The following is a 70,009-nucleotide window of genomic DNA, read 5'->3' as shown; positions in this document are numbered from 1 at the left end:
GAACCTGGGAGGCAAGAGGCTGCAGTGAGCCGAGGTCATGCCATTGTACTCCAGCCAGGGCGACAGAGCGAGACTCTGTCTCAAAGGAAAATGAAAGAGCTGGGCGTGGTGGTTCACGCCTGTAATTCCAGCACTTTGGGAGGCTGAGGTGGGTGGGTCACCTGAGGTCAGGAGTTCGAGACCAGCCTGACCAACATAGTGAAACCCCGTCTTTACTAAAAATACAAAAAATTAGCTGGGCGTGGTGGTAGACACCTGTAATCCCAGTTACTAGGGAGGCTGAGGCAGGAGAATCGCTTGAACCCGGGAGGCGGAGGTTGCAGTGAGCCAAGATTGTACCATCGCACTCCAGCCTGGGCAACAAGAGCAAAACTCTGTCTCAAAAAACAAACAAACAAACAAAAAAACAATGAGAAGGTGTTTCTGGTTGCAGTGGGGAGAACAGAACCTGCAGGGAGACCAGGGAGGGGACAACTGCACTGATCCCCAGAAGTCAGGAAGGGGCTGGACCTAGCTGGCAAGTGCAGGTGGTCAGTGATAATTGGCTTCTGGGTCTGTTTTGAAGGAAAAGGGGATGGGGGCTGTAGGATTGGCAGACACGTTGGATGCAGGTGGAAGGAGGCGTGGATGCCTCAGAACTGTCAGAGCAGAGCCTGGGAAGATGGTGCTAACTGAGAGGGGGAGGACGCTCGGACAAGGCTTGGGTGGGAAACCCCTAGGAGTCCAGATTGGGACCTGCAACACTGGAGCGGCCTGCGAGGACCCCTTGTGGCAGAGGCTGAGAAGGCACTGGACCCTGGGGTTTGGGCTAGAATGATGAATTTGGGAATTGGCCCAGTTGGGCGTCTGTGGGCTGGAGAGGAGTGAATGCAGCCAAACCTTAGATGTTTTGGAGCTGAGGAAGAATCAGAAAACAGATGAAAAGTTGGGTGCGGTGGCTCACGCCTGTAATCCCAACACTTTGGGAGGCTGAAGCGGGCAGATCCCTTGAGGTCAGGAGTTCAAGACCACCCTGGCCAACATGGTGAAACCCGGTCTCTTGTAAAAATGAAAAATTTAGCCGGGTGTGGTGGCGGGTGCCTGTAATCCCAGCTACACGGGTGGCTGAGGCAGGAGAATCGCTTGAACCTGGGAGGTGAAGGTTGCAGTGAGCAGAGATCGTGCCACTGCACTCCAACCTGGGCAACAGAGCAATACTCTGTACAAAAAAAAAAAAAAACCAAAATGAAAAAGAGATGGAAGCGGGGCATGGTGGCTCACATGTTTAATCCTAGCTAGTTGGGAGGCTGAGATGGGAGGATTGCTTGAGTCCCGGAGGTCAAGGCTGGAGTGAGCTATTATTGCACCACTGTGCTCCAGCCAGGGCAACAGAGTGAGACCCTGCTGTATCTTAAAAAGGAAAAAGGGCTGGGCGTGATGGTTCACGCCTGTAATCCCAGCACTTTGAGACGCCAAGGTGGGTGGATGACTTCAGCCCAAAAATTTGAGACCAGCCTGGGAACATAGTGAGACCCCATCTCTACAAGAAATACAAAAATTATTTGGGTGTGGCGGTGCCTGCCTGTAGTCCCAGCTACTCAGGAGGCTGAACTAGGAGGAATGGTTGAGGCTGCAGTGAGCCCTGATCTTGCCACTGCACTCCAACCTGGGCAACAGAGCAAGATACTAACTCGAGAAAAAAAATAAACTCGTAGATTAAAGTTCATAGCAGCAGATCCGGCAACAAAAATTCACCTCTGTTCTCTTAGGATCCCTCTAGGCCTGAGAATTATTAAGTTGACATAAAATGGGTTAACAGGCAGGGCGTGGTGGCTCACGCCTGTAATTCCAGCACTTTTGGAGGCCAAGGCAGCTGGATCACCTGAGGTCGGGAGTTCGAGACTAGCCTGACCAACATGGTGAAACCCTGTCGCTACTAAAAATACAAAAATTAGCCAGGTGTCGTGGTGGGCACCTGTAATCTCAGCTACTTGGGAGGCTGAGGCAGGAAATTGCTTGAACCCAGGAAGCGGAGGTTGTGGTGAGCCAAGATTGTACCACTGTACTCCAGCCTGGGCAACAAGAGGAAACTCCATCTCCCCCTACCAAAAAAAAAAAAAAAAAAAAAAAAAATAGGGCCAGGCATGGCACAGTGGCTCACGCCTGTAATCCCAGCACTTTGGGAGGCCGAGGCAGGCAAATCACGAGGTCGACAAATCACGAGGTCAGGAGTTTGAGACCAGCCTGGCCAACGTGGTGAAACCCCATCTCTACTAAAAATACAAAAAATTAGCTGGGCGTGCTGGCTGGTGCCTGTTATCCCAGCTACTCGGGAGGCTGAGGCAGGAGAATTGCTTGAACCCTGGAGGCGGAGGTCGCAGTGAGCTGAGATTGTGCCACTGTGTTCTAGCCCGGGTGACAGAGCAAGACTGTCTCAGAAAACAAAACAAAAACAGGTTAACAGGAGAGAAGGATACAGATTTACTTAATAGAAGTTTTGCATGGAACAGAAGCCCTCAGAAGAAAATGAATTTGAGAGGTCAAGGCAGGAGGATCCCTTGAGGCCAGGAGTTCAAGACCAGCCTAGGCAACATAGCAAGACCCTTTCTGTACAAAAAATACAAAAATTAGCAGGGTATGGTGGCGTGTGCCTGTAGTTCCAGCTACTCAGGAGGCTGAGGCGGGCGGTGGAGGTTGTGGCAAGCTGAGATCTAGTCACTACACTCCAGCCTGGGTGACAAAGACTCTGTCTGTCTGTCTGTGTGTCTCTCTCTCTCTGAAAAAAAGAAGGGGCTGGGCATGGTGGCTCATACCTGTAATCCCAGCACTTTGGGAAGCTGAAGCAGGTGGATCACTTGAGGTCAGGAGTTTGAGACCAGCCTGGCCAACATAGCAAAACCCTGTCTCTACTAAAAGTACAATAATTGGCCAGGTGTGGTGGCACGAGCCTGTGGTCCCAGCTACTTGAGAGGCTGAGGCAGGAGAATCGCTTGAACCTGGGAGGCAGAGGTTGCAGTGAGCCGAGATCGCGCCACTGCACTCCAGCCTGGGCAATACAGCGAGACTCAGTCTCAAAAAAAAGGAAAAAAAAAAAAGGAAAAAAAAAAAAGGTTAATTTTATGCCGTGTGAATTTCACCTTAATAATAAAAACAAAGGAGGGAAAAATGCATCAACCTATTTGTGTGCTGATAGGAATGCTCCAGGGGTGCGGGGAGGTTGTTGAGGTAGGTGCTTGTCTAGGCCAATGAAGGGGTGGAGGAGTTGGTGGAGAAGGGGGCCTGGTTTTGCTGCATCCAGGGCGAATTGATTCTCACAGGGCAAGAGGAAGAGCCACTGCGTCTGGGTCCTGATGCAGGTCTGCAGGTTGATGGAGGGCAGTGGCTCTGGAAGGTCTCTCCCGCTGATTTCTGTTTTCTCAGAGATGCCACCTGGTCTGTGACAAAGATTGGTAAACAGGAGGATGATGTCAGTATTAAGAGGAAATAACAGGCCGGGTGCGGTGGCTGACGTCTGTAATCCCAGCACTTTGGGAGGCCAAGGCCGTCGGATCACTTGAGGTCAGGAGCTCGAGACCAGCCTGACCAACGTGGCGAAATCCCGTCTTTACTAAAAATACAAACATTAGCCAGGCATGGTGGCCTGTGCCTATAATCCCAGCTTCTCAGGAGGCTGAGACAGGAGGATCGCTTGGACCCGGGAAGCGGGTGTTGCAGTGAGCCGAGATCGGCCATTGCACTCTGGCTTAGGAGACAGAGTAAGACTCTGTCTCGGGGCTGGGGGTGGGGGCGGGGAACAGGGAATAACAGTAGGGGAAGTTCCTAGTAATGCATGTTTTTCCAAGTCCCAGAAGGAACATAGCGGCAGACGGCAAGTTGCCCCTAGGTGGTGGTCGTTCCCCCTGTCCAACACCCAATCAGCCTCGGGCTAATCCAGGCTCATTGACCATGTGCTTATCTGGCAGTTCTCCCTGGTTTTCATGCATTTTACTTTTGCTTTAACCCTTTCTGTTTCCGATCGAGTGACCATCATTTTTTTTCTACTGTTAAATATACATATAAATACATAAGTAATAGAAAAAATACAAAAAGTACGTAAGTATTGTACCTAAAAATAACAAAATTGATCACTTTAACAATTTTAAAGTGGGCTTCAAAGGTATTCAGTATTTTTACAATGTTGTGCACTCATCACCACCACCCATCTCTAGAACTGTTTTTGTTTCTTGTTTTTTGTTTTTGAGACAGAGGCTCGCTCTGTTGCCCAGGCTGGAGTGCAGTGGCGCTATGATCTCAGCTCACTGCAACTTCTGCCTCCTGGGTTAGAGCGATTCTCCTGCCTTAGCCTCCCGAGTAGCTGGCATTACAGGCATGTGCCACCACACCCAGCTAATTTTTTGTATCTTTAGTAGAGATGGGGTTTTCACTATGTTTGCTAGACTGGTCTTGAACTCCTGACCTTGTGATCCACCTGCCTCAGACTCTCAAAGTGCTGGGGTTACAGGCGTCAGCCACCACGCCTGGCCAAGAAATCTTTTTTGTTTGTGAGATGGGGTCTCATTATGTTGCCCAGGCTGGTCTCAAGCTCCTAGCCTCAAGTCATCCACCTGCCTTGGCCTCCCAAAGGGCTGGGATGATAGAATTTAGCCACAGTGCCTGCCTCCTCTTTTTTTTTTTTTTTTTTTTTTTTGAGATGGAGTCGTGCTCGGTCATCAAACCTGGAGTGCTGGAGTGCAGTGGTGTGATCTTGGCTCACTGCAACCTCCACCTCCCAGGTTCAAGCAATTCTCCTGTCTCAGCCTCCTGTAGCTGGGACAACAGGTGCATGCTACCATGCCTGGCTAATTTTTGTATTTTTAGTAGAGATTCGAGATGGGGTTTCACCATATTGGTCAGGCTGGTCTCGAACTCCTGACCTCAGGTGATCAACTGGCCTCGGCCTCTCAAAGTGCTGGGATTACAGGCATAAGCCATTGTGACCGGCCACATCTGTTTTTATCAAAGTGAAATTCATATAACATAAAATTAACCATTGTGAAGTGAATGATTCAGTGGTATTCGGTACATTCACAGTGCAGTGCAACCATATCTATCTACTGCCAGAATATTTTTATGACCCCAAAAGGAAGCCCTGTACTCATTTTGGTGACTCACACATGTAATCCTAGTGCTTGGGAGGCTGAGGTGGGAGGATGGTTTGAGGCTAGGAGATTCAGATCATCCTGGACAACATAGCAAGGCCTATCTCTACCAAAAATAAAAAAATTAGCTGGGTGTGGTTGTGTGCACCTGTCATCCTAGCTACTGGGAAGACTGAGGCAGGAGGATTGCTTGAGCCCAGGTGTTGGAGGCTGCAGTGATCTGTGATCGCACCACTGCACTCCAGCCTGGGCAACAGAGCAAAACCCTGTCTCTAAAATAAAAAATTTAAAAATAAAAGAAATTGGGTATTCTCCCCCTTTCCCTCTTTTTTTTCCCTCCCCCTCTTCTTGGTATCAGCCTGAATTAGATGAGAAATAACTGTTACATGAAATGTTGATAAAACTTGATTGGGGCCGGGCACGGTGGCTCACGCCTGTAATCCCAGCACTTTGGGAGGCCGAGGCGGGCAGATCACGAGGTCAGGAGATCGAGACCATCCTGGCTAACATGGTGAAACCCCATTTCTACTAAAAATAGAAAAAAATTAGCCAGGCGTGGTGGCGGATGCCTGTAGTCCCAGCTTCTCGGGAGGCTGAGGCAGGAGAATGGCGTGAACCTGGGAGGCGGAGCTTGCAGTGAGCACAGATCGCGCCACTGCACTCCAGCCTGGGCGACAGAGCGAGACGCTGTCTCAAAAAAAAAAAAAAAAAAAGCCCAAAAAATTTGGTTGGAAAATCCTCTGGGTTTTGTCCTTCAGCGGAAGGTAGTTTGTTTCTTCCCTTCCCTTCCTCTCTTTCTCTCATTTTTTTCTTTCAACAGGGTCTCCCTCTGTCAACCAGGCTGGAGTGCAGTGGCACCATCATGACTCACTATAGCCTTGACCTCCTGGGTTCAAGCGATCCTTCAGCCTCAGCCTCTCGAGTAGTGGGGACTACAGGCACACACCACCATATCCAGCTAATTTTTATTATTTTTATTTTTTTTATTTTAGATGGAGTCTTCCTCTGTCGCCCAGGCTGGAGTGCAGTAGCGCAATCTCGGCTCACTGCAAGCTCCGCCTCCCGGGTTCAGGCCATTCTCCTGCCTCAGCCTCCCGAGTAGCTGGGACTACAGGCACTGGCCACCACGCCCAACTAATTTTTTGTATTTTTAGTAGAGACAGGGTTTCACCATGTTAGCCAGGATGGTCTCGATCTCTTGACCTTGTGATCCACCCACCTCGGCCTCCCAAAGTGCTGGGATTACAGGTGTGAGCCACCGCGCCCGGCCTAATTTTTAAATTGTTTTGTAGAGACCAGGTTTCGCTATGTTGCCCAGATGGGTCTTAAACACCTGGGTTCAAGTGATCTGTCTACCTTAGCCTCCCAAAATGTTGGGATCACAGGCATGAACCATATTGTCTGCCCCCTCCCCCAAGTTATTTCCATTTCATTAATATTTATGGATTTAGTAAAGTTTTTTGGTACCTCTTGGTGCAAGTTTTGCATTTTATATTTTTCCATAAAGGTATTCATCTTCATCTTTTCTTTTAGTTTTGAGACGGAGTTTTGCTCATGTTGCCCAGACTGGAGTGCAATGGCGTGATCACAGCTTACTGCAACCTCCGCCTCCTGGGTTCCAGTGATTTTTCTGCCTCAGCCTCCCAAGTAGGTGGGACTACAGGCGGGCACCAGCAGGCCCGGCTAATTTTTTCAGATGGAGTCTCACTCTGTCGCTCAGGCTGGAGTGCAGTGGCACGATCTTGGCTCACTGCAAGCTCCACCTCCTGGGTTCACACCATTCTCCTGCCTCAGCGTCCCGAGTAGCTGGGACTACAGGTGCCCACCATCAGGCCTGGCTAATTTTTTGTATTTTTTAGTATACACGGGGTTTCACTGCTTTAGCCAGGGTGGTCTCGATCTCTTGAGCTTGTGATCTGTCCTCCTCAACCTCCCAAAGTGCTGGAATTACAGGCATGAGCCACCCTGCCCCGCCAGTTTTTGTATTTTTAGCAGAGATGGGGTCTTGACATGTTGGCCAGGCTGGTCTTGAACTCCTGGGCTCAAGCGATCCACCTGCCTTAGCCTCCCAAAGTGCTGAGGTTACTGGCGTGAGCCACTGTGCCTGGCATATACCCACTTTTAATCGCATGGAGATTAAGGGGCAGTTTATGTAGAAACTTTTAGGGAAGGGGTACTAATCATTGGGGCATTGCCTGGAAAGGGGCAGTAATTCCTGGATGTTAGCATGGTAATGTGAAATTGACATGGCACACTGGCGGGCATGTCTCATCGAAAGCTGCTTCCCCCTCCCTTTTCCTTCATCTGTTTTAGCTAGTCCTCAATATGGTCTGGTGTCTGAGCCCCACCTCTGAAGTCAAATCCTATCTTCTACCTCACTAGGACTTGCCTAGGAGTTGCACTGATAGCCTAGGCTGACTTTCAAATTTACTTAGAGACCCAGAGCACTTTAGCCCCTGGTGGGTCGCAAAGTTTGCAGGAACTCAAATTCCACTGGGATCCATAATTTCCCTCTTGTTAGGGCTGGTTTAAATGCCCCCTCTATAGGGACCAGCCCTACAGGGCCTGTGGGTTTTTCTCCTCGTGTGTGGAGACGAGAGATCGTAGAAATAAAGACACAAGGCAAAGAGATAGAAGGAAAGACAGCTGGGGCCTGGAGGAACACTACCACCAAGACGCAGAGACCGGTAGTGGCCCCGAATGCCTGGCTGCACTGTTATTTATTGGATATAAGGCAAGGGGGCAGGGTAAGGAGTGTGAGCCATCTCCAGTGATAGGTAAGGTCACGTGAGTCGTGTCTACTGGACAGGGGGCCCTTCCCTGTTTGGTAGCCGAGGCAGAGAGGGGACAGCTTATGTCATTATTTCTTGGAGAGATCAACGGTTTAATACTTTGACTTAATTCTGCTACTGTTTTCTAGAAGGCAGAGCCAGGTGTACAGGGTGGAACATGAAAGTGAAACAGGAGCATGACCGCTGAAGCACAGCATCACAGAGAGGCTAGACTGTTAGGCCTCTGGATGGCTGTTGGCAGGTGGGGATGGTGGGGGCTTGACTGATGTCAGGCCTTCCACAAGAGGTGGTGGAGCAGAGTCTTCTCTAACTCCCCCAAGGAAAGGGAGACTCCCTTTCCCGGTCTGCTAAGTAACGGGTGCCTTCCCCAGGCACTGACCCTACTGCTAGACCAAGGTCTGCCAAGTAACGGGCTCCTTCCCAGGCGCCGGCATTACCGCTAGACCATGGAGCCCTCTAGTGGCCCTGTCCCGGCATAACAGAGGGCTCGCACTCTTGTCTTCTGGTGTAACTATTTTTATTTTATATATATTTTTTTATTTTACTGGAACAACTTGTGCCCTCAGTCTCTTGCCTCGGCACCTGGGTGGCTTGCCGCCCACACCCTCTATGGGTGGGCATCAGCTGAGTGTGGTCGGGTTTTTCTTTCTGCTCTAAAAGGACAGCGCTGGGTTCCATGCTTCACAATTGCTGCCCCCTCCCTCTCCCCAACACACAAAGGCACTCTCCACATCATGCTGCCAGGGGTGGCGGAGAGGTGGTGTCAGAGATTCAGGACTTTCAGTGTGTTTCTTCAGTGTGTCTTTCAGTGATATAAAGTTAAAACCGGGTACTGTGAGTGCTCACCTGATTTTTGGTTCTTTTTTTTTTTTGGAGACAGAGTCTTGCTCTGTCACCCAGGCTGGGGTGCAGTGGCGCGATCTCGGCTCACTGCAACCTCTGCCTCCCGGGTTCAAGTGATTCTCCTGCCTCAGCCTCCTGAGTAGCTGGAACTACAGGCATGAGCCACTGCTCCCGGCTGGGATTTTTGGTTCTTGGGAAAGTGCTTTTTTGTGTGTAGTTGTTAAATTGGTGTCCTTGTTGGAGGGATGGTTGGTGGAGCCTTCTATTCTGTTATCTTGTGCTGCCTTCTACATCCTGGGTTTTTGATATAGATATGTCATAGACTAATAATGGGCAGTTTTATTCTCTTTATTTCTCCTACTTATATCTTTTTTTGTTTTACGGTTTTTTTTTTTTTAATTGGCGGAATTTCACTCTTGTTGCCTGGGCTGGAATGCAATGGCGTGACCTCGCCTCACTGCAACCTCTGCCACCCAGGTTCAAGTGATTCTCCTGCCTCAGCCTCCCAAGTAGCTGGGATTACAGGCATGCGCCACCACACCCGGCTAATTTTTTGTGTTTTTAGTAGAGATGGGGTATCTCCATGTTGGTCAGGCTGGTCTCGAACTCCCGACCTCAGGTGATCTGCCTGCCTCGGCCTCCCAAAGTGCTGGGATTACAGGCGTGAGCCACCGCGCCCGGCCTTTTTTGATTTATTGTTAACTAGAACTCCCAGAATAATTTTGAATAAGGGTGGCGATAGCAGCTATTGTCTTATTTCTTACCTTAAGGGTTATGTGCTCAACAATTAAATATGACATTAAATATAACATTTGACATGTATGATGCTTTATTTTTGTTTTTTAGTGTTGGGGTCTTCCACTATTCCTCAGGTTGGAGTACAGTGGCAAGATCACGGCTCACTGCAGCCTTGAACTCCTGGTTCAAGTGGTCCTCCTGCCTTGAGCTCCTGAGTAGCTGGGACTACAGGCACATACCACCATGCCTGATTTTTAAATTTTGTGCAGAGATGGGGGTCTTGCCATGTTGCCAGGCTGATCTTGAACTCCTGGGCTCAGTGATCCTCTCCCTTGGTCTCCAGAAGTGCTGGGATTACAGGTATGAGCCACCGCACCTGGCCTGTCTTTATATTTTTTTCTGTGACTTCTTTTATTTTTCTTTATTAATCTTGCCAGATGTTTGTCTATTAGTCATTCAAATAACTAACTTTTAGGTTTGATGATCCTAATTTTAACACTTATCCTGTTTTTTCTTTTATTGAGCTTATTTTACTGTTCTTTAAAATCTTCTTAAATGCTTAGCTAATTATTTTTGAGCTTTTTCTTTTTTTTTTTTTTTTTTTGAGTCTCACCCTGTTGCCCAGGCTGGAGTACAATGGCACAATCTTGGCTTATTGAAACTTCTGCCTCCCGGGTTCAAGCGATTCTCCTGCCTCAGCCTCCTGAGTAGCTGGGATTACAGGCACGTGCCACCACTGCTGGCTAATTTTTTTTTTTTTTTTTGTATCTTTAGTAGAGACGGGGTTTCACCATGTTGGTCAGGCTGATCTCAAACTCCTGACCTCATGATCCACCCCCCTTGGCCTCCCAGAGTGCTGGGATTACAGGTGTGAGCCACCACACCAGGCTGCTTTTTTTTTTTTTTTCTTTTCTAATATAAGCCTGTTAGGCTGCAAACTTCCTCCAAAGGATTGCTTAAGCTACACTCCACAAACATTGACATGTAATATTTTTATATTTTTCTATTCATCTTTTTTTTTTTTTTTTTTCCGGAGACAAAATCTCACTCTGTTGCCAGGCTGGAGTGCTGGCATGTCTCAGCCTCCCGAGTAGCTGGGATTACAGGCATGTGCCACCACACCCAGCTAATTTTTGTATTTTTAGTAGAGACGGGGTTTCACCATGTTGGCCAGGATGGTCTCGATCTCCTGACCTCGTGATCCGCCCACCTTGACTTCCCGAAGTGCTGCGATTACAGGCGTGAGCCACTGTGCCCGGCCTTTGCTATTCATCTATAGGAGTGTATTTTCTAATCTTCATTATGGGCTCTCTTTCAACCCATGAGGTTCCTATTATTTGTTTTTTTGGAGGGAATGGGAATTATTGGATAGGGAAACACCAGGTAAATGGAATAATTATAATCCTTGCTTCATGAGACACTGTAGTTGATATATACAAATCCCTTTCTTCATGCATTTATTAAGATGAAATTTACATAATGAACCATTTTAAAGTGAACAGGTCAGTGGCATTGAGTGCATTTGCAATGTTGTAGAACCACGACTTTAGTTCCAAAACATTTTCACCGCTACAAAATAAAACTCCTTACCCATTAAACAGTTTCTTCCTATGCCTTCACCCTGAAGCCCCCGGCAACTATAAATATACATTTTATTTTTATAGGTTTACCTCTTCTGGATATTTCATATAGGTGGAATCATAAAATGTGTGTCCTTTTATGTCTGGGTTCTTACACTGAGCATAATGCTTCCAGGGTTCATTCACATGTGGCATATGTGAGTGCTGTATTCCTTTTCATGGCTGAGTAGTAGTCCATTGTATGGATGGACTACAATTTATTATTGGACATTTAGGATGTTTCTATGGTGTTCCCCGCCCCGGCCCCGCCCCGACAGGGTCTCACTCTGTTGCGCAGGCTGGAGTATAGTGGCATGATCATAGCTCACAGCAGTCTTGTACTCCTGGGCTCAGGCAATCCTCTCACTCAACTTCCTGAGTAGCTAGGAGTATACCTGCATGCCACCACATCCTGCTGATTTTTCTATTTTTTTGCAGAGACCATGTCTCACTATGTTGTCCAGGCTGGTCTTGAACTCCTGTGCTCAAGCAATCCTCCCACTTCGACCTCCCAAAGTGTTGGGATTACAGGAGTGAACCATTGTGATCAGCTGTTTCTACCTTTATTGTGACTAGTGCTGCTATGAACATTCATGTGTAAATATTTGAGTACCTGCTTCCAATTCTTTTGGGTCTATTCCTAGGAGTGGAATTGCTGGATCATATAGTAATTCTATTTAACTTCTTGAGGAACCACTAAACGATTTTCCACAGTGAGTATTTTACATTTCCACCAGCAGTGAATACAGTTGTTTCATTTTTTCCACATCCTTGCCAACACTTTTAAGACAGAGTTTTGCTCTTGTTACCCAGGCTGGAGTGTAGTGGCATGATCTTGGCTCCCTGCAACCTCTGCCTCCCAGGTTCAAGTGATTCTCCTGCCTCAGTCTCCCAAGTACCTGGGATTACAGACATGTACCACCATGCCCGGCTAATTTTGTATTTTTAGCAGAGAGGGGTTTCTCCATGTTGGTCAGGCTGGTCTCGAAGTCTTGACCGCAGGTGATCCACCTGCCTCAGCCTCCCAAAGTTTCGGGATTACAGGCATGAGGGGATTACACTGCACCTGGCCAACACTTCTTTTATTATACCCACTCTTGTGGATGTAAAGTGGTTTCTCATTGTGTTTTTGATTTGCATTTTCCTAACGACTAATGATGTTGAATATCTTTTCATGTGCTTATTGGCCATTTCTTTTTGGGAATTTTTTTTTCTTTTTCTTTTTCTTTTAGATGGAGTCTTGCTCCTGTTGCCCAGGCTGAAGTGCAGTGGCGCGATCTCAGCTCACTGCAACCTCTGCCTCCTGGGTTCAAGCGATTCTCCTGCCTCAGCCTCCCGAGTAGCCGGGGTTACATGCACATGTCACCATGCCCGGCTAATTTTTGTATTTTTAGTAGAGATCGGTTTCACCATGTTGGCCAGGCTGGTTTCGAACTCCTGACCTCAGGTGATCCACCTGCCTTAGCCTCCCAAAGTGCTGGGATTACAGCTATGAGCCACCACACTCAGTCGAGAAATTTCTATTCAAGTCCTTTGCCTATTTGTTTTCTTTTTTTATGGAGACGGGAGTCTTGCTATATTTCCCAGGCTGGTCTTGAATTCCTGGACTCAACTGATCCTCTTGCCTAAGCCCCCAAAGTGCTGGGATTACAGGGGTAAGCCACCACACCTGGTCTCTTTGCCCCATTTTTTTTTTTTTTTTTTTGAGATGGAGTCTGGCTCTGTTGCCCTGGCTGGAGTGCAGTGGCACGATCTCGGCTCACTGCAACCTGCACCTCCCAGGTTCAAGTGATTCTCCTGCCTCAGCCTCCCGAGTAGCTGGAATTACAGGCACCCCCTACCACGCCTGGCTAATTTTTGCATTTTTAGTAGAGATGGGGTTTCACTATGTTGGCCAGGCTGGTCTCTAACTCTTGACCTCAGGTGACCTGCCTGCCTTGGCCTCCCAAAGTGCTAGGATTACAGGCATGAGCTACCGTGCCCGGTCACCCATTTTTTAAATTAGGGTTTTTGTTGTTATTGAGTTGTAAGAGTTATATATCCTGGATGCTAGAACCTCTTCAGATATATCATATGCAAATATTTTCTTCCATTTTGTAGCTTGTCATATCCCTTTAAAAATTGTATTTAATGAGTGTGTCACTTCACTTCAAAAACTTCACCTCTCTCACGCCTGTAATTCCCGCACTTTGGGAGGCTGAGGCGGGTGGATCATTTGAGGTCAGGCGTTCGAGACCAGCTTGACCAACGTGACAAAACCACCTCTCTACTAAAAATACAAAAATTACCCGGGCGTGGTGGCACGTGCCTGTAGTCCCAGCTACTCGGGAGGCTGAGGCAGGAGAATCACTTGAACCTGGGAGGCGGAGGTTGCAGTGAGCCGAGATGGCACCAGTGCATTCTAGCCTGGGTGACAGAAAGAGACTCCATCTCAAAAAACAAACAAAAAAAACTTCACCTCACTTCAAAAACTAGAACAGTGATAGTAATTGATATCTATCTGAATCCCATCCCCTTACCTTCCCAGATCAAAGGTAATTTACTAATTTGAATTTTGTGTTTGTTTTATTACAGTTCTACTAGCTAGGTATTCATGCCTGTATATTATCTCATTTGGGTTGCTTTTGAGCTTTATAAAAGGTCAACTATTATACACAATGCTGAATGGTTTTCCAGTGTTGGTAACAATTTATATTCCCCCTGATAATGTATGTGAGATTATTGACCCCCCACATTCTCTCCAATACTTTGTTGTCCAATTTCTTGTTTATCTGAGACAGTCTCGCTCTGTCAACCAGGCTGGAGTGCAGTGGCGCGAGATCTTGGCTCACTGCAAGCTCCGCCTTCTGAGTTCACGCCATTCTCCTGCCTCAGCCTCCCGAGTAGATGGGACTACAGGCGCCCACGACCACGCCTGGGTAATTTTTTGTATTTTTAGTAGAGGTGAGGTTTCACCATGTTAGCCAGGATGGTCTAGCTCTCCTGACCTCATAATCCGCCCACTTCGGCCTCCCAAAGTGCTGGGATTACAGGCGCGAGCCACCGCGCCTGGCTTTTGTTTTGTTTTGAGATGGAGTCTTGCTCTGTTGACCAGGCTGGAGTGCAGTGGCGTGATCTTGGCTCACTGCAGCCTCCACCTCCCGGGTTCAAGTGATTCTCCTGCCTCAGCCTCCCAGGTGACTGCGATTACAGGTGTGGGTCACCCTGCCCTGCTAGTTCTTGTATTTTTAGTAGAGATGGTGTTTTACCATGTTGCCAAGTCTGGTCTTGACCTCCTGACCTCAAGTGATCCCCCTGCCTCAGCCTCCAAAAGTGCTGGGATTCCAGGTGTGAGCCACCAGGCCCAGCCTCTGTTTCTTTATTTTTGGAGCTCTTGAAGAGACAGTGACCTCCCCAGGCTAACCCTTGGGAAGTTTGTGGGATTTCAGCCCACTCCCTCCACTGTCCCAAGGATGGATGCAGGGACCACAAAGGTGGGCAATCTACCGGACTTAAGGACTGCAGAGACAGGCCTGGTCTGTGACCTGCCTGTGAGCTTGGGCAAAGGACTTGACGTTTCAGAGCTAGTCTGCAAGGGGGTCTTTGAGAGGCTGACCCAGGGGTACCCTAAGGGTGGAGGGAGGGGCTTGTTTGAGTCACTGGCTGGCGAGTCGGGGGCTCATCTGGGAACAGCGTGGGGAGCGGCTGGTCTCTGGGCTCTGTTGCTGTCTGGGGCCCCTGGGGCCCTGCATCCTTGGGTGGCGGTGAGTATCCCGTAGGTGGGGTATGTAAGCAGAGGCCTGGCTCCCTCGGGGGGGTCTCTGGAGATGAAGAAGGAACTTTGATAGGGACCCAAGTTCTCAGGCAGAAAATTTGGCTCCATTTGTTTTAATTGGACCCTTTTCAGCCTGGGGCTCCCCCCAGCCCCCAGGCTACAGCCTGGAGGTGTCTCTGGCCAGCCACAGCATCCAGCTGCTGGCTCCCAGCTCTGTCCAGTTGCCCAGAGGGAAGAAGGGCGGGTGGGCAGAAGGAAGGGGCTGGAGACAGATCATCAGCCCACCCCGGGTGGGGCCCTCCCTGTCTCCAGAAAGGTGGCCCAGGGGCGCCAGTCCAGTCACCCCAGAAATATCCAAGGCGCTGGCGGGGGGGCAACCCCTTACAGCCAGCCCCGCCCGGCTATGTGGCTGTTGGGTGCCTGTTGGTCAGACGCCCGGCCCCCCGGCTCCGAGGGCCATCAGTGGGGGCTGGCCTGGGCCCTCCAGCTGCCCCGTTCTTTAGCTGCAGAGGTTCCTGGGCCGCCGCCTCCTCCTCACTGGAGTCTGATTCTTCTACATCACTACGAATGTCCTTCTCCATCTGGGGAACAGGGAGGGATGGAGCTCAGAGCAGGGAGGAAGGAGGAGCTTAGGGCTGGGGCCCCCGGGGAGGTCCAGCCATACCTGGCCCTTCTTCATGAAGCTATAGAGCATGCGCAGAATGAGGCAAGACCAGAACACGTGCAGCAGCTGCAGCAACATCAGAAGCCCGTTGAAGAAGTAGTAGCCGAAGAAGGGGCCCCTGTTGGTGATGGACTCGTAGTATGTGGTGTAGAGGATCCTACAGCCAGAGGGAGAGGAGGAGGCTGGGGTTTGACCAGCTGCTGTAGCCCCCAGTCCTAAGAATTTCTAACTGGCATGGTCTTCCCTGCTCCATAACCTTCTATGGCTCCCTAGTGCCCCCCACCCCATGATACCTAACATTCTTGAGCTGGGCACGCAAGGCCCCCTCTCGCTTGTACTAAATGAGCAGAACACACACACGAGCTCCCTGACTGGCCATTCATAACTATGAACCCCACCCAAGCGGGTACTTATGAACTCAGCTGCTTTCCTGGGTGGCACTCTGACAGCTTCTCTCTACTCCTCAGACCCCCATCACCTCCCCCTCATCAGCAGGCGACTGCCTACTCACCTCATAGGGGAGGGGCTTCATGTCAGGAAGGCAGGCGGTGGGGCCTCATCTCCCAGGAAGACACAGGGAGCAGGGCTCCATCTCCCAGAGTTTAAGAGGGGCGGGGCCTCATCTCCCAAGGAGTAAAAAAGGGGTGGGGCCTCATCTCCCAGGTAGCCGGACGGAGGTGGGGCTTTGTCTTCCAGGGAGGCTGGGAGGGGCGGGGCTTCATTTTCACTGTGCAACCCAAGCCAGTTGGAAAGAATGTTCCCCAGCACTGCTCCTCCCCTCAAACAACTCCTTGCTTGTTGCCTGGGACACTGTCCTGGAGTCCAGCTCCCACCACATCCTCTTCTCAAACTCAGCTGTAGTTTTTTTTGTTTTTTTGAGACGGAATCTTGCTTTGTCACCCAGGCTGGAGTGCAATGGCGTGATCTCGGCTCACTGCAACCTCCGCTTCCCAGGTTCCAGCGATTCTCCTGCCTCAGCCTCCCAAGTAGCTGGGATTATAGACGCCCGCCACCACGCCCAGCTAATTTTTGTATTTTTAGTAGAGAGGTGGTTTTTGCCATGTTGGCCAGGCTGGTCTGGAACTCCTGACCTCAAGTGATCTGTTCACCTCAGCCTCCAAAGTGCTGGGATTACAGGCATGAGCCGCTGTACCCAGCCTTCCTGCTGATTCTTTATCATCAACTCCAATCCCACTGTTATTTCACACAAGAAAGAAAAAAAAAAGCTCACTCTTTACTCTGCCCCTCTGGGCACCAACTTATTTCTTTTCCCTGTAGGCTTTTTTTTCCTTGGAACTCCTTGAAAGTACCGGCTGGGCTGGGCACGGTGGCTCACGCCTGTAATCCCAGCACTTTGGGAGGTGGAGGCGGGTGGATCACGAGGTCAGAAGTTCGAGTCCAGCCTGGCCAACATGGTGAAACCCCCATCTCTACTAAAAAAAAAATTACAAAAATTAGCCAGGTGTGGTGGGTGCCTGTACTTCCAGCTACTCAGGAGGCTGAGGCAGGAGAATTGCTTGAACCCGGGAGGCGGAGGTTGTGGTGGGCTGAGATCACGCCATTGCACTCCAGTCTAGGTGACAGAGCAAGACTCCGTCTCAAAAAGTACTGGCTGTAGCTGCTGTGTTTCTCCTACCCCCCAATCAGCTGTAGGGTGACCAGCGACCTCGCCTTCCTCACTCCACAGTGCTCAGCCCTGCACCCCCACCAGCTGGCACAACAGGTTGCCAGCAGCCCTCCCTCCTCCCTGGGCCCCTTCCCTCTCTGGCTCCCCGTACCCCACCATCTCCCCATCTCACAGCCACTTCTGCCTAATCTCCTCAGGCCTTGAAACCAAGATAGGTGGGACCCATGGAGGGTTGCAGCCAGAGGGGGGATGTAATCTGACTCATATGCTCCATGCGCCCTGTTCTTCCTCTCTCGACCTGCAAACATCAGGAAGCCCGAGGACTGAGCCTCTCTATCCATACCTGGTCCCTAGGTGATGCCATCCAGGCTGCTGGCTGCAAATACCAGCCATGGACTGGCAACTCCTACATTATTTCTTTCCCCAGAAGCCCAGACTGGCATGCCCACTGCCTTCTCCATGTCTCCTCTGAGGCCACAGACCCCTCAAACCCAGCAGGGCTGAGCTGCTGCTGCCTCAAGCAGTTCCTTCTGTGCTTGTTCCCATCTCCTGATCCCAGAGGCATCCCCTTAAGTCTGCCCACTTCTCTTGCCTACCCTGGGTCCCCTCACTCCTGCCCACACTTCCCATGATGTTTCCCCTGCGGCTGCCAAAGGGCACCCAGAACACCTAGGTCAGATTGAATCCCTCCTCTGCTTATAACCTCCATGGCTCCCATCTCCCCCGGGGTCAAAGCCAAAGTCCTGCCCACAGCCCTCAAGGACCTGCACGGCCTACCCCATCCCCTCCCTACCCTCCCCCTCACCCACTCTGCTCCAGCCACACAGGCCACCTCATTCTTCCTCTAACATGCCGGGCATGGTCTTGCCTCAGGGCCTTCGCACATGCTATTCTCTGCCTGGAACACACTTCCCCTCTGATCAACGTGGTTCTGTCCCTCACCTCCCTCCCATCTCGGTACAAACGCTGCCAGCGAGGCATTACCTGCCATTCTAATTCCAACTACCCACCTCTCCCATATTTCCTGCTCCCTTCCTTTTTTTTTTTTTTTTTTTATTTAGAGACAGAGTCTTGCTCTGTTGTCCAGGCTGGAGTGCAGTGGTGTGATCTCAGCTCACTGCAACCTCTGCCTCCTGGGTTCAAGTGATTCTCCTGCCTTAGCCTCCCGAGTAGCTGGGATTACGGGCGTGTGCCACCATGCCCAGCTAATTATTGTGTTTTCAGTAGAGACAGGGTTTCTCTGTGTTGGCCAAAGTGGTCTCGATCTCCTGACCTCAGGTGATCCAGCCACCTTGGCCTCCCAAAGTGCTGGGATGACAGGCGTGAGCCATCACACCTGGCCAATTTTATTTAAGACAAAGTCTCCCTCTGTCACCCAGGCTGGAGTGCAGTGGTACAATCTTGATTCGCTGTAGCCTCTGCCTTCTGGGTTTAAGTGATCCTCCTGCCTCAGCCTCCCGAGTAGCTGGGATTACAGGTATGCACCATCACGTCCGGCTAATTTTTAATTTTTAATAGAGACAAGGTTTCACCATGTTGGCCAGGCTGGTGTCAAACTCCTGACCTCGTGATCTGCCTGCCTCAGCCTCCCAAAGTGTTGGGATTACAGGGGTGAGCCACTGTGGCCAGCCTAACTTTTGTATTTTTAGTAGAGATGGGGTTTCACTATGTTGGCCAGGCTGGTCTGGAACTCCTGACCTCAAGTGACCCGCCCGCCTCAGCCTCCCAAAGTGCTGGGATTACAGGCATGAGCTACCACGCCCGGCCCCTCAAATTTATTTTCTTGTTAGTAAATCTCTCCTTCACATGCTGTGTAGTTCACGTGGCTGCCTCATTTACCATCTGCTCCCACCCATGCAATGTCTGCTCACAAGGGCCGGGATCTTTGAACTGTGGCCTCTGCTGTGTTACCAGCACACTCGAGAGGCCCCCACAAATATTTACTGGGCAGACTTTGGTGCGCTGGCAGCCCTGACCCCTCCTCCCACTGCATGGTCCAGGCACGCTGAGTAATTATAATTCTCTGTCTCACCTCTGCGCCTTTGCATATGCCGTGCCTGGCACACCCTTCCCTGCCTCCTCCTGGAACTCTCCCAGCCAAGATCCCCAGCTCCTTGGGGCAGGGTACCAATGGTGAGGCAGTCCTGGAATCTCAGACACGCCCTCCCACCTCCCTGACCCCCATGGGAGGGCTGACTCACTGGGTGGGAAAGAGGACCAGTCGGGTGTAGAAGAAGACAAAGGAGAAGATGAGGAAGAGAGCGTCGCACACTTGCTGATACTGCATGTAGTTGACCATCTTACAGGCCTGAAAAGGGCAGCAGGGAGAAATGGGCTCAGGACCAGGGGCCTGGTCTCAAAGAGAAGGTGCTATAGGATGGGACCAGGTGAGTTGGGGTGGGGCCTTGTTTCCAGGAACTACCTACCTTTTCAGGAAAGGTAAAGAGTGTGAATGTAGGCTGGGCATGGTGGCTCACGCCTGTAATCCCAGCACTTTGGGAGGCTGAGGCAGGTAGATCACCTGAGGTCAGGAGTTCGAGACCAGCCTGGCCCACATGGTGAAACTCCATCTCTACTAAAAATACAAAAGTTAGCTGGCATGGTGGCGAGTGCCTGTAATCCCAGCTTCTTGGGAAGCTGAGGCAGGAGATTACTTGAACCTGGGAGGCAGAGGTTGCAGTGAGCAGAGTGTGCCATTGCACTCTAGCCTGGGCAAGAGAGAGAGACTCCGTCTCAAAAAAAAATGTGAATACGTGTGTGTCCACATGTGTGTAGCTTTATCCTCCAAGGAGGGAGCTGAGAGGGGCAGGGCTTTATCTCCCAGGAAGATGGGGGGCAGGGCCTCATCTCCCAAGGAAGCTGAGAAGGGGGGGGGCCTCCGCCCAAGGAAGCCAAGAAGGGTGGGGCTTCATCACTCAGGAAGACAGAGGGGGTGGGGCCTTATCAGCCTGAAAGACAGAGGGAGCAGGGCCTCATCACCCGAGAAAGACAGGAGGGGCGGGGCTCCATCTCCCAGGAAGGTTGGGAGGAATGGGACCTCATCTCCGGGGCACCTGGGAGGGCTGGGTACAGCAGCTGGGAAGGGTCAGGCAGGGGTCGGGCCCACCTCCAGCAGGTAGTCGGAGGAATCGTGTAACAGCAGCACCAGAGAGCCAATGCGCAGCAGGTTGGCGCTGTAGGAAAAGGTCATCAGGATGACCGCCACGAGGTGGTGTATCACCTGCTCCTTGAAATCCTGCAGTAGACGGTGGGTCATAGTGGGGACGAGGCTTGATGCTGGAAGGTCCCCCACCCTATGGGCCAAGAAGTGGGTCCTTTCAGGGGGTTGGTGTGGCCTCTGGGCCCATGTCCTCTATATCTCCTGCAGGAGGCACCAGGGAGCTCTCAAGGTGTGGTTGTAAGGCTGCCCTACCACCCAGCACCCCAGCATCCCGTCCAGAGACTGGGTCTTCCAGACTCTTATTTGGCCTCACCTTGCGCTTGACATCAAAGGGCAGCCTGATTAGCAGTGAGAGGTAGAAACCCAGCTCCAAGAGGTACCACCAGTACAGGGATGGCTTCAGAGTCTGCAGCAGGACAGGACAAGGTTAGCTGTGGGGAGCGAAGGCTCCAATCGGGCAGGGGTATGGCTCGGGGCCCACTCCCTTCGCTCAAAACCAGGATACTTGAATCCCAATGAGATACTTGAATCCCAATGAGTGAGCTCCCCATCCCTGGAGGTAATCAAGGGCAGTGGTTTGGTGGAAACTCCTGCTTGGAGTTTTCTGGCCCCTCTCTATTCCCCAGAGGAATCAAAGAGCGTGGGACTCAGTGGGGAATGACAGTGTAGTGTCAGGGTTCGGGTCCCATGCCCATGGCTGCAGCAACTGTGATCATCGCCCTCACCCTCCAAGCATTCACACACACTCTGCCACTCACCTGGTTTGGGTACCTGTCCCAGCACATTACTGGTGCCCACAGCCATGACTCCTGCAGGGAAACGGGTGTCAGGCTGTGCGGAGGTGAGAATCCAACCTCACACCCTCGGTCTGTGGTCTCTTTGGTTCTCTTTCCACAGTCTCATAGATGCTACCTTCACCCAGCCCTGCTTTTTCCTGCTTCTCACTCTCGACTGGGGGGCTCATTCACTGCAGAACCCCAACTTTTGGTGCATAGTAAATCCAAATACCTGTTGAGTGAACATTCACCACCATCTTGCCAAGCTCGCTCTCTCCTCAGCTGCATGTTTTCCTCTCTGGCTGCACCAGTCCACACCACCCCCCTCCTGCCAGATCTAGGCCAGGTGGATGGGGCAGGTGAGCAGTCAGCTATACTCCGGTATACTTACGTGGTACAGGACCGAGAGGCCGCCCACGAAGGAGGACAGGTAGAAGAGAAACCTCCAGCTGTGGATGGGGAGGGAGCTGTGAAAACAGCAGACACCCGCCCCCCCTCCCCGCCCCCCGGTTCCCTGCACCCCAGAAGCCCCATCCTGGACTTACCTGGCCTCACAGAACTTCTTGGTCAGCTGGGGTCGATCCTGGTTCCGGCGTCTCCGGAACCATCGCTGGGTCTGCCACAGCGTGAGGCCACACTGGGCGGCCAGGAGAGACAGCTGGGGCTGGGGAGGGGGTGATGGGGACAAGGGTCACAGAGGCCCTGTGGTGGCTTCCCCCATGTCCCCAGACAGGACTTGGCTCTGCCCTCTCCACTGCAGCCCCACATCTTGCCTACAGGGTGACCATGTCTATATGGAGGGGCAGTGTTGGGGGTCCCAGCGTGGGGCCCTGCAGAACACTTGGGCCCTAAGAGAAGCAAATCCTGTTCATAGGGCAGGCAGGTCGCTGATGGGGATGGGATTAAGAGAGATGCTGGCGTGCAGCATCCCCTACCCGCAGATAGGCTTCCCTGCGTCCCTCCAGAACGGTCAGTTCTCACCTCCAACCTAGACAGGCAGTTGAGACCTTGCCCCAGCCCCAAGCCCTACCTGAAGAGGGAAATTGACAAGTAAAGGGGGAGTCACGTCTAGCTCTGCAGAAGCTGCCCTGTCGCCTCTAGGGTATGTGGTCTTCACCATTCCCCACCCCACTCAGGACGCAGCCAAGCCTCCACAGCACAGACCCTGTCCAGCGGGCAGCCACACCAGAGACGGGAATGGAGGGAGGGTCACAGGGCTGCTTCTGTTACTCCATTCCCTACCAGCTCAGACCTTCCATTCCTCCCCAGGATAGGAGAGCAAGCAACTACTCTCACTCTCCTAGAATCTGTCCATTGTGCAACTGTGCCCACTAAGGCTCAGGGAGGCTGGGAGGGGAGGGGCCCCATCTCCCAAGGAGGCTGGGAAGGGCGGGTCCTCATCTCCCAGGGAGGCTGGAGGGGTGGGGCTCCATGTCCCAGGGACCCTGGAAGGGGTGGGGCCCATTTCCCAGGGAGACCAGGAGGGGCGGGGCTCCATGTCCCAGGGACGCTGGGAGGGGTGGGGCGTCGTTTCCCAGGGAGGCTGGGGGGGTAGAGCCATTTCCCAGGGAATTGAGGATGAAGAGTGGAAAGTAGGGGCATTGCAGGGGTGCCTGCAGCCACCTTGGCTTCTCCTGCCCCAACAAATGGGCCACACACCATCCCCACGCCCCACCCCCAGGGCAGTAGTGCGGGTCGGAGGGCATGGGGGGCTCTCACCTCCTTGGGCCTGTGCCCTTCCGTGAGGAAGTGTTTCTCCAGCGTGGCGTTGGGCTTCACTTGCCTCCTGGTCTGATCCCTCACACCCAGCCACCGGCTCAGGGGCAGGCCAATGAATCTGGGTGCAAAGGAGACAGAGCCTATCAGCCCAGGTGAAGAGATGGGACTGCCAGTGTGTGGGGGCAGACATGCTGCCGGTGGGAAAACCAAGTCTCGGAGGAGCAAAGTTACAGGCTCAGAGAGCACAGCTGGCACATGGCAGGGTGTGTAAGACTCTTTTTTTTTTTTTTTTTTTTTTAAGAGCATTGCTCTGTCGCCCAGGCTGGAGTGCAGTGGCGCGATCTTGGCTCACTGCAAGCTCCGCCTCCCGGGTTCACGCCATTCTCCTGCCTCAGCCTCCCGAGTAGCTGGGACTACAGGCGCCCGCCACTATGCCTGGCTAATTTTTTGTATTTTTTAGTAGAGACGGGGTTTCACTGTGTTAGCCAGGATGGTCTTGATTTCCTGACCTTGTGATCCGCCCACCTCGGCCTCCCAGAGTGCTGGGATTACAGGTGTGAGCCACCGCGCCCGGCCTAAGACTTGGTCTTTCTTTTCCATCTGATCAGAGGGTTCGGAGGCCCAGTCAGAAAGGCTCGTGGGGCAGGACTCGATTTTCCACTTATTCCTGGCCTCATCCCCTGGGGCCCTGGAGGGGTAGCCTGGCTGCTGCGTTAGACCAAACCTAAGAAAGGCAGCTGACTCATGCCTGTTATCCCAGCACTTTGGGGCTGAGGTGGGCGGATCACGTGAGGTCATAAGTTCGAGACCAGCCTGACCAATATGGTGAAACCCTGTCTCTAATGAAAATACAAAATCATCTGGGTGTGGTGGCGTGCACCTGTAATCCCAGCTACTCGGGAGGTTGAGGCAGGTGAATTGCTTGAACCTGGAGGTGGAGGTTGCAGTGAGCCAGGATTGCATCTACTGAAAGTACAAAAAATTAGCCGGGCGAGGTGGCGGGCCCCTGTAGTCCCAGCTATTTGGGAGGCTGAGCTGAGGCAGGAGAATGGTGTGAACCCAGGAGGCGGAGCTGGCAGTGAGTCAAGATCGCACCACTGCACTCCAGCCTGGGTGACAGAGCAACAAGACCCTGTCTCCAAAAAAAAAAAAAAAAAAAAAAAGCAGCTGGACCTTCGTCTGTAGGGTGAGGGTGTGCAGACCAACTCTTGGGGTACCCAGGTACCTTTGCCCAATCCCAAACCAGGGACAAGAGTCTTTACTGCCTGTCTCACTGTGGCCTGGGTCCTGGTCTGACCCCCCGCCAGTCTAGGGGCTCCCCACGGGCAGGGGCAGGGGCTGGGGCTGTTCCCGCTCCAAGCCCCTCCTCCCAGCATCCCCCATTCCGGGGTAGAGACTTGGAGATCAGGGACCCTGGTCAATGACCACATTGCCCACAAGAGGGCGCGCCAACACCACAGGTGGGGACCGAATTTTATATCCACCATCCCTCCTAACATCATGCCTCATTTGGTGAAAGGCTCAGAGCAGCCTAGCAAGGAACTCATGGCAGACTAAATCATGATGCGGAGAGAATGAGCGCTTATCTGCTAAGCATGGGGCCAAGTCCATGTGATACACTGGCTCGTCTAACCCTAACTCAGTCCCTATTGTCCTAATGGGTAAACTGAGGCTCAGAGGGTCAGAGACATGCCCAAGGTGACACTGTGAGCAGGTGAAAGACCTGAAATTTGAACTCAGGATTCTGGTTTTTGGTCCTGCCTCCTGCCTCTTAAAGTCTCATTTTGGAGGTGGAGGGCGGGAGGATTGCTTGAACTCAGGAGTTCAAGACCAACCTGGGCAACATGGTGAGACCTTGTCTCTACTAAAAATACAAAATTTAGCTGGGTTGTGGTGTCACTTGCCTGTAATCCCAGCACTTTGGGAGGCCAAGGTGGGCGGATCACCTGACATCAGGAGTTTGAGACTAGTCTGGCCAACATGGCAAAACCCCGTTTCTATTAAAAATACAAAAATTAGGTGTGGTGGCACATGCCTGTAATCCCAGTTACTTGTGAGGCTGAGGTAGGAGAGTCGCTTGAACCTGGGAGGTAGAGGTTGCAGTGAACTGAGATCATGCCACTGTACTCCAGCCAAGGTGAAAGAGCAAGACTCTGTCTCAAAAAAAAAAAGTTAGCCAGGCGTGGTGGCATGCCTACAGTCCCAGCTACTGGTGGGGATGAGGCTTTCTTTTTTTTTTTTTTTTTTGAGATGGAGTTTTGCTCTTGTTGCCCAGGCTGGAGTGCACTGGCATGATCTCAGCTCACTGCAACCTCTGTCTCCTGGGTTCAAGCAATTCTCCTGCCTCAACCTCCTGAGTAGCTGGGACTATAGGCGTGTGCCACCACACCCAACTAATTTTTTGTACTTTTAGTAGAGACAGGGTTTCACCATGTTGGTCGGGCTGGTCTTGAACTCCTGACCTCATGATCCGCCCGCCTTGGCCTCCCAAAGTGCTAGGATTACAGGCATGAGCCACTGCACCCAGCCTAATTTTTGTATTTTTTTTTTTTTAATAGAGATGAGGTTTCACCATGTTGCGCCGTCTGGTCTCGAACTCCTGGACTCAAGCGATCCACCCGCCTCAGCCTCCCAAATTGCTGACATTACAGGAATCAGCTACCACGTCTGGCCTAGATTCAAAAAAAAAATTTTTTTTTTAAAGGGCTAAAGCCCCTGCGTTTGAAACTGGAAAACCCTCCGCCCACCCCACTGTCCTTCACAGAGGCCCTGGGATGCCTTTGGGATGGGATAACACCCCAGCTCACTTTTTTTTTTAAATGGAGCCTTGCTCTGTTGCCGAGGCTGGAGTGCAGTGGCACAATCTTGGCTCACTGCAACCTCCACCTCCCAGGTTCAGGCGATTCTCCTGCCTCAGCCTCCCGAGTAGTTGGGATTACAGGTTTGTGCCCAGCTAATTTTTGTATTTTTAGCAGAGATGGGGTTTCACCATGTTGGCCAGGCTGGTCTCAAACTCTTGACCTCAAGTGATCCACCCACCTCAGCCTCTCAAAGTGCTGGGATTACAGGCGTGAGCCACCGTGCCCGGCCTCCCATCCCTGTTTTATGAAGATGCTGGCATACCCAGCTGCAGGCAGTGCAGTGTTCCTATAAACCAGCTGCAGGCAGTGTTCCTATAAACCAGCAATCAGAGGCCAGAAGTGTGGGTGGTGGCGGCTGGGGGCAGGCTGGAGCCAGGGAACCCGCTTTGGTGCAAAGCCAGCTTCTACTCGGGACATGCTGCAATGGCAAATTGCACACAGGGCACGAGCACATACTGGAGCGACTGCGGGGGCAATGGATTGCGGCAGGGCAGACACTCACCTCTCAAAGGCAAGGCGCATGGCCAGGAGGACCAGCGCCAGGGGCAGGGCTGCCAGCAAGTCCTGGGGGTGGGGGTAGACACGGCCATCCCGGTCTTCTAGCTCTGTCCACGTGACATTGGGTGGTAACCAGAACCTGTCCTGCCAAAACCACTCGTTGAAACTGGACAGCATTCTGTGGACACAGGTTCCAGTTAGCTGGGAGGTCTGCAAGCAGAATGGGTGGGGCAAGTGGGGCCTGAGAGGCTGGAGCCTCAGAACTCCTACTCGGGCCCCTATCAGCGCAGTTGACAACCAGGAGGCGGGACTGGAAGATGGAACTCCCCTTGCCTGGGACTTTGGAACTGTTCTCTGGCCCCAGAAGAGTCCCAAAGCCCCCTATGGCCCAAAGAAGACTTTGGAACTGTCCTCTGGTCCCAGAAGAGCCACCACTTCATTCTCATCACTCCCACTCCATTGCCTGGTCAGTGTTAAAAGGAAGAGTTGGGCTGTGTGTCCTCAGGCAAATGACTTGACCTCTCTGAACCTCAAGTTCATCTGTAAAACAGAGTAGTAGGCCGGGCGCAGTTGCTCACGCCTGTAATCCCAGCACTTTAGGAGGCCAAGGTGGGTGGATCACGAGGCCAGGAGTTCAAGAGCAGCCTGACCAACATGGTGAAACCCTGTCTCTACTAAAAATACAAAAATGAGCCGGGCGTGGTGGCACATGCCTGTAATCCCAGCTACTCAGGAGTCTGAGGCAGGAGAATCACTTGAACCTGGGAGGCGGAGGTTGCAGTGAGCTGACATCGTGCCACTGCACTTCAGCCTGGGTGACAGAACAAGACTCCATCTCAAAAACAAAACAAAACAAAAAAACAGAGACAGTAATACCCAGGCTTCTCAACCTAAAGTGCTTGGCCGATTGATCTTTAACAAGAGTAATAACACAGCCCAAAATAGTAGTTATTACTCTGCACTTAACTGATGCCAAGATGGTAGCCAGAAGTCAAGGGAGTGGCTGCTTGGGGTCAGAAACTTGAGTCATGGCCGGGCACCATGGCTCATGCCTGTAATCCCAACACGGTGGGAGGCTGAGGTGGGCAGATCACTTCAGGTCAGGAGTTTGAGACCAGCCTGGCCAACATGGCAAAACTCCATCTTTACTAAAAATACAAAAATTAGCCAGGCATGGTGGCAGGCGCCTATAATCCCACCTGCTCAGGAGGCTGAGGCAGGAGAATCGCTTGAACCCGGGAGGAGGAGGTTGCAGTGAGCCGAGATCATGCCACTGCACTCCAGCCTGGGCAACAGAGAAAAACTGTCTCAAAAAAAAAGAACTTGAGTCCTCAAATGTCCAGGAAGGTTTCTTTCCACTGCAGGAAGCTGCCTCTGAAGCAGCCCCCAAAGATGAAGGATTTAAAGAAATCCAGAGGCCGAGCTCAGTGGCTCACTGCCTGTAATCCCAGCACTTTGGGAGGCCGAGGCAGGTGGATCACGAGGTCAGGAATTCAAGACCAGCCTGGCCAACATGGTGAAACCCTGTCTCTACTAAAAATACAAAAATTAGCCAGGCATGGTGGTGTGCACCTGTAATCCCAGCTACTCGGGAGGCTGAGGCAGAGAATTGCTTGAACCCGGGAGGCGGAGGTTGCAGTGAGCAGAGATCGCGCCACTGCACTCCAGCCTGGGTGACAGAGCAAGACTCTGTCTCAAAAAAAAAAAAAAAAAAAAAAAAAAAAAAAAAAAAAATCCAGAGTTCCTTTCCTGGCCATCTTTGGAAGGTAGGCTCCTCTCTAGGTGGGAATTTCAGGGGTCTCTCTTGCTATCCCAGAGCCCACAAAGCGAGAGGATAAGAGAGCCTACTGCATAACTGAGCTTGCCGGATAATGGAGTGGTGGTCGAGGTGGGGCAGCTCCGGCCAGCGTGTCCCAGCCTGCTTGAGGAGCCCAAAGAGCTGCTCCCTTCCCTGAGATCTTGAGCCAAGGGTCCAGCCTACCACAGTGGTTCCCACTCAGAAAGTTTGTTCGTTCATTTGTCTGTCCACCCATCCCCCGTCCATCTATCTACCGATCCATCCCTCTATCCACCCATCCAAACATCTGTCCACCCACCCATCATCCATCCACCCATCCAAACATCTGTCCACCCACTCATCATCCATCCACCCATCATCCATCTGTTCGCCCATCAAAACATCTGTCTATCCACCCATTATTCATCATCCACCTATCCACTCATCTATCTACCCATCATCCATCCACCCACCCATCCAAACATCTGTCCATCCACCCATCATCCATCTGTTAATCCATCAAAACATCTGTCCATCCACCCATTATCCATCATCCACCTATCCACTCATCCATCTACCCGTCATCCATCTGTCCACCCATCCAAACATCTGCCCACCCACCCATCATCCATCCACCCATCCAAACATCTGTCCATCCACCCATTATTCATCCACCTATCCACTCATCGAAACATCTGTCCACCCACCATCCATCCACCCACCTACCCATTCATCCATCCTTCCCTCCACCCATCCAAAGATCTGTCCACCCACCCATCATCCATCCACCCATACAAACATCATCTATCCACCTACCCATTCATCCATCCACCCATCATCCATCCATCCATCCATCCAAACACCTGTCCATCCACCCATCGTCCATCTGTCATCCATCTCCCTACCCATTCATCCATCTCCCCATCCATTCATCCATCCGTCCACCCACCCATCATCCATCCACCCATCCAAACATCTGTCCACCTGCCCATCATCCACCTACCCATTCACCCATCCATCCATCATCCATCTGTCCACCCATCTAAACATCTGTCCACCCAGCCATCATCCATCCACTGATCCAAAAATCTGTCCATCTACCCATCATCCATCCATTCATCATCCACCTGTCCACCCATCTAAACATCTATCCGCTCATCATCCATCACTCACTTGTGTGTCCTTCCACCCACCCATCCTTCTGTCCATCTGTTCTTCCATCTATCCATTTCCCCTTCCATCCATCCATTTATCCATCTGTCCTTGCATCTATCCGTCTGTCTGTCCATCCATCCATCCATCCAGGCAAGAGATGTTCTCCAACTGACTTGTACATGTCAGGTCAGGGCTGGGCCTTGGCGACACAGCAGGGGAATAAAGCCAACACATTCCTGCCCAGCTCACAGACCAACAGAGAAGGCAGCCAATAAACAAGTAAACAGATTCATAAATGAATGAGATGCCAAAGTATAACGGGCTGGGTAGATAACAGAGTGGCGTGATTTTAAATGTGATCAAGGAGAGGCTCTCTAAGGAGGCGCCATCTGAGCTGGGACTTAAAGATGAGGTCGTCAGGCCAGGTGCGGTGGCTCACACCTGTAATCCCAGCACTTTGGGAGGCTGAAGCAGGTGGATCACCTGAGGTCAGGAGTTCAAGACCAGCCTGGCCCACATGGTGAAACCTCATCTCTACTAAAAATACAAAAATCAGCCAGGTGTGGTGGCACATGCCTGTAATCCCAGCTACTTGAGAGGCTGAGGCAGGAGAATCACTTGAACCTGGGAGGCAGAGGTTGCAGTGAGTTGAGATCATGCCACTGCACTCAAGACTGGGCAACAGAGCAAGACTCCATCTTAAAAAAAAAAAATGCGGAGGTCAGGCCAGGCAAAGTGGTTCATGCCTGTAATCCCAACACTTTGGGAGGCCGAGGCAGGTGGATCACTTGAGCTCAGGAGTTCAAGACCAGCCTGGGCAACATAGCAAGACCCTGTCTCTACAAAAAATTTTAAAAATAGTCAGGTGTGGTGGCACGTATCTGTAGTTCTAGCTATTCAGGAAGCTGATGTGGGAGTACGACTTGAGCCCAGGAGTTTGAGGCTGCAGGGAGCTACGATCACACCGCTATACTCCAGCCTGAGGGACAGAGCAAGACCCTATGTTTGAGAAAAAAAAAAGATGAGAAGGTTGTGGGTTTTTCACACAAGAAGGTGGGGCTGGGGGAGGGGCTTTCTAGATAAATACGCAGCAGGTGCAAAGGCCCTGAGGCAGGACCATGCCTGGGATGTTGGAGGAACAGTGAGGAGGTCCGTGTGGCTGGTGCAGAGTGAGCAAGGGGGAGAGAGGGAGGAGGGGAGGGCAGGGAGGCGATGAGGGGCAGCACAGAGCCTGCAAGGCATGGGGGCCGCAGGGAAGAATCTGGATTATTTCCCCCAACATTTTGAGATGGAGTCTCACTCTGCCGCCCAGCCTGGAGTGCAGTGGCGCGATCTCAGCTCACTGCAACCTCCACCTTGAGGGTTCAAGCAATTCTCGTGCCTCAGTCTCCCGAGTAGCTGGGATTACAGGCGTGCGCCACCACGCCTGGCTAATTTTTATATTTTTACTAGAGATGGGGTTTTGTTATGTTGGCCAGGCTTGTCTCAAACTCCTGACCTCAAGTGATCTGCCCGCCTCAGCCTCCCAAAGTGCTGGGATTATAGGCATGAGCCACCGCGCCCGGCCTTCCCCCAACGTTTTATAATAAACATTTCAAACCTACAGAAAAGTTGAAAGAATTTTACAGTGAATACCTGTATTCCCACCACTAGATTCTCCCCTTTGCATTCCATTCTGTTTATTCCATCACCCATCTGCCTCTGCCAGTCCATCCCTCTATCCACCATCAGTCTATCTGCTTGTTCCCGATGCATTTCAAAGTAGGCAGCTGACCTCAGGCCACATCGCCCCTACACATGTCAGCACACAGATCATTAACTAGGGTTCAATATTTGCTTATGGGTTTTTCCTTTCAAGGTAAAATTTACCCAAGTGAAATGCAGACTTTTTGTTTTTTTAGACAGGGTCTCACTCTGTCACCCAGGCTGGAGTGCAGCGATCATGGCTCCCTGAAGCCTTGGCCTCCCGGACTCGGGTGGTCTTTTCATGTCAGCCCCCGCAGAGCCAGGACCATAGGCACACACCACCATGACTGGCTAATTTTTTAAATTTTTGTGTAGAGAGAGGGTCTCCCTATGTTATCCAGGCTGGTCTCAAACCCCTGGCTCAAGCGATCCTCCTGCCTTGGCCTCCCGAAGTGTTGGGATTACAGGCATGAGCCACTGCACCTGGCCCACACACATCTTTAAGGGTACAGTCACTGAGTTTGGACAAAACTATGTACCTGACTAATCCAGTCTCTATCACAAATATTTCCTCTAGAAACTTCCCTCATACCTCTTCCCAGTCAACCTCCACCCCTGTCCTGTCATCCAAAAGTAACAACCATTCCAGTTTTTTTGTTTTTGTTGTTGTTGTTGTTTAGACAGGGTCTCACTCTGTGGCCCAGGCTGGAGTGCAGTGGTGCCATCATACCTCACTGCACACTTGACCTCCTGGGCTCAAGCAATCCTCCCCACTCAGCCTCCCAAATTGCTGGGATTATAGGCGTGAGCCACCTTGCCCTGCCCCCCACCACTTTTTTTTTTTGTCATCAAAGCTTAGTTTTGTCAGTTCTTCATGATAACCTTGCCATGTTACAAAATAAAAATAGGCCGGGCACAGTGGCTCAAGCCTGTAATCCCAGCACTTTGGGAGGCCAAGGTGAGTGATCACTTGAGATCAGGAGTTTGAGACCAGCCTGGCCAACACGGTGAAACCCCATCTCTACTAAAAATACAAAAATTAGGCAGGGGTGGTGGTGGGCACCTGTAATCCCAGCTACTCAGGAGGCTGAGGCAGGAGAATCGCTTGAACCCGGGAGGCGGAGGCTGCAGTGAGCCAAGATTGTGCCACTGCACTCCAGCCTGGGTGAGAGAGCGAGACTTCATCTCAAAAATAAATAAAATAAATAAAAATAAAAATACCATAACCCCAGTGTTTAGGAGGCTGAGGCAGGAGGATTGCTTGAACCCAGGGGTTTGAGACCAGCCTGGACAACATAGCGAAACTGTCTCTACAAAAAATACAAAAATTAGCCGGGCATGGTGGCATGTGGCCATAATCCCAGCTACTCGTGAGGCAGAGGCAGGAGGATTGCTTAAGCCCAAGAGTTTGGGGCTGCAATGAGCTGTGATCATGCCACCACACTCCAGCCTAAATGACAGAGTGATACCTGTCTCCAAAAACAGAGTAAATCAATAAAAAATAAAAATATATAAATAAAATAAAAAATAGACCCAGGTGCAGTGGCTCATGCCTGTAATTCCAGCACTTTGGGAGACTGAGGCAGGAGAATTGCTTGAAGCCAAGAGTGTTTTTTTTGTTTGTTTGTTTTTTGAGATGGAGTCTCGCTCTGTCGCCCAGCCTGGAGTGCAGTGGCACGATCTCAGCTCACTGCAAGCTCAGCCTCCCGAGTAGCTGGGACTACAGGTGCCCGCCACTACGCCCGGCTAATTTTTTGTATTTTTAGTAGAGACAGGGTTTCACCGTGTTAGCCAGGATGGTCTAGATCTCCTGACCTCGTGATCCACCTGTCTTGGCCTCCGAAAGTGCTGGGATTACAGGTGAGAGCCACCCCGCCTGGCCAAAGCCAAGAGTTCAAGACCAGCCTAGGGGGCAGCCGGGGGTGGTGGCCCACCCCTGTAATCCCAGCACTTTGGGAGGCCAAGGTGGGCAAACTGCTTTCCAAGGCAGGACTGCACCATCTTACACCCCCAGCAGGAGAATGTGAGGGTTCCGTTGCCCTTGGTTCTATTTTGAATAACGCAGGGATTCTCAGGTGTTGGTTGCCATGCAGGGCGTAGCATTTTGGAGGCCAGAAGAGGGTGCTCTGGCATGTCCAGTTGAGATAAGGTAGAGATAAGGGGATTCCAGAGACATTTTAGAGGTGGGGCCCCCCAAGAGCCAAATGCTTTCCAAAGTGGAGCCAGAAAAGAGAAGGGTTGGGAGAGGAAATTGGCAAGATATTGGTCAAAGGATATGACATTTCAGTTAGCAGGAGTAGTAAGTCCAAGAGATCTGTACATCATGATGATTTTAGTTAATAATATAGTATATACTGGAAAATTGCTAAGAGACTACATTTTCTGCGGGGAGGCAATCTCTCACTCTGTCATCCAGGCTGGAATGCAGCAGTGCAATCATAGCTCACTGCAGCCTCGATCTCCTGGGCTCAAGCCATCTTCCTGCCTCAGCCTCCCGAGTAGCTGGGACTACAGGCTCCAGCCACCACACCCAGCCATTTCCTGCCTTTTCTGGCTTTAGAGGCTGCCTGCACCCTCCGGCTCCTGGTCCCTTCCTCCATCTTCAGAGCCAGCAGTGGCTAGTTGGGTCTTTCTCCCACCTTGTCATTCTGACAATGTCTCTCCTGCCTCCGTCTTCTTCATTTTAAGACCCTTGTGATGACACTGGGTTCCCATCTCAAGCTCAGCTGATTAACAACCTTAATTCCATCTTCAGCCTCACCCCACTTGGCCACTGAAGCTGTCAGCCTTCCAGTCTGAAGAACTGGATGAACCAGAATGGGTGAGCTGATTTCAGGACAGGAGTCAGGCTAAGTGTCAGACAACACAAATTGTGGGTGTGGGGGAGGGCAGCTAAAATGTTCCGTGGGCATGTGGAGGAGGCAGGAGCTACTCAGGTTTGGGGCACAGGCTTGGGGTGGGTGGGGCCTGGGTAGGACTTGTCAGTGAGTGGCTGCTGTTGAAATCCATGAAGATGGATGGAATCCTCTATCTATCAGCAAGGGGTCAACAAGACCCTGTTTTGGGGAAAAAAAAAAAAAAAAAAGGAAGAGAGTGCACATGAAGGGGCAGGCTAAGTACCATGCTATGGGGCAACTGACATTTAGGCATCAGTGAAGTATTAGAAGCTGCTGCTAGCATTGGATACTCTGGTTGGGGAGGGGCACTAGAAGTCAGTGACCCAACAAGCAGTCAAGGGTGTGGGATAGCAGCTAGTCTAGACCTACAACGAGGCCCAGGCATCCCAGACAGAGTAGACACATGAACAGCTGGGTGGATGTGGGGACTTCAGCCCAGGTGGTTGATTTCTCAAGAAAAAGAAACCATCTTCACTAGCAGACAAGGTTGGCTTGATCCCGTGTGCCCGTGGGGGCTCAAGGACACATGGCCAGCTTGGCACTCTTGGTCCCAACTGTACTCAGCTCTCACAGCCAAAGCCATGACCACTGCAGGGTATCTGCAATCCCCTATTTTTTTTTTTTTTTTTTTTTTAGAGACAGGGTCTCACTTTGTCACCCAGACTGGAGTGCACTGGCCTGATCATAGCTCACTGCAGCCTCAAACTCCTGGGTTCAAGCCATCCTCCCACCTCAGCCTTCTGAGTCACTGGTGCAGCTTTCTCAGAGACCCTGCTACCTTTCTGACAGACCCCAAGGTGCAGATGGAAGGGGACTAGGTGTCCTAGGAAGGCCCAGGCATCCAGACCCCCAGCTCCATGTTTTCCCCTCACCCAAGGGTCTTGGATGCATCCTTGCACACCTTGGTACATTCAAGTCATGATGAGCATAGGGGATGAGGGAGAACCACAGGAGCAATGGCTTCTCACAATCTCAAGCCTTGCCTCTGCTGATGTGCCCAGCTTCAATGCCCACCAGTTTACTGACTGATACTCTGCTCCCACCAGACCATATCGTTTCACACATCCTAGCCTTTACAAATACTGGCCTCTGCCTAGAATACTCATTTAGTATTTGGGTGCTGAAGACACAAAATGGTGGGGAAAACAAGCAACATCTCTGCCCTGAAGAGCTTAAACGCTTTCTTTCTCTGTTTGGCAAACTCCTATGCATCCTTCAAAACCCAGCTCAGTTGTCACCTCCTCCTGAAAGCAGCCCAATTGCCCTGCTTTGGATCCTGTTAAAGTACCCTCCCGCAACCCTGTCTTACTGTGATGTCAGGAGCTGGCCAGTGTTTTTGCAGGGAGGGTTGGAGAAGGAAGCATAACCAGTTCTAAACTCTCCTCTCCTCTGCTGAATCATGCCCATTCCTTCCTGAGTGGCACAGAAAGGGGAACAGATGCACTTTCTAAACCAGGGAGCTCTCCAAGGAGGCTTCAGACTGATATGCCCTGATTGCAGAGGTCTGGCCCCAGAGGTCCTACTCTCTCACTAACCTCACCAACCTGTCTCTGTCTCTTCCCTTCCCTCTTCTCCCTCTTAAAGCATAAATAAAAGATGCTGTGGTTTGAGAAAAGAACAGGGTCTGGAGCCCAGCAGACTGGCTGAAGTCCTAGCTGCAATGCTTCAAAGCCCTGGGAGCCTCAATTTCGTCACCTGTTGGTGGGACAGGTGCCCTCCCTGAAGGGTGGTTAAGCAGCTCAGAGACCTTGCACCTGGGGCATTGAGGCAGAGTCTGGCCTACGGGAGGGGCTCAGGCATGGCTATAACCAGGCACCTCAGGCCAGCAAGGCTCAACTTCTCCTGAAGGAAGGGAGGAAATGAGGCTGAGGGATGTGTTCCTCAATTTCTAGCTTTTCTCTTTTGGATCCAGTTCTTCTGTTTGTTCCCTGTCATCCTCTGGTCTTCCTGGGCCTCAGTTGTCCCATCTGAAAAATGGGTACAGCTAGATTCCCTCCTTGTTCTACCAGGCTATTGTGAGGCTCAGGGCAGGCGGGCAGTTTATAAACACTCCATGCTGATATCACAACGGATCTGATTCCTGATTCCTGATTCCTGCCTCACCCATTTACCAGGCATGGAACGTGGCCTATCTGTGCCTCAGTTTTATCTGTAAAATGGAACAAACAATAGCCCCTCTTCCACATGGAGTGGTTTGGAATGGCACCTGAGGTGGAGTGAGCACCTAGTAAAATTTAGAGGACCGAGTGCAGTGGCTCACACCCAGCACTTTGAGAGGCCGAAGTGGGAGGATTGCTTAAGGTCAGGAGTTCGAGACCAGCCAGGGCAACATAGCAAGACAAAAAAATTTAAAAATTAGGTGGGCATAGTGACACACACCTGTAATCCCGGCTACTCAGAAGACTGAGGTGAGAGGACTGGTTGAGCCCAGGAGTTTGAGGCTGCAGTGAGCTGTGATCACACCACTGCACTCCAGCCTGGGTGACGGAGCAGATCCTGTTTCGGAAAAAAACCCCCAAAAAGCAGCTTAGAGACTGTGATAGTTACTGCTAGACAGGAGGTGGGGGCAGGTTGGGGAGTGGTCTGGAAAGAGGGGGTGCTGGCCTATGGAGGCTTCTAGATGGTTCTTCCAAGCCCTTAGGACGGTTTCCAGCATCTGAAGTGCCTAAGGCTGCTGGAAGCTTTCCTTGCCTCTGCCACCTTCCCTTAAAGCTGCAGCTGAAGTGTTTGGGCTGGGCTGGACGACAGCAGCTTCAGGGTCATCTGCAGAGCCACTGCGTGGGTGGCAGGGCCAGTGTGACCAGCCTCTTCTCCCCTCACCCCACCCGCCCCCAAGCCTGGCTGCTGTTTGAAGCCTCCCTGGCCCCACTCCCAGCTTGGCCCCTGCCACCTGGGAACCAAACTGATAATCCTTCTTAGTGGCTAAAAATAGCCCCGGACTGGGGGAAAGAGAGAGAATGGGGCTTTGTACTGACACGGGAGGTGGGTTAGGGAGCATGAGTAGAGGATCCCTGCCCCCCTTCAGGGGTCTGAGTGAGAAGGACTGGTTCCCATGGCTTCCCCGAACCCCCAAGGACCCCGGCACTGCTCAGCAGCTCAGAGCTATGCACATAGGTTTGGTTTGTTTTGCTTTCAATCTAGCTGGAAATACAGGACTTGTCCACGGTTGTGAAAAAGGCAATTAATTCAGACCCCAGATGTCTGGGCCTCCCAGGGATGAAAACACACACAAACACAAACACACACACACACACACACACACACACACACTTGCATACATTGACTCACTCACCCGCCCCTGCAGCCTGGCCCGCTGCCTGGGGTCACCTGATTCCTGCGGCCAGAGGCTCAGGCGGGAGCACGTGACATGCTGGAAGGAAGGGGGCTGTTTGCAGATAACCACGGCCTGCCTCGGCACCGGGTCCTGGCTGTCCCTTCCAGACGGACCTGTCTCTTCCACTCTGAGCCTCTCTGAGCAGGGGTCCCACAGGGTGTTAGTGACCAGAGATGCTGCCGGTTGAGGTACCACTCCCCCCAAAGACCCCAAGGTGGACCCCAAGTCCAGGGTTCCGCCTTATCTGAGCCCCTTATTTCTGCACACATTCCTGCCCTCTACATTCTGGCCCTGCTGCCTCCCCACCTCTGCCTCCCCAGCTTAATCCATAGCAACTGCTGCTTGCTGGGCTTCCAACTCACCAAGCTCACTTGTACCATGTTTGCACCCCAGACAGTCACATACATGTCTGACTGTGTTATCATTCTTATTTCAGCTCAAATGTCATCTCCTCCAAGAAGCCTTCTCAGACTGCCACCAAAGAGGCCACCATATTATTCTGTCTCCTGATCCTGTGTAGTTCCTTCAACCCTCTTGTCCCAGTTGATCTGTTTCATTGGGGTGTCTTCTTCACCCCAAGGCATAAGTTTCAAGAAAGAAAAGAATGTTGTTTGAGTCACTGCTGTATCCTCAGAGCCTCAGACAGGGCTGGACACATTAGATGCCACATAAATGTTTGCTACATGGATGAATGAGTAGAATAGACAGATGGACAGGTGGGAGGGTGCAAGGACGTTAGCTCAGGTGGTCAAACTCTCTAGAAAAATAAACCACCCTTAACAGGCATGGTTGGCTTGATCTCCATAAACATTCCCATAAAGGAAACGTGGGAACTGGGAAGCCCAAGGCTCAAAGCAAGAAATGACTGGAGACAGATCACAGGTCACTCAGTCAGCAAGGGGGACAGTCAAGGATAGAAGCTTCCTTGGGTGAGGAGGGGGCTGCTCTGCTCCCACAGTGGGCTCAGGGTTCATAGGGTCCTGCGGAGGCCTCCCCAGGCCTACCTCTGCTGATTAAAGTTTCCCCAAAAAGCAAGCTCCTCCTTCTACTTGCCCTCTAAGCTTTCGGGGTACTAGAAGCTAATCATGCAATTTTTCTTTTTTCTTTTTTTTTTTTTTGAGACAGAGTTTTGCTCTTGTTGCCCAGGCTGGAGTACAGTGGCACGATCTCGGCTCACCACAACCTCTGCCTCCCGGGTTCAAGCAATTCTTTTGCCTCACCCACCCGAATAACTAGGATTACAGGTGTTTGCCATCATGCCTGGGTAATTTTTATTTTAGTAGAGACGGAGTTTCACCATGCTGGCCAGGCTGGTTTCGAACTCTTGACCTCAGGTGATCCACCTGCCTCAGCCTCCCAAAGTGCTGGGATTACAGGTGTGAGCCACCACACCTGGCCACAATTTTTCTTTCTTAAAGAGATGGGGTCTCATTCTGTTGCCCAGACTGGAGTGCAGTGGCACCATCGCAGCTCACTACAGCCTTGAACTCTTGGACTTAAGTGATCCTCCCGCCTCAGCCTTCCAAGCAGCTGGGACTACAGGAGCATGCCACCACACCCAGCTAATTTTTGTTATTTTTTTGTAGAGATAGGGTCTTGGTATGTTGCCCAGGCTGGTCTTGCACTCCTGGTCTTGAGCCATTCTCCCACTATGGCTTCCCAAAGTGCTAGGATTACCGACACAAGCCACCACACTCAGGCTCAGCGTGCAATTTCTTAATGTCTATGCCCCTGGAAGCTCAGGAGCCTCCGTAAGCTGGGCCATGTCCCCTGGGTATCCCCAGCCTCCTCCCCTATTGCATCTTCTTGGAACCATTCCCTGGCAACCACCTCTCCTGTCAGCCCCCTCAAAACCTACAACCAATACTGGACCATGAGGGTCCCCCAGCAGGTGCCCACCCAACTCTGGCCTGGTGCCTGCTGCGGGAAGGAAGTCAAGAGGGGCCTCCACCTCCTTACCCTTCTGGAATCATCTGTCTCTTCTGCAGGTCTATTCAAGCTCTGGTTACCTCAGCCCCATGCCATCCAGATGGTATGATTCCCAAGACCAGCCCCAAGCCTCCAGGCCTCTGCATCAGTGCCCTTTTTCCAACATGCCTCCGCCCTCTTCCCTGGGCCAGTTCCCACTTGCCTTTCAAGTCCTGGATCATTAAAATCCCTATTTAAGAGGCCTCCCCTGCTCTTCCTATGCTAGGCAGAGCCCCCTCCCCAGCCAATACCCCTCCCTGCCCCTAGACCTTTCTTCTGAGCCAGCCCTGGCTCCCTGGAGGTTGGAGTATTCAAGTCTGCCTCTAAGTCTCTCCCCAGTTAGTGATGGTCAGGCCAGGGTGAGATCTCCAGGGGCTCCCAGCATCCCAGAGTAAAGGGGGGAGGTCCGTGAGGGAGGAGAGAGGATCTGGTCTCTGGGGGTTGGAGGGAAAAAATGAGCAGTCCCCAGCCCCAGAGGTGGAGTAGTGGGGCAGGGGTGGTGGGGGAGGATTACCATCTGATTGTTACTCGCACAGAGACAGGATTAAGTATACACGTGGGAGTGTGATGGGGCCCACTTGGGCTATTAATGGTAAAAAAATAAAAACAGCATTACGGAGGTATAATCAACAGGCAAGAAGCTGTACGTGTTTAAAGTGTGAGATCCAACACTTTTTTTTGTTTGTTTTGAGACGGAGTCTCGCTCTGTCACCCAGGCTGGAGTGCAGTGGCGCATTCTCGGCTCACTGCAAGCTCCACCTCCCGGGTTCACGCCATTCTCCTGCCTCAGCCTCCCGAGTAGCTGGGACTACAGGCGCCCGCCACCATGCCAGGCTAATTTTTTTGTATTTTTAGTAGAGTTGGGGTTTCACCATGTTAGCCAGGATGGTCTCAATCTCCTGACCTTGTGATCCACCCACCTCAGCCTCCCAAAGTGCTGGGATTACAGGCATAAGCCACCATGCCTGGCCTACTTTTTTCTGTTTTTTTGAGATGCAGTCTCTGCCCAGGCTGGAGTGCAGTGGAATGATCTTGGCTCACTGCAACCTCTACTTCCTGGGTTCAAGTGATCCTCTTGCCGCAGCCTCCCAAGTAGCTGGGATCACAGGCATCCACCACCATGCGTGGCTAACTTTTTTTGTGTTTTTAGTGGAAATGGGGTTTCACAATGTTGGCCAGGCTGGTCTTGAAATCCTGACCTCAGATGGTCTGCCCGCCTCCGCCTCCCAAAGTGCTGAGATTACAGGCATGAGCCACGGCACCCAGCAGTTCCAACACATTTTGACATATGTACACACCCATGAAATCACCCCCTCAATCAAGATAATGAACAGAAGGCTGGAGGCTGAGTGAGCTACACCTAGTCCAGCAGCCTTTACCAGGTCCAAGGTAACAGGATCTTTATCTATAATCGTCTCTGTGTTCCTGGGGCAGATAACTGTGAGAGAACTAACAGCAAGGTGACTTGCAAGCTAAGAAATAAACAGATTTCTTTCTTTTCTCCTTTTCGTTTTTTTTTGTTGTTGTTGTTGTTGTTTTGAGACAGAGTCTCGCTCTGTTGCCCAGGCTGGAGTGCAGTGGCCTGATCTCAGCTCACTGCAACCTCTACCTCTCGGATTCAAGCGATTCTACTGCCTCAGCCACACTGAGTAGCTGGAATTATAGGTCCATGCCACGATGCCTGGCTAATTTTTGCATTTTTAGTAGAGATGGGGTTTCGCCATGTTGGCCAGGCTGGTCTCAAACTCCTGGCCTCAAGTGATCCACCTGCCTTAGCCTCCCAAAGTGCTGGGATTACAGGCATGAGCCACCACGACCAGCCCTGTTTTGTCTTTTCTTTTTTTTTTTTTTTAAAGACAGGGCCTGGTTCTGTTGCTCAGGCTAGAGTGCAGTGGCGAGATCGCGGCTCATTGCTACCTCTGCGTCTTGGGCCTAAGTGATCCTCCCACCTCAGCCTCCCAAGTAGCTAGGACTACAGGCGGGTGCCACCACGCCCAGCTAATTTTTGTACTTTTTTGTAGAGACGGGATTTCACCATGTTGCCCAGGCTGGGCTCAAGCGATCCTCTTGCCTCGGCCTCCCAAAGTGCTGGGATTGCAGGCATGAACCACCACGCCCAGCCATAAGCAGAAATTTGACCCAAACTCTTGGGAAAGTTTAAGAAACACCTAGCATATACAGAGTTCCCCCTCCAAAGAAAACCTTACTAACGCATATGTCATGTTAGGAAATGTCTTTCTCGATTTGAACTAACAAAACTCTGGTACACCAAACGACAAGTTATGAAATAGGACATGTGAAACCTTTTCAACTAGAAGGCATTTTTTGTTTTGTTTTGTTTTGAGACGGAGTCTCACTCTGTCACCCAGGCCGGAGTGCAGTGGCGCGATCTCGGCTCACTGCAAGCTCTGCCTCCCGGGTTTACGCCATTCTTCTGCCTCAGCCCGCGGAGTAGCTGGGACTACAGGCGCCCGCCACCATGCCCGGCTAATTTTTTTGTATTTTTGGTAGAGACGGGGTTTCACCGTGTTAGCCAGGATGGTCTCGATCTCCTGACCTCGTGATCTGCCCGCCTCGGCTTCCCAAGGTGCTGGGATTACAGGTGTGAGCCACCGCGCCCGGCCTGTTTTTTGTTTTGGGATAGGGTCTTGCTCTGTTACCCAGGCTGGACTACAGTGGCACGATCACAGCTCATTGCAGCCTCAACCCACCTGGGGCTCAGGTGATCCTCCCACCTCAGCCTCCTGAGTAGCTGGAACCACAGACACATGCCACCAGCCTGCCTAATTTTAAAATTCTTTATAGAGATTGAGGGGAGGGTCTCACTATGTTGCCTGGGCTAGTCTCAAACTCCTAGGTTCAAGCAATCCTCCCACCTCGGCATCCCAAAGTGCTGGGATTATAGGCATGAGCCACCACACCCAGCCTGAACTAGAAGTTGTATTTTTTATTTATTTTTTGACAGGGTTTCCCTATGATGGCCAGGCTGGTCTCGAACTCCTGACCTCAGGAGATCCACCTCCCTCGGCCTCCCAAAGTGCTGGGATTATAGGCATTAGCCACCATGCCCGGCCTGAACTAGAAGTTTTAAAACAGCAAATGGGGAAAAAAAAGCAAAAAGATGGCCCTGTAATCCCAGCACATTGGGAGGCCGAGGCAGGTGGATCACCTGAGGTCAGGAGTTTGAGACTAGCCTGACCAACATAGCGAAACCTCGTCTCTATTATGCCAGGTGTGGTCGTTCACGCCTGTAATCCCAGCACTTTGGGAGGCTGAGGGGGGCAGATCACGAGGTCAGGAGATCAAGACCATCTTGGCCAACATGGTGAAACCCTGTTTCTACTAAAAATACAAAAATTAGCCAGGCATGGTGGTGTGTGCCTGTAATCCCAGCTACTCGGGAGGCTGAGTCAGGAGAATTGCTTGAACCCAGGAGGCAGAGGTTGCAGTGAGCCGAGATCCTGCCATTGCACTCCAGTCTGGGCAACAAGAGTGAAACTCTGTCTGAAAAAAAAAAAAGAAAGAAAAAGAGAAAGATACAATATGGATAAATCTTGAGGACATTATGCTGAATGAAATAAACCAGTCACAAGAGGACAAATCCTGTATGATTCCACTTATATGAGGTCTCTAGAATAGTCCCATTCATAGTGACAGAAAGTAGAATGGGGCCGGGTGCGGTGGCTCATGCCTGTAATCCCAGCACTATGAGAGGCCGAGGCAGGTGGATCACCTGAGGTCAGAAGTTCGAGACCAGCCTGGCCAACAAGGTGAAACCCCACCTCTACTAAAAATGCAAAAAATTAGCTGGGCATAGTGGTGTGTGCCTGTAATCCTAGCTACCTGAGAGGCTGAGGCAGGAGAATTGCTTGAACCCGGGAAGCAGAAGTTGCAGTGAGTTTAGATCAAGCCACTGCACTCCTGCCTGGGGGATAGAGCAAGACTCTGTCTCCAAAAAAAAAAAAAAAAAAAAAAAAATAGAATGGTGGGTGCCAGGGGAAGGGAAATGGGGAGTTAAAGTTGAATGGGTAAAGTACAGCGTTTCAGTTTTGGAAAACAAAAAGGTTCTGGAAGCTGGGGGCTGTGGCTCATGCCTGTGGTGCAGCTACTCAGGAGGACTGCATGAGCCCAGGAGTTGGAGGCTACAGTGAGCTATGACTGCACTACTGTACTCCAGCCTTGGAGACAGAGGGAGACTCTCTTATTTATTTATATTTTTTTGAGATGGAGTCTCACTCTGTTGCCCAGGCTGGAGTGCAGTGGCACAATCTCTGCTCACTGTACGCTCCACCTCCTGGGTTCACGCCATTCTCCTGCTTCAGCCTCCCGAGTAGCTGGGACTACAGGCACCTGCCACCATGCCCGGCTAATTTTTTGTATTTTTAGTAGAGACGGGGTTTCACCGTGTTAGCCAGGATGGTCTCGATCTCCTGACCTCGTGATCCGCCCGCCTCGGCCTCCCAAAGTATTGGGATTACAGGCGTGAGCCACCACGCCCGGCCGACTCTCTTATTTTGAGACGAGGTCTCTGTTGCTCAGGCTGGAGTGCAGTGGTGCTATCTAACTGCAACCTTCACCGCCCAGGCTCAAGTGGTCCTCCCACTTCAGCCTCCTGAGCAGCTGGGACTACAGGCGTGTGCCACCATGCCCAGCTAATTTTTGTGTTTTTGTTTGTTTGTAGAGACAGGGTTTCGCCATGTCACCCGGGTTGGTCTCAAACTCTTGGAATCAAGCGATCCACCTGCTATGGCCTCCCAAAGTGCTGGGATTACAGGCGTGAGCCACTGCGCCCGGCCCCACAATTAAAAAATTTTTTAATTTTAAAAATTACTAAAGGAGGTATGGGGTGGAAGAAGAGCTATGTTCAATGGCTCGGGAGGATTATGGAGTTAAAAAAAATAAAAGCAAAGTACAGAGAGACACTAATGGCCTGATACTTAATTTATACAATGGAAAACCACAAGAATTCTCCTTCTGGTAATGGTGAAGTCAGCCACATCAGGCCAGCTCTTTCATAGGTAACAATGATAAACACTGAGCTAAATATAAAAAAAGCTACCTGGGCCGGGCACGGTCGCTCACACCTGTAATCCCAGCACTCTGGGAGGCTGAGGCGGGCGGATCACCTGAGGTCACGAGTGTGAGACCAGCCTGGCCAACATGGTGAAACCCCGTCTCTACTAAAAATACAAAAAATTAGCTGGGCGTGGTGGTACGTGCCTGTGATCCCAGCTACTCGGGAGGCTGAGGCAGGAGAATCGCTTGAACCTGGGAGGCGGAAGTTGCAGTGAGCTAAGATCGCACTACTGCACTCCAGCCTGGGTGACAGAGCAAGACTCCGCCCAAAAAAAAAAAAAAATTAGCCGAGTGTGGTGGCTTTTGCCTGTAATCCCAGGCTGAAGTTGGAGGATTGCTTGAGGCCAGGAATTTGAGACCAGGCTGGACAACATAGAGAGACCCTCATCTCTTAAAAAAAATAAAATAAAAAGATTCAGGCTGGCTGCAGTGGCTTATGTCTGTAACCCCAGCACTTTGGGAAGTCAAGGCGGGAGGATCACTCAAGCCTAGGAGTTTAAGACCAGCCTGGACAACATAGTGAAACCTCACATCCACTTCAAAAAAAAAAAAAAAAATCAGCGAGGCATGGTGGTGTCTCCCTGTAGTCCTAGCTACTCTCTAGGAGGCTGAGGTGGAAGGAGGACAAGCCTGGGAGATCTAGGCTGCAGTGAGCTGTGATCACACCACCAGCACTCTAACCTGGGCAACAGGGTGAGACCGTGTCTCAAAAAAAAAAAAAAGTTTAAATAAAAAGGTTTTAATAAATATGTTGCACTAACAACATTTGTATACTCAATAGCCACATGTAGCCAGTGGCTACCACTTTGCAGAATTCAGATATGGAACGTTTCCATCATTGTAGAAAATTCTAGGCCGGGCACAGTGGCTCATGCCTATAATCCCAGCGCTTTGCGAGGCCGAGGTGGGCAGATCATCTGAGGTCGGGAGTTCGAGATCAGCCTGACCAACATGGAGAAACCCCGTCTCTACTAAAAATACAAAAAAATTGCCGGGTGTGGTGGCACGTGCCTGTAATCCCAGCTACTAGGGAGGCTGAGGCAGGAGAATTGCTTGAACCTGGGAGGCGCAGGTTGCAGTGAGCCATGATCGCGCCATTGCAATCCAGCCTGGGCAACAAAAGGGAAACTCCGTCTCAAAAAAAGAAAAGAAAATTCTACTGGAGGCTGGGTGTGGTGGCTCATGCCTATAATCCCAGCACTTTAGGAGGCTGAAGTGGGCAGATCATGAGGTCAGGAGATCGAGACCATCCTGGCTAACACGGTGAAACCTTGTCTCTACTAAAAATACAAAAAATTAGCTGGTCGTGGTGACAGGCGCCTGTAGTCCCAGCTGCTTGGGAGGCTGAGGCAGGAGAATCGCTTAAACCTGGAAGGCAGAGGTTGCAGCGAGCCGAGATTGCACCACTGTATTCCAGCCTGGGCGACAGAGCAAGATTCTGTCTAAAAAAAAAGAAAAGAAAAAAGAAATCAAATTCTACTGGACAGTATCACTCTAAAGAGGAAAAACAAGTAGCAGTCGGAAGGGAATCTATAAATTGAAGAAAGAAATGGCACTGGGTGAATTTCTCATTTTTATTGCTATTCATTGGAGATAAAAACTGGCTTAAAGATTAAGAGGATAGGGCCGGGTGTCATAACTCATGGCTATAATTCCACTGCTTTGGGAGGCTGAGGTGGGAGGATTACTTGAGGCTAGGAGTTTGAGACCAGCTTTGGCAAGATAGTGAGACCCTGTCTCTACCAAAAAAAAGAAGAAAAAGCTGGGTGAGGTGGTACCTGCCTGTAGTCCCAGCTACTCAGGAGGCTGAGGTGGGAGGATCTTTTGAGCCCAGAAGCTATGATTGCACCACTGCACTCCAGCCTGGGAGACTGTCTCTAAAAAAAAAAGAAAAAAAAAAAATGCTGGGCACAGTGCCTCACGCTTGTAATCCCAGAACTTTGGGAGGCCGAGGCAGGCGGATCACGAGGTCAGGAGATCGAGACCATCCTGGCTAACACGATGAAACCCTGTCTTTACTAAAAATACAAAAAGAAAATTAGCCGGGCATGGTGGTGGGCATCTGTAATCCCAGCTGCTCGGGAGGCTGAGGCAGGAGAATGGTGTGAACCCAGGAGGTGGAGCTTGCAGTGAACTGAGATCACACCACTGCACTCCAGCCTGGGCAACATCTCAAAAAAGACTCCATCTCAAAAAAGAAAAAGAAAAAGAAAAGAGCCAGAGATGGAAAGCCCCATATTCTACATTAAAAGTCTGTGTACATCTCTTGCTGACTCTTAGCCCATGGATATTGAACGTATTCCAACTAGCCCTGCTGAGGCTAACAGAACTAGGCCAAGATTTCATCTGCTACCCACCACAGGAGAAACAGACTTTGGAGTCTGAGTCCAGCCAGGTTAACTGCCTGATAAAAAAAATAGTTAAATTTTAAAAAATCATTGCTCTTCAAAGGAACATAACAGAATCCAGAGACTCTACAACATATCTTCCACAATATCCAGCACTCAATCCAAAATTTCTTGACATCTCACAAAATTGGCCCATGCTCAGGAAAGAAGGAAGTTAAAGGAGACTGGCTCTGAGGTGACCCAGATGTTGGAATTAGCAGAAAGGTCTTTGAGGCAGCTATTATGTCTGTAATCCCAGCACTTTGAGAGGCCAAGGTGGGTGGATCACTAGAGTTCAGGGGTTCAAGAGCAGCTGGGCAACATGGTGAAACACCGTCTCTACAAAAAATACAAAATTAGCTGAGCGTGGTGGCATAAGCCTGTAGTCCCAGCTACTTGGGGGGCTGAGGCAAGAGGATCACTTGAGCCCAAGAAGTTGAGGCTGCAGTGAGCTGTGATTGCACCACTGCATTCCAGCCTGGGCAACAGAGTGAGACCCTGTCTCAAAAACAAACAAACAAAACAAAAAACAAATGGAAATTCTAAAACCTAAAAATATACACAATCTGAAATTTAAAAATTCACTGTGTGGGCTTTATAGCGCATCGGAGATGATAAAAGAAAGTGCTCACAAATTTAAAGACAGATTGATAGCAAATATCCAAACTGAAGAACAGAGAAGAAAAAAGTTTAAGTAAAAATGGATAGTGGTAATGGTTGCACAACACTTTGAATGTACTGAATACTACTAAGTTGCACACTTAAACATGTTTAAAATGGTTAATTTTATATTACATATATTTTACCTCAATTTAGAAACTGTATAGAGCCTTGGTATTTTCTGGATGATATCAAAAGATCAAACTTATGGCTGGGCATGGTGGCTCCTGCCTGTAATCCCAGCACTTTAGGAGGCTGAATTGGGCGGATCACTTGAGGCCAGGAGTTTGAAACCAGCCTGGCCAACATGGTGAAACCCTCTCTCTAATAAAAATACAAAAATTGGCCAGGCGTGGTGGCACATGCCTGTAATCCCAGCTACTCGGGAGGCTGAGGCAGGAGAATCATGTGAACCTGGGAGGCAGAGGCTGGAGTGAGCCGAGATCCGAGATTGCACCACTGCGCTCCAGCTCAGGTGAGACTCCGTCTCAAAAAAAAGAAAAAAAAGAAAAAAAAAAGGTCTAACTTGCATGCAATGGGAGTACTAGAAGGAGAAAGGAAAGAGAATGGGGCAGGTGAAATATTTGAAAAAATAAGAAAGAACACCAAAGGATTTTGATTTTTTTCCCTAGGGCTACATATATGCACATAAACACACAGAAGAAGGCTGTAAGGCCAGATGTGGTGGCTCACACCTGTAACCCCAGCACTTTGGGAGGCTGAGGCAGAAAGATCACTTGAGCTCAGGAGTTCGAGGCCAGCCTGGGAAACACAGTGAGACCTTGTCTGTACTAAGATTAAAACAACAACAACAGCAAATAACAACTAGCTGGGTGTGTTGGCACACGTCTGTAGTCCCAGCTACTTTAGGGGCTGAGGCAGGAGGATCACTTGAGCTCGGGAGGTTGAGGCTATAGTGAGTCCTGAACATGCCACTGCATTCCAGCCTGTCTGACAGAGTGAGACCCTTTCTCAAAAAAACAAAAAAGGCTGGGCATGTTGGCTCATACCTGTAATCCTAGCACTTTGGGAGGCCAAGGCAGGCAGCAGATCACCTAAGGTCAGGAGTTCGAGACCAGCCTGGCCAACATGGTGAAACCCTGTCTCTACTAAAAATACAAAAAAATAGCTGGGCGTGGTGGCAGGCACCTGTCATCCCAGCTACTCCAGAGGATGAGGCAGGAGAATCACTTGAACCCAGGAGACGGAGGTTGCAGTGAGCTGGGATCACACTGAACTCCAGCCTGGGTGAGAGCGACACACGAAGAAGAAGAAAGAAGAAGAAGAAAAAAGAAGAAAGAAGAAGAAGGCTCTAAGGGTATAGTCCACATTCATGTGAGTTGTTATACTAGGGAGCTGGTCCGGGTTGGGATGGGAGCCAGTGAACCTGTCTTGTGTTTTACTGATCATAGCTCACTGCAGCCTCCACTTCCTGGGCTCAGGTGATACTCCCAGCTCAGCTCCCCAAGTAGCTGGGATTACAGGTGTGCACCACCTTGCCTAGCTACTGTTTTAATTTTTTGTAGAGATGGGGTTTCACCATGTTGCCAGGCTGGTCTCAAACTCTTGGACTCAGGGGATCCGCCTGCCTCAGCCTCCCAAAGTACTAGGATTACAGGCATGAGCCACCACACCTGGCATTCATGGATTTTTTTTTTTTTAGATGAACTCTCACCGGCCCAGGCTGGTGTGTGCAATGGCGCAATCTCTGCTCATTGCAACCTCCGCCCCAGGGGTTCAAGTGATTCTCCCGCCTCAGCCTCCCAAGTAGCTGGGATTACAGGCATGTGCCCCTATGCTCAGCTAATTTCTGTATTTTTAGGAGAGACAGGGTTTCACCATGTTGGCCAGGCTAGTCTTGAACTCCTGACCTCAAGTGATCCTCCCACCTTGGCTTCCCAAAGTGCTGGGATTACAGGCATAAGCCACCATGATCGGCCTTCACTGATTTTTTTTTATAAGGAGTGGGTTTAAGGGTGACTTCTTAAAAAAAAAAATTTTTTTTTGAGACGGAGTTTTGCTCTTGTTGCCCAGGCTGCAGTGCAACGGCGGGATCTCAGCTCACGGCAACCTCCGCCTCCCAGGTTCAAGCAATTCTCCTGCCTCAGCCTGCTGAGTAGCTGGGATTACAGGCACCTACACCACGCCCAGCTAATTTTTTATATTTTTAGTAGAAATGGGGTTTCGCCATGCTGGCCAGGCTGGTCTCAAACTACTAGCCTCAGGTGATCTGCCCGCTTAGGCCTCCCAAAGTGCTGGGATTATAGGTGTGAGCCACCATGCTTGGCTGACATATTTAAAAAATTTTTTTAAATTGTGGTAAAATACTCAACATTTACCATTAATCGTGTTTAATTATACAGTTCAGTGGCATTAAATATTTCACATGGTTGTGTAACCATAACCACCATCCAGCTCCAGAATTCTTTCATGTTGTAAAACTGAAACTCTGGCGGGGCACGTTGGCTCACACCTGTCATCTCGGCACTTTGGGAGGCCAAGGTGGACGGATCATGAGACTCTGGCAGGGCACGGTAGCTCACACCTGTCATCTCAGCACTTTGGGAGGCCGAGATGGACGGATCATGAGGTCAAGAGATCGAGACCATCCTGGCCAACATGGTGAAACCCCGTCTCTACTAAAAATACAAAAATTGTCTGGGCGTGGTGGCAGGTGCCTGTAATCCCAGCTACTCGGGAGGCTGAGGCAGGAGAATCACTTGAACCCAGGAGGCAGAGGTTGCCGTGAGCCGAGATCACGCCACTGCATTCCAGCCCAGCAACATAGTGAGACTCCGTCTCAAAACAACAACAACAAAAACCTGAAAATCCATGCCTAATAATCAATAATTCCCTGTTCCCTCTCCTTTGGCACCCACCATTCTACTTTCTCTCTGTGTGAATCTGGTGACGCTAGGGGCCTCATATAAGTGGAATTACACAGTATCTCCCCTTTTGTGACTGGCTTATTTCATGTACCATAATGTCCTCAAGGTTCACCCACATGACATGTTACATCCTTCCCTTTTAAGGCTGAATCAGGCTGGGCGCAGTGACTCACGCCTTAATCCGAGCACTTTGAGAGGCTGAGACGGGTGGATCATTTGCGATCAGGAGTTCGAGACCAGCCTGGGCAACATGGTGAAACCCCATCTCCACTAAAAATGCAAAAATTAGCTAGGCTTGGTGGCCAGCTTACTTCCAAGTAAGTCCCAGATACTTGGAAGGCTGAGGCATGAGAATTGCTTGAGCCAAGATCAAGGCAGAGGTTGCAGTGAGCGGAGATCGCACCACTGCACTCCAGCCTGGGTGACAGAGTGAGACTCTGTCTCAAGGAAAAAAAAGAAAAAAAACCTGAATCATATTCCAGTGTATGTATATATATTAAGGGTGACTTTTTAAATAGAAAATTATAGTACATGAAAATGAAAAGATTTCCACTGAAGCTGTGTTTGATACAGGAGACAGGGTTGATACAGGAGACAGGGTTGATACAGGAGAGGGGGCATTTTTGGTAGGGAATGAGCCCTCTACCCCCACCTCACTACTTAAGAAACCAATTCTCTTTTTTTTGAGACAGTTTCGCTCTTGTTGCCCAGGCTGGAGTGCAATGGCGCAATCTTGGCTCACGGCAACATCAGCCTCCCAGGTTTAAGCAATTCTCCTGCCTCAGCATCCCAAGTAGCTGGGACTACAGGCATGCACCACCACATCCAGTTGATTTTGTATTTTTAGTAGAGACAGGGTTTCTCCATGTTGGTCAGGCTGGTCTTGAACTCCTGACCTCAGGTGATCCGTCTGCCTCGGCCTCCCAAAGTGCTGGGATTACAGGCGTGAGCCAGTGCGCCTGGCCTAATTTTTGTATTTTTAGTAGAGACGGGGTTTCACCATGTTGGCCAGGCTGGTCTCGAACTCTTGACCTCAGGCAATCCGCCTGCCTCAGCCTCCCAAAGTGCTAGGATTACAGGCGTGAGCCACCGCGCCCAGTCTGGTCTTGAACTCTTTTGCTCAAGCAATCTGCCCACCTCGGCCTTCCAAAGTGCTGGGATTACAGGCATGAGCCACTACACGGGGCCAAGAAAACAATTTTCCATCAAGATCAGCCCCTTTGGTGATGTCCCTGCCCACCTTCCAGGGTGGAGATAATTGTGAAATCTGGGTTATGCTCTGATGGGATCCTTCCTTCACTCAACCTGCTCTGACATCTGCCCCTCCTCCCACCAGCTGTTGGCTGGGCCCCTGTGCTGCTCCCTGGTGATGGCATACATGGAGGTAGATTCATATAGGGCCAAGCAGGTGCAAAGCCAGACTGTTCTGTGGGAGAGCAGGCTTTTGCCCACACCCACACCAGGATTATCCTAAGGCACCAGTGACCAATAGCGTTGGTACCATCCCAGGTATTATCCATCAGACGCTTACCCAGGGACAAGCCCTTACCTCCCTGCATTGGAAATATCAGTCACACCCTGAGGAAGATACTGTTACCATTCTTTTTTTTTTTAAGACAGAGTCTTGCTCTGTCACTCAGGCTGGAGTGGAGTGCGGTGGTGTGACTTCGGCTCACTGCAACCTCTGCCTCCCGGATTCAAGCGATTCTCCCGTCTCAGCCTCCCAAGTAGCTGGGATTATAAGCATGCGCCACCACACCTGGCTAATTTTTGCATTTTTTAGTAGAGACGGAGTTTCACCATGTTGGCCAAGCTGGTCTCGAACTCCTGTACTTAAATGATCCTCCCGCCTTGGCCTCCCAAAGTGCTGGAATTACGGGCGTGAGTCACCTTGCCCGGTCATCATTCTCATTTCACAGATGAACAAACTGAGTCTTGGAGACATGCCGGATCACCTACACAGGGTCACATAGCTGACAAATGGCCAGGCAGTAATTTGACCCCAGCTCTGTGGCACCAGGCATTCCAGACAGACATGGGCCCAGAGACACTCAGCTCATCAGCAGTAGCCTCAGAATTATTGGAAAACACGGCCGGGTACGGTGGCTCACGCCTATAATCCCAGCACTTTGGGAGGCGGAGGTGGGTGGATCACCTGAGGTCAGGAGTTCGAGACCAGCCTGGCCAACATGGAGAAACCCCGTCTCTACTAAAAATACAAAAATTAGCTGGGCTTGGTGGCGGGCACCTGTAATCCCAGCCACTCGAGAGGCTGAGGCAGGAGAATCGCTTGAACCCGGGAGGCGGAGGTTGCAGTTAGCCGAGATCGCTCCATTGCGCACTCCAGCCTGGGGGACAAGAGTGAGACTTCGTCTCAAAAAAAAAAAAAAAGAATTATTGGAAAACAGGACTTGCCTTCCTGCTTCTATTCACTGTCCACTGCCACCTCTCTGTCCCCACCCTACTCCTCCAGCCTTTGGCTTTTGGCCATCAGTCGCAGCCTCCCATGGCCAATCCCAAGTGGTCAATTCCTCTAAGCATGAAACTGGGACCCTCTAGTAGCATCTTCTCCCCTTGTCCATCCCTCCTTCCCAGAATCATGACCTCCTGGTTCCCCTCCTCTCCGCTGTTTTCTCTAATTCGTGCTGGTTTTTCTCCCTAAATTATGCCAGTCCTGGATCCCCTCACACCATCTGCTCTCCCTGGGAAATTCACCTGCCTGGAAGCTGCGGCCAGCACGTCCATGCTGTCAGTTTCCAGATTTCTGCTGCTCCCAGGTCGCCATCCCGCCAAAGCCAAACCTGCTGCCCCAATACCTCCCGTCTGCGCGCTGTCCAGACACGTCAGGGCTGAAGTCATCTCCCACAGAGCCTTCTTTCCTCCTCCCTTGGCTTCTTGGCCAAGATCCCACCCTCCACCCAGTCTTCAGGGACAAAATTCTGAGAGTCATCTCTGACTCCATCTCGCACCCTCTCGGCACTCAGCTCCTCATTAAGCCCTACGATTACGTCCGTCTTTCCCGCGACGGTCCCTCCTCTGCCCGATTTCCACGGCTCCCATTTCTTGATTGAATCATGGTGGCCGCCTCCCCACTCAGCACCCAGGTCTTTCTTCTTGCCTGCAAATCAGACCTGCAGCTTCGAATCCTGCAAGTGCTCCCACTGGCTTGGTACTGTGCTCCCCAGCAAATGGACCTTGGCACATGCCATTCCCCTACCAGTAATGCCCTCCCTTCAGCCTGCCAAATTCCTCCCAGCTCTTCACGACTCTGTTCAACAGACACTTCCTCTAGGAGGGCCGAGCAATCGCCGCTGGGCTGGGTTAGGGGACACTCCCCTCCTGGGTTCTCCTACCTCACCTTTCTCAGAACTTTTGAGGCAACAATTTTTTTTTTTTTTGCGATGGAGTCTCGCTCTGTCACCCAGGCTGGAGTGCAGTGGCACAATCTCTACTCACCGCAATCTCCGCCTCCCAGGTTCAAGCGATTCTCCTGCCTCAGCCTCCTGAGTAGCTGGGATTACAAGCGCGTGCCACCACGCCTAGCTAATTATTGTATTTTTAGTAGAGACAGGGTTTCACCATGTTGGTCAGGCTGGTCTCGAACCCCTGACCTCGTGATCCGCCCGCCTTGGCCTCCCAAAGTGCTGGGATTACAGGCATGAGCCACCGTGCCTGGCCTTTTTTTTTTTTTTAAAAGACGGAGTCTTGCTGTCACCCAGGCTGGATGGAGTGCAGTGGTGTGATCTCAGCTCACTGCACCCTCCACCTCCCAGGTTCAAGCAATTCTCCTGCCTCAGCCTCCCAAGTATCTGGGACTACAGACACGCACCATGATGCCCAGCTAATTTTTTTTGTATTTTTAGTAGAGACGGGGTTTCACCATGTTGGTCAGGCTGGTCTCGAACTCCTGATTTCAAATGATCCGCCCGCCTCGGTCTCCCAAAGTGCTGGGATTACAGGCACGAGCCACTGCACCCAGCCACGGGCAACTGTTTTTTGTGCTTTTGTTTTTGAGACAGGGTCTTGCTTTGTTGCCCAGGCTGGAGTGCAGTGGCATGATCAAGGTTCACTGCAGTTTCGACCTCCCAGGCTCAAGTGATCCTCCCACCTCAGCTTTCTGAGTAGCTGGGATTATAGGCGTGCACTGCCACGCCGGGCTAATTTTGTCTTTGTTCTTTTAGACAGAGTTTCTCTCTTGTTGCCTAGGCTGGAGCACAATGGTGCAGTCTTAGCTCCCTGCAACCTCCGCCTCCCAGGTTCAAGTGATTCTCCTGCCTCAGTCTCCCAAGTAGCTGTGATTACAGGCATGTGCAACCATGCCCAGCTAATTTTGTATTTTTTTAGTAGAGACAGGGTTTCAACATGTTGGTCAGGCTGGTCTCGAACTCCTGAGCTCAAGTGATCCTCCCACCTCTCAGCCTCCCAAAGTGCTGGGATTACAGGCATGAACCACTGCACCCGGCCCAGCCAATTAAAAAAGAAAATTTTTTTGTAGAGACGAAGTCTCACTATGTTTCCCAGGCTAGTCTCAAACTCCTGGGTTCAAGTGATCCTGCTGCCTCAACAGGATCCCAAAGTGCTGAGATTACAGGTACATGCCGCTATGCCCAGCTAATTTTTTTTTTTGGCAGAGACAGGGTTTCCCTATGTTGCCCAGGCTGGTCTCAAACTCCTGGCCTCAAGTGATCCTCCCACCTCAACCTCCCAAAGTGCTGGGACTATAGATGTGAGCCACTGCACCCAGCCAGGGACAACTATCTTCCCCCATATCCTGGTGATTAGGACCTCTCCATTTTCCCACCTGACACACAACGGGTAGCAGGAAACTGTCCACCGACTGCACAAATGAGTAAAAGGCTCAACTGAGACCGGGCACCCAGGATCCCAGAGAACAACCAAGCTCCAGTTTCAGGCTTTCCCACCACCCTCATGGCCACCTGTCCGTCTTCCACCTGTGCTGTGAGGCACTCACTGCTCTCCTTCAAAAGGCTCGTGCTGGCCAGGCACAGTGGCTGACACCTGTAATCTCAGCATTTTGGGAGGCCGAGGCGGGTGGATAATCTGAGGTCAGGAGTTCAAGATCCGCCTGACCAACATGGAGAGACCCCGTCTCTACCAAAAATACAAAATTAGCCAGGTGTGGTGGCGCATGCCTGTAATCCCAGCTACTCGGGAGGCTGAAGCAGGAGAATTGCTTGAACCCAGGAGGCGGAGGTTGCCGTGAGCCAAGATCACGCCATTGTACTCTAGCCTGGGCAACAAGAGCAAAACTCCGTCTCAAAAACAAAAATAAATAAATAAAAAAGGCTCATGCTGGCCAGGCACAGTGACTCACGCCTGTAATCCCAGCACTTCTTGGAGGCTGAGGCAAGAGGATCGCCTGAGGTCAGGAGTTCAAGACCAGCCTGGCCAACATGGTGAAACCCCGTCTCTACAAAAAAATACAAAAATTAGCTGGGCATGATGGTGGGTGCCTGTAATCTCAGCTACTCAGGAGGCTGAGGCAGGAGAATCGTTTGAACCCAGGAGGCCGAGGTTGCAGTGATCCGAGATTGCGCTACTGCACTCCAGTCTGGGTGACAGAGCGAGACTCCATCTCAAAAAAAAAATAAATAGGGACGGGCGCGGTGGCTTACGCCTGTAATCTCAGCACTTTGGGAGGCTGAGGCGGGTGGATCACGAGATCAGGAGATTGAGACCATCCTTGCTAATACGGTGAAACCCTGTCTCTACTAAAAATACAAAAAATTAGCTGGGCGTGGTGGCAGGCACCTGTAGTCCCAGCTACTGGGAGGCTGAGGCAGGAGAATGGCGTGAACCCGGGAGGCGGAGCTTGCAGTGAGCCAAGATCATGCCACTGCACTCCAGCCTGGACAACAGAGCAAGCCTCTGTCTCAAAAAATAAATAAATAAATAAAAAATAAATAAAAAAAATAAATAAGTCAGTAAGTAAATATAAAATAAAATTTTAGGCTGGGTGTGGTGGCTCATGCCTGTAATCCCAGCACTTTGGTAGGCTGAGAAGGGCGGATCACTTGAGGTCATGAGTTCGACCTCAGCATGGTGAAGCCTCATCTCTACTAATAATACAAAAAAATTAGCTGGGCATGGTAATCCCAGCTACTCGGGAGGCCGAGGCAGGAGAATCGCTTGAACCTGGGAGGTGGAGGTTACAGTGAGCCAAGATCGTGCCACTGCACTCCAGCATGGGTGACAGAGCAAGATTCCGTCTCAAAAAAAAAATAAGAAAAAAAAAGTTAAAAGGCTCACATTGTTTGTTTACCGAAATACATTTATTTTCAGAAGACACTTTCTCTCCCTCCCTCTCTCCCTGAAAGAGCAAGCCAGCATTGGCATCACGTGCAGAGGCTAGCCATGAAAACAAATACAATGAACACAAAACAAAGTGCAGTCTTGACCAGTTCCCGATGTTGGCAAGGCTGCCAGCCCAGGCCCTTGGGCACTCCAGATTCAAGGGGAGGTTAGCAAGTGTCTGTTACCATGCCTTGAAGGACACAACAGCAGAACCAGGTGCAGTGGCTCACACCTGTAATTCCAATACTTTGGGAGGCTGGGGTGGGAGGATTGCTTTAGCCTAGCAGTTCAAGACCAGCCTGAGCAACATAGCAAGACCCTGTCTCTGTTTAAAAAAAATAATAATAATACACAGGCCGGGCACAGTGGCTCACGCCTGTAATCCCAGCACTTTGGGAGGCCGAGGCGGGCAGATCACAAGGTCAGGAGATCGAGACCATCCTGGCTAATAGGGTGAAACCCCGTCTCTACTAAAAAAAAATACAAAAAAATTAGCCGGGCACCGTGGCGGGCGCCTATAGTCCCAGCTACTCGGGAGGCTGAGGCAGGAGAACGGCATGAACCCAGGAGGCAGAGCTTGCAGTGAGCCGAGATTGCACCACTGTACTCCAGCCCAGGCGACAGAGCGAGACTCTGTCTCAAAAAAAAAAAACAAAAAAAACACAAAACAGCAGTGGTAACAGAAGCCCTCAGCCTTGATGCCATGGGAAGGTGGCAGAGATTTCGGGAGGGAGCGATTCTGGGAGTTCTCCTGGCAACGCAGGCTGCCCTTGGAGGCTGTCCCATCCCTGGAGGTCACTCAGAGGCTGGCTGGCCTCTTGCAGGTGACAACAGCCAGAGTGGGGAAGCTGGGTCAGAACAGGTAGGGAGGCTCAGCCAGACGCGGTGGCTCATGCTTGTATTCCCAGTACTTTGGGAGGCCGAGGCGGGCAGATCACCTGAGGCCAGGAGTTCCGGATCAGCCTGGCCAACATGGTGAAACCCCATTTCTACTAAAAATATAAAAATTACCTGGGCATGGTGGCGCATGCCTGTAATCCCAGCTGCTCAGGAGGCTGAGGCAAGAGAATCGCTTGAACCTGCGAGGTGGAGATTGTAGTGAGCCGAGATCGCACCACTGCACTCCAGCCTGGGTAACAGAGCATGGTGCTGTCTCCAAAAAAGAAGAGATAGGGAGGCTGAAGGTGGAGGGTGGCAGAGACAGGAGCCTTGGGGAGGGGTGCTGAGGTCCAGGTAGGGTGTCTTCAAGGGGTGGGGGTGGCAGATTGGGATGAGTATCTGGGGTAGATCTGGGAACTGCCTGCTTGGGCAGGAATATGGGGACACACAGCCGAGGGGTGGGAGGGGGCGAGGAGAGCCGGTGGGCAAATTCCAGGCATGGAATTCTAAGATGGCATCATCCGAGAGGGAGGAAAACAACAGGGTGAGGGCAGCAGCCGTGGAGCTCCAGGGTCCCCAGGTATCCACTTAACAAATTTTTTTTTTTTTTTTTTTTTTTAAGAGACAACAGGATTCCACTCTGTTGCCCAGGCTGGAGTGCAGTGGCATGATCATAGCTCACTGCAGCCTCAAACTCTTGGGTTCAAATGATCCCCCTGCCTCAGCCTCCCGAATAGCTGAGACTACAGGCACCCATGCCACTATACCCAGCTAATTTTTTTTTTTTTTGAAACAGAGTTTCGCTCTTGTTGCCCAGGCTGGAGTGCAGAAGCACAATCTTAGCTCATTGCAACCTCCACCTCCCGGGTTCAAGCGATTTTTCTGCCTCAGCCTCCTGAGTAGCTGGAGTTACAGGTATGTGCCACCACACCTGGCTAATTTTTTTGTATTTTTAGTAGAGACGGGATTTCACCATGTTGGTCAGGCTGGTCTCAAACTCCTGACCTCAGGTGATCCATCCGCCTTGGCCTCCCAAAGTGCTGGGATTACAGGCATAAGCCACTGTGCCTAGCCCTCACCCAGCTAATTTAAAAATATATATTTTTTATAGAGATAGGGTCTTACTATGTTGCCCAGGCTTGTCTCGAACTCCTGGCCTCAAGCGATACTTGAGCCTCAGCCTCTCAAAGTGTTGGGATGACAGATGCAAGCCACCGTGTCCAGCCTCCAGGCATCCATCTGAACCTACATGGGCCTGCAGTCCTGCCTGGGTCTCAGAGGAGCTGGGGGCAGTGGGTTGAGACAGTAGCAAACTGTGGACCTCAGAGCCTGCTCCTATCCTGCAGGGTGGCTCAGGCAGCTGGAGTTCTCTGTGAAATCAAGTCACCACCTTTTTTTGCGGGAGATGAAGTCTCGTTCTGTCACCCAGGCTGGAGTACAATGGCACGATCTAGGCTCACTGCAACCTCCGCCTCCTGGGTTCAAGTGATTCTCCTGCCTCAGCCTCCCAAGTCGCTGGGAATACAGGCGCCCGCCACCATGCCCAGCTAATTTTTGTATTTTTAGTAGAGATGGGGTTTTACCACGTTGGCCAGGCTGGTCTCGAACTCCTGGCCTCAAGTGATCCTCCCGCCTCGGCCTCCCAAAGTGCTGGAATTACAGGCATGAGCCACTGCGCCCGGCCTCAAGTCACCATCTTGATACCCATCCACCCAGTGAAGCAAGAAGCCACAGAGAGCCCCTGCAGAGTACACGTCTTCCATCAGCCCTCTGGGTTGGATGGGTTGGCACAGAGAAGGGCCCCCAGTGGGGAGGCAGAGGCTACCTATGGTCCCTTTAAGGACCGGAGGTGTTTGTGTAACTGGAGGCAAAGCACCTCCTCTCAGATGACGGTCCAGGACCGCCCCTCCTCTGGGATACGCACAGATGGAGTCCATCCCTCTCTCAGCAGTGGCTCTGAGTACCAGCCTATCCCTTCCCCATCTCAAGATCTCCTGGGAGGCTCCCCGTAGCTCCTGACCTGGCATTCGAGGCCTTTGTGACCTGGCCGAGCCCACTGCCCTGTCCTGGCCTCCCTGTCTGCCCTCCCGCAGCCACCCTGACTCCGAGGTTCTCAGCCTAGGGTCTCCACGGGTGGATTCCCAGAGTCTGCTTCAATTTTAGGAATGTTGCTCCGATGCCATTCCCGGATGCCAGGCCTTTGCCTGGGCCGCTCCCTCTAAATCACTGTTCAGCATTCCATTATCTGATGCCTGGCATGGTTAAACCTTCAAGTGGGCAGCTTTCCTGTGGCTGCCTCCAGGAAGTCTTGAAGACTCCCAGCCTGGGTCAAGAGCCTCTCCTTGGTCATGCACAGTGGCTCATACCTGTAATCCCAGTGCTTTGGGAGGCCAAGGTGGGCAGATCACCTGAGGTCAGGAGTTCAAGACCAGCCTGGCCAACATGGTGAAACTTCATCTCTACTAAAAATACAAAAATTAGCTGGGTATGGTGGCACGTGCCTGTAATCCCAGTTACTTGGGAGGCTGAGGCAGTAGAATCGCTTGAACCCGGGAGGCAAAGGTTGCAGTGAGCCAAGATTGCACCACTGCACTCCAACCTGGGCGACAGAGTGAGACTCTGTCTCAAAATAAAAGCAAAACCAAAAAGAAGGCCAAATGTAGATCCCAGCACTTTGGGAGGATGAGGCGGGCAGATCACTTGAGATCAGGAGTTCGAGACCAGTCTGGCCAGCATGGCAAAACCCCATCTCTACAAAAGAATACAAAAATTAGCCAGGTGCGGTGGCTCACGCCTGTAATCCCAACACTTTGGGAGGCCAAGGCGGGCGGATCACGAGGTCAGGAGATCGAGACCATCCTGGCTAACAGGGTGAAACCCCGTCTCTACTAAAAATACAAAAAAATTAGCCAGGCGTGGTGGCGGGCGCCTGTAGTCCCAGCTACTGGGGAGGCTGAGGCAGGAGAATGACATGAACCCGGGAGGCGGAGCTTGCAGTGAGCCGAGATGGAGTCACTGCACTCCAGCCTGGGTGAAAGAGCGAGACTCCATCTCAAAAAAAAAAAAAAAAAAAAAATTAGCCAGGTGTGGTAGTGGACACCTATAATCCCAGCTACTCAGGAAGCTGATGCAGGAGGATTGCTTGAACTCGGGAGGCGGAGATTGCAGTGAACCGAGATTGCGCCACTGCACTCCAGCCTGAGCGACAGAGCGAGACTCTGTCTCAAAAAAAAATTAAAAAAGGAGCCTCTCCTTGCCTTCAGTGTCTCTGATTGTTTTCCTTGTACCCTGGTTAATCTGCCTTGTAACTGCCCAAAGACACGTCTGTCTCCCCACTGAGGGGTCTCTGGGAGGGCAGTAAACAAGTCCAATTCCTGTCTCAGCCCATCACTCACTCCCACTCAGGCCCCAGCCCTAATGTCGCCTTTTCAGAGGGGTCCTGACCGCCCAAAATAAAGTAATGTCTCCTTGCTCTTCATGACGTTTCTGGAAAATTCTAGGAGTGGGTGGGAAAGTCATAAATGTCCTGTCTCAGAGTCTGACCCTCTGGAGGCCTCAGACAAACCCAGATTGGCCCCCAGCTCCTTCCAGACTCCAGCAAGGTCCCCGGGAAGCTGACATGTGTTAAGTGCCAGGTCCCTCTGTCATCTGTACTTTGCAACTAGGGAAAGTGAGGCATGGAGTCATCCAAAGTCATAAAGTAGGGAATAGAGTCTGGGACTTGGACCCAAGCCTGCCTGTCTCCAGAACCTGCCTGTTACCTGCCACCCGAGGTACGCTACCCCCAACGCCATCCGCCCCCCAAGTCCAACCTCTCAGGCTGCAGCCATAAGGACCCAGTATGGCTGGCATCACTTCACATTTATTGGGTGCCCACTGCATACCAACTACACACTGGGATCCCAGCAGAGAACAGAGTAGACAAGAAATTTCACTCCATGGAGCCGATATTCTGGACATGGTGGAGATGAGGGAGTGGCAAAGACTCTATATCTTAATTTTTTTTCAGAAATGGGGTCTTGCTATGTTGCCCAGGCTGGTCTTGAACTCCTGGGCTCAAGTGATCTGCCCAGCTTGCCTCTCAAAGTGCTGGGATTACAGGCATGAGCCACCTGATCTGGCCCTGCATTTTGATAATTTGTTTGTTTTGTTATTGTCAGGTGGAGAGAAAAATAAGGCAGGAAAAGGAATGAGGAGTCAGGCAGTGGGGGCTGTAATTTTCTTTTCTTTTCTTTTTTCCAAGACAAAATCTCTCTCTGTCGCCCAGGCTGGAATGCAGTGCCACCATCTCGGCTCACTGCAACCTCCATCTCCCAGGTTCAAGTGATTCTCCTGCCTCAGCCTCCCAAGCAGCTGGGATTACAGGCGCCCGCCACCACGCCTGGCTAATCTTTGCATTTTTAGTAGAGACGGGGTTTCACCGTGTTGGCCAGGCTGGTCTCGAACTCCTGGCCTCAGGTGATCTGCCCACCTCAGGCTCCCAAAGTGCTGGGATTACAGGTGTGAACCACGGTGCCTGGCAGGGCTACAATTTTAAAGAGGGAGGTCAGGAAGCCCTCCCTGAGAAGGTAGGGAGGTGAGGGAGGAAGCCCTGATGATAGAACGTTCTAGAAAGGGGGAAGAGCCAGTGCAAAGGCCCTGAGGCAGGGCCAGGCATCCTGGACTCGAGGCACAGAGAGGTGGCTTATGCCTGCCCTCACCAACATCCCAGATGGAGAAACAAAACCCAGAGGACCACCTCCCTCCCGTCCTGTCACTGTCTGGGTGCCATCACCCTAAAAAGCCCAGCCCCTATTCCCCTGTCCCTGCTGTGGCTCATCACACCTGCCAGATCACAGAGGAGTGCCAGGGACAAGGGATGCCCCCTCCCAGTTTGGACGGGGACGGAGGAGACAGTCCGGGTCACAGTGCCGTGGCTCAACAGAACCTCGGATCTAGGCTCCAGCATCCAAGTGTCCAAATTCCCTCCCAGTGAAGCCCAGGTTCGTGGTGGGAGTGGGGAGGGTGCCCAGGCTCTTGTGGGGTACAGGGAGAGGGGACCGAGTTCTCTCTCTTTTGCCTGGGAAGGGAGTGACTGCAGGCTAGAGGCTGGCCCATCCCCCAGACACACCCGCTGCTTGTTTTTTTTTTTTTTTTTTTTTTTCTTTTGAGACAGAGTCTTGCTCTGTTGCACAGGCTGGAGTGCAGTGGTGTGATCTCTGCTCACTGCAACCTCCACCCCCCTGGTTCAAGCAATTCTCCTGCCTCAGCCTCCTGAGTAGCTGGGACTACAGGCACACACCGCTGCACCTGGCTAATTTTTGTATTTTTAGTAGAGACAGGGTTTCGCCATGTTGGCCACGCTGGTCTCAAACTCTTGACCTCAGGCAATCCACCCACGTCGGCCTCCCAAAGTGCTGAGATCACAGGGGTGAGCCACCGCGCCTGGCCCTGCTGCTTGGCTTTTGCTGTTTGTCCTCTAGGCCCCTGATCGAGGCTACCATCCCTGCATCCCTAGGGCTCCCCCATCACCTATCTGAGAACGTCCTGGCTCCTCCATCCAGCTCTGGCTGCTTGCCCACTGGCTGCTGCCGTTGCTTCTTCCTCCTCGTCCTCCCCCTCCTCTTCCTTTTTCTCCTCCTCCTCCCTCTCCTCCCCCTCCTCTTCCTCCCCCTCCTCTTCCTTTTTCTCCTCCTCCCCCTCCTCCCTGTCCTCCCCCTCCTCCTCCTCCTCTCCCACCTCCTCCCCACTGCCCTTCATCTCCTCTGCTTCCATACGCTCATCAGTACCCTTCCCTGGCTACTTCCCTCTCCCAGTTCAGCTGAGCCCCATTGTGTGGAGGGGAGGAGGAGAAGCCTTGGCCACTGAGTGGTCCTCCTCTCCTTCCTCCTGCCAGCTTCCTCAGCCTTCAAGGTTCGAGCACCCCAGCACAGGTGACAACTGCACATACAGGACGACAAAGTAACCGTGCAAAAGCAGTAGGGTCCCATAACCTTTCACCCCTCAAGTCTCCTTGAGCAAGGACTCTCCAGGGTCTGCTGTGGTTGGACTGGGGGTTCCCAAGGACCTTCAGTCTCTTCATCTACTCCTCTCTCTACTCTATGACTCCTTGCTTAGTTTGCTCCAGCCACCCCAGCCTCATTGCGTTCCTCCAACACATAATGCCTGTTCCAGCCTCAGGGCCTTTGCACCTGCTGGGCCTTCTGCCCGGAGCACTCTTCCTCCAGATGTCTAGCTGCTCCTTCAAGCCTCATCCTTGTCCCCATCACCTTCTCCCTGCGGGGACATCAGCTCCGTAAGGCTTCCTGTGGCTCACTGTCTGTCCCCAGTGCCTCCCACTGCAGACACTTCCTAAGTCTGTGCTGAATGAACAAATGACAGACAGACAGACAGACAGGGGTGGGAGGAAAGTGGGGCCAGGCACAGGGCAGAAGGGGTCCCCAGGGCATAGCTGATAGGAAATGATCACTCTTCAGACACAGTGTCGTGGGACCCTGGATTAAAATCTGTCTCTAGGAGTCCAGGAGGGGGTAGGGAGGGAAAGCTGAGCTGAGCTCCAGGCGGTTCAGTGTGTGTGTGTGTGACAGCATCCTATTAACAAAGGTATAAAGTCCAGACTCAGGGAGGGGAAGGTCTCTTCTATGCTACTCTGTTTTTTGTTTGTTTGTTTTTGAGACAGTGTCTTGCTCTGTCACCCAGGCTGGAGTGCAGTAGTGCGATCTTGGCTCACTGCAACCTCTGCCTCCTGGGTTCAAGCAATTCTGTCTCAACCTCCCAAGTAGCTGGGATTACAGGAGCATGCCACCACACAGGGCTAATTTTTATATTTTTAGTAGAGACGGGGTTTCACTATATTGGCCAGGCTGGTCTCGAACTCCTGACCTCAGGTGATCTGCCCGCCTCAGCCTCTCAAAGTGCTGGGATTACAGGCGTGAGCCACAGCACCGGGCCCCTCTATGCTACTCTGGTCAGAGCTATAATGGGTCTGAGGGGCCTATTCAAGGATGGCAAAGAAAAGCCTGTGCTTGGCCAGGCACGGTGGCTCATGCCTATAATCCTAGTGCTTTGGGAGGTCGAGGCTGGAGGCTTGCTTGAGGCCAGGAGTTCAAGACCAGCCCGGGCAACATAGTAAGACCCCTGTCCATCTGTATAAAATTTTTTTTTAACGATTAGCTAGGCCTGGTGGTGCATGCCTGTGGTCCCAGCTCTCAGGAGGCTGAGGTGGTGCATGCCTGTGGTCCCAGCTCTCAGGAGGCTGAGGTGGTGCATGCCTGTGGTCCCAGCTCTCAGGAGGCTGAGGTTGAGCTCAGGAGGTCGAGGCTGCAGTGAGTTATGATCATGCCACTGCACTCCAGCCTGAGCCACAGAGCAAGATTCTGCCTTTGAAAGAAAGAAAGAGGCCGAGTGCAGTGGCTCATGCCTGTAATCCCAGTACTTTGGGAGGCTGAGGCGTTTGAGCTCAATAGTTTCAGACCAGCCTGGGCAACTGGCAAAACTCTACAAAATCACTACAAAAAATGCAAAAATTAGCCAGGTGTGGTGGCTTATGCCTGTAGTCCCAGGCTGATTGCTCAAACTTGGGAGGTGGGTTGCAGTGGGCAAAGATAGCACCACTGCACCCCAGCCTGGGCAACAGAGCCAGAACTTGTCTTGAGAAAACAAAACAAAAACAAGAAAGAAAAGCAAAGAAAAGAGCTTGTACTGAAAGGCATGAGGAAGAGAACAGAGTTGGTAAAGAGCAGCCACAAAAGAAAGTGAGACGGGCTGGGTGTGGTGGCTCACACCTGTAATCCCAGCACTTTGGGAGGCCGAGGCAGGTGGATCACCTGAGGTCAGGAGTTCGAGACCAGCCTGGCCAACATGGTGAAACCCCCCCCCCATCTCTACTAATAATATAAAAATTAGCCAGGTGTGGTGGTACGCACCTGTAATCCCAGCTACTCAGGAGGCTGAGGCAGGAGAATTGCTTGAACCTGGGAGGTGGAGGTTGCAGTGGGCCGAGATCGCACCATTGCACTCCAGCCTGGGTGACAAGAACGAAACTCCATTCCAAAAAATAAAAATAATAAAAAAGAAAACAGTAAGATGCCTGCTACTGAATTATCAAACAGGGGTTTCAAGACCCTTTCCTCCTATGACAGCCCCAGCTCCCTTGGCTCCCAGCTTGCCACCCACTCCTGGTTTTCCTTCTGCCCTCTTTCTGCTGTCTCCCAAGCTCCCAGCTTGCTTTAAAGCCCATCCTACGCCGTACCACCTGGGTGTCTAGTGGCATGGCAATTTCCAGATGCTGAGAACAGATTGCTGACTTACACCTAAAGCTTCTCCCCCATGAGCAGCTGCTCCCTCCCCCGGCCTCTCCATATCTCTCCAAGATCCACCCAAGTCTCACCCGTCCACGCCTCCACCTGGTCCAGCCCCACCATTACTCCCCTGGCCTGGTGCAGTCCCTTCCATCCTGGTCTCCAGGCTCCTGCCTTCGACCCCTGCAGTCTGTTCCCTGAGCTCTAAATAATGCCAAATGCTTGTTCAAGGCTGGCAGGCTGGCTCTGCCCTTCTTCCTCTCCCCTCTTCTGGATCTTACAACCCTGGCTTTGTGGTTCTTTCATCCAAGCACCCTGGCAGTTTCTCTCCTCTGCAATTTGCCCACTGGTCTCTTGGCCTGGTTAACTCCTCCTTACCCTTAGCGACCCAGCCAACTGTCACCTCCTCCAGGAGGCCTTCCCTGACTCCTCCTTAGGCTGAGTCAGGTGACTCCTCTGGACTCCCCCTGACCCCAGGCATGACTCTGAATTTTTTTTTTTTTTTTTTTTTTGGAGATAGTCTCACTTTGTCGCCCAGGCTGGAGTGCAGTGGCGCGATCTCGGCTCACTGCAAATTCTGCCTCCCAGGTTCAAGAGATTCTCCTGCCTCAGCCTCCCATGCAGCTGAGATTACAGGTACATGCCACCACGCCCGGCTAATTTTTGTATTTCTAGTAGAGATGGGGTTTCACCATGTTGGCCAGGCTGCTCTCGAACTCCTGACCTTAGGTGATCTGCCTGCCTCAGCTTCCCAAAGTGCTGGGATTACAGGCGTGAGCCACCACGCCCAGCCCCTCTGTGATATTTTAATAGCCTCCAGCTCTGTGATATTCTCGTGATATTTTAATAGCCTGTTTAGCACGTATTCACAACCAGCCAGGCACTGTGTTCAGCTCTTTACCTATAGGTCATGACTGCAATTATCCCATTTTACAGGTGGAGAAACTGAAGCAGGAAGTGGTGAAGTCAGTAGCCCGGAGGCCCTCAACTCAAAGTGGCAGGACAGGGCTGGGGGGTGGTCAGGCTCAAGTCCAGCCAGTCGGAAAGGGAGAAGCTTGTGGTGCTCAGAGAAGGGGACAGGGCAGCGAGCTCCCAAGGCACCTGCCTTTCTGTGCCATCCCACGGGTGGGAGGAGGGAACCTGGGCCCACTTCTGCTGCCAACTACAGGCATCCCAGTGGCTCCTGAGCCAAGACATTCTGTGCCAGGCACTGGGCCAACCGCTTTATTCAACCTGCAGACAGCCCTGGGTCAGGAGATGGACACTGTTGTGAATTTCTCAGAGGAGAAAATGGAAGCCCATACATCCCCCTGAACTCCCACCGGGCGTTAGAGCCCTCCCCGGTTCCTTAGGGGTGTGGCTGCCACTGAGATCTGCCTAGCCTCGGCTTTCATTGATCCATGAACACTCCCAGGCTCAGATACTACTGACCCATTTTACAGATGGGTAAACTGAAGCTCAGAAACCTTTCCCTGGGGGCCCTACAGCCAGTTCAATGACCAAGGCCGCCCCCCACCCCCCACACCCCAGGCTCAAAGTACCTCTGCTGGCAGTGGGTGAGCTGGAAAAACAGGTAAGGAAAGTCCTCAATGCCTCTTCCTCCACGCCTGGCTGGGCCTGCTGGGGCCCAGGTGCACTGAATGAGGCTTCTAATCAGTCCCCCAGCTCCACTTCTGTGTTTAATTCACTGCAGCTGCTCCTGGAAGGCAGACCCATTTGAGGCTGGGGGAGGCCGAGGGCTTCAAAGACAATTCCACAGTCCAGGAACCCTATCCCCATATAACAGACCCAGGTCGCCCCAGTGGGGTCACCCTGGCCTCTGCGCTCAGATGCCTGAGACCTTGCCTGAGCTCAGACTGGAGTCGATGGGAGCATTCCCCCATCTGGTAGGTTTTGCAAACCACAACAGCCTCTCCCCCTTCCCACCTTCCTGTGTCCCCCAGAGCAGCTTCTCCTCAAGTCTCCCATCCCAGCAATGAAAGCCTCTTCTATATACTCCTAACTACCCAGGAGAAACGTCGGTCCCCCACGCTCCACTTGCAAACAGACAGAATTAGATGATGTTATTCTGCCAAAGCGAATTTTCAGTTCACCCACTTCTTATCACACCTTCCAGCCAGGTCAGGCCAGAAGCCCCCTTCCAAGTATCCCCATCTCTCCTACCCACAGCGGCTACGGGATGTTCTTAAGACACAATCCGATCACGCCATGCACCTGCTGTTCCAAGCCTCCCTGGTCCCCACCGCCCCGAGAACGGGTTCCACACTCTCCTCGCCGCTTCCCAGGCCCCGGCCAACCTCTCTCTACCTCAGACCCTCCCTCTCCGCGTTTCAGCCACGCTGGCCTCTTTTCTGCTCCGCACACACTCCCGGCTGGGCCCTGCCACACAATCTTGCTGTTTCCTGGGCCTAAAAAGCCCTTGCTGGCTGGTCCAACCAGGCCAAATGACATTATCCCCGCCTGGGCACCTCCACCTCACCCCGGCCGCCTGATGGGTTAAGCTCGGGCTTGGAATGACGTGTTTAAGCGGTTCTCAGAAGCCGTCTACGCGGCCGGGCTGCGGGCTCCGAGGCCAGGGCCCCAGCTGCGTCCCCAGCCCTGGCACGTCGGGGAAACGGGGCGCTCCCCCGGCTCACACATCCGGATTCCCCCGCGTCACGAGGCCAGGATCGCCCCTACTCCCTCCAGCCCGTTTCGCAGCCGCGTCCTCGGGCACCCGTTGCGCCCCGGCCCTCGTGGGGGAGCGCGGATAGCTCGGGGAGACGGCCCAGATGGGAAGCCCCGAGGGGGACAGTCCCCGGCGGGGTGATGGGGGCTGGAGCCCAGCTGCGAGTGGGGGCCGGGCTGGGGCCGCCATGGCCGCGGAGGCGGGGCCGGGGACCGCCGTGAGGGTGGCGTTCGGGGCGGTGTTCGCGGCGCGGGGTGCTCGCTTACCTGGGGGTGCAGGCGGCCGGGCGTACCGAGGGCCGGCGGCGGGGCTGGGGACGGCGCGCCTAGCGGGCAACCCGGAGCAGCTGCAGACACGCGCCACCCGCTCCAGGCAGCCGGACTCTGCTCCCGGCCGGGCCTCGGCCCCCAGCAGGGGAAAAAAGGCTTGAGTGGGGGGAGCCCGGGGCGGGGCCGTGGGGGCGGGGCCTGGGCGGGGCACGCGCCCGGGAACGGTGGGGCCTGGCGCGGGGCTGGGGCCCTGGAGAGGCGGGGCCTGGCGTGGGGCGGGGGACTTGGAGGGGCAGGGCCTGGAGCGGGCGCCGGGTCCTCCAGGCGCTTGCACCCCGCGACGCAACTAGGCCTCTCTCTGGCCCCCGACCCCGCACCCGCACCCCATCCCCGCCCCCGCCCCCGCCCCCGTTCCCGCTCCGCCCATCTCTGCCCCGCGGCGCGCCTGGCCTGGGTCCAGCCTAGCGTTTCTAGTCTGCGCCTTATCTCTCCCCTTTGAACCCAGTATTGTCCGCTGCGCGCTCCGTCCGGCCCCGGCTTCACCCCTGTTCGCTGTCTGTCTCCCCGGCCCCCTCCCAGGTCCCCTCTTCTGCCCGAGATGCTCTGGCTCTGCTCATCTGTCCACACCCCCACACTCCCGGGGCGCCCTGAGCCTCTGGGGCGCGCAGTTGGATGGTGCACAGGGGAGGCCCAGATTTCTCCAGGCCTCAGCGGCCACCCTGGGTGCCCCGAGTCTGGGGCCCTGTTGGAGGGCCAGTCCAGGGGTTCGCCCGAGGCGAGCGCGGGGGCCAACCGAGGCGGTGAGGGCACCGGGCAAAGGCTGCGATTTGGTGGGGTGCAGGGGTCAGGCGACAGAGCTGGGGAGATAAGATGGGAGATAGGCCGGGTGGGTGGTGGCGCAGCCCTGGTTTTGGCTGAGGGCAGCAGCAGTGGGGGCTGGGTCCCCCGCTTGCCTGGTAGAACCGAAAATGACCCAGTCTCAGCAGCGCGCAGGGGCAGGGAGCCTGGGCGATCCCTGAACAGAGGACAGCCCCAGGGGGTTTCATAGTCGCTGGCCCACCGCATGTACTCTGGGCAAGTGGCTTCGCCTTTGGACAATAAGCCTCTGTAAAATGGGGATAATAAACCTTTCTCTGACTCAGCTCAGCAGACCCAAGACCCATGGGGTGAATTTGGGGCCTCCCTGCCACAGGGCCCTAGGCAAGCTGAGATTTGATTTCCTCACACAGACAGGGGCGCGGGGGGCGGGGCGGTCAGGGAGGCAGGAGACCTCTGTTGCAAGTGTGGAAGAACCTGTCCCTCCAAGTTCAGACTCCTGGCGTTTGCACTTGGCCTTCCCTCTGCTACACTGTTTCTCTTTTCTTTTTTCTTTTTCTTTTTTTTTTTTTTTTTTTTGAGACGGAGTCTTGCATTGTGGCCCGAGCTGAACTGCAATGGCATGATCTCGGCTCACTGCAACCTCTGCATCCTGGTTTCATTCGATTCTCCTGCCTCACCCACCACACCCGGCTAATTTATATATACATACATATATATATATATATATATATATATATATATATATATATATATATATTTTGGAGAGACGGGGGTTTCACTATGT

The 70,009-nt window shown here is 51.9% G+C and overlaps 1 protein-coding gene and 1 long non-coding RNA gene across 17 annotated transcripts; one reads left to right on the top strand and one right to left on the bottom strand.

The window, feature by feature from the left end:
- Positions 1 to 14,960: 14,960 nt before the first annotated feature.
- On the bottom strand, positions 14,961 to 68,602 carry CERS4 (ceramide synthase 4). 16 transcript variants are annotated; one of them, XR_010153691.1, is made up of 13 exons: positions 68,404 to 68,569; positions 67,011 to 67,168; positions 26,173 to 26,378; positions 22,810 to 22,927; positions 21,636 to 21,754; positions 21,482 to 21,539; positions 21,073 to 21,123; positions 20,628 to 20,720; positions 20,261 to 20,389; positions 19,356 to 19,462; positions 16,039 to 16,721; positions 15,528 to 15,684; positions 14,961 to 15,444 (listed from the first exon to the last, which is right to left on the bottom strand). XR_010153691.1 is itself a non-coding variant. In XM_054673844.2 (13 exons), exons 4-13 carry the CDS (start codon positions 26,343 to 26,345, stop codon positions 15,265 to 15,267), a joined length of 1,185 nt encoding a protein of 394 aa, XP_054529819.1. In that variant the 5' UTR covers position 26,346; positions 36,063 to 36,179; positions 67,011 to 67,168; positions 68,404 to 68,542; the 3' UTR covers positions 14,961 to 15,264. The 16 variants fall into 16 exon arrangements, 14 of the variants coding, with proteins under 14 accessions (XP_054529819.1, XP_016790407.3, XP_016790409.3 ...); XR_008541084.2 differs by having other exon boundaries at positions 26,173 to 26,346; XM_054673844.2 differs by lacking the exon at positions 16,039 to 16,721 and adding an exon at positions 36,063 to 36,179 and having other exon boundaries at positions 26,173 to 26,346; positions 68,404 to 68,542.
- On the top strand, positions 32,852 to 37,632 carry LOC107969656 (uncharacterized). The gene is made up of 3 exons (XR_008541085.2): positions 32,852 to 32,935; positions 33,542 to 33,607; positions 37,454 to 37,632. It is a non-coding gene; the product is annotated as an uncharacterized LOC107969656 (long non-coding RNA).
- Positions 68,603 to 70,009: the final 1,407 nt, after the last annotated feature.

Source organism: Pan troglodytes, chromosome 20, assembly GCF_028858775.2.
Source record: "Pan troglodytes isolate AG18354 chromosome 20, NHGRI_mPanTro3-v2.0_pri, whole genome shotgun sequence".
NCBI classification, from domain to species: Eukaryota; Metazoa; Chordata; class Mammalia; order Primates; family Hominidae; genus Pan; species Pan troglodytes.
Note: the sequence above shows the minus strand (reverse complement) of the source record. Positions and strands in the feature narration are given on the sequence as shown.

Bases quoted from the DNA above. Each gene is read 5' to 3' on its own strand.
- CERS4 (XM_016934918.4), bottom strand. From the start codon at position 26,345: ATGCTGTCCAGTTTCAACGAGTGGTTTTGGCAGGACAGGTTCTGGTTA. The intron at 21,124-21,481 runs GTAAGTATACCG...GTTTCCCTGCAG, and splicing joins GCCTCTCGGTCCTGTACCAC to GAGTCATGGCTGTGGGCACC. The intron at 19,463-20,260 runs GTGGGCCCGACC...TGCCCTTTTCAG, and splicing joins CCTCCGACTACCTGCTGGAG to GCCTGTAAGATGGTCAACTA.